Source organism: Crocuta crocuta, unplaced genomic scaffold (genome assembly GCF_008692635.1).
Source record: "Crocuta crocuta isolate KB4526 unplaced genomic scaffold, BGI_CrCroc_1.0 scaffold189, whole genome shotgun sequence".
NCBI lineage: Eukaryota > Metazoa > Chordata > Mammalia > Carnivora > Hyaenidae > Crocuta > Crocuta crocuta.
This window is the reverse complement of record NW_027551564.1, coordinates 3964574-4036662: the sequence shown is the minus strand read 5'-3', so window position 1 is coordinate 4036662 and position 72089 is coordinate 3964574. Positions and strand designations below refer to the sequence as shown.

Genomic DNA, 72089 nt, shown 5'->3' with positions numbered 1-72089 from the left:
AACACTAAATTTTTTTTTTAATTTGATAATTGTCACTTCGAGAACACAGTTCTAAGACTTGACTACTGGTTGTTTGGATGTATTCTGTAGAGCATATTGAGTAAATGGGGGAGGAGCAGGCTGCTTATTTCACTCCGCTAGGGTATATAAATTTTGTAGTGAAAGGACTGCTTTTCTTTACATCCTAATTCTTGTTGTCTTTACTATTATGTGCCTATTCTCAATTTCTTTTGCTGATGTGGAACCCAGCAGCTCTTTGTTCTCATTGTATCTGTTGTCTCCCTTTCTTTGTGTTGCAAGGATACTGGTGCTACCCGCATCTGCCACTGAGCATGCGGGAAAAATCCTTCAATAGATTCTTTACTTAGGACTTTCAGTAGTATGACTCCACTTCTCCAGGTTTTAGTAGTCGCCAGAATATCCAGAAGACAGACTGAAACTTGGAAAGGTGATACAGGTGGTTAAGTTGGTGGTCTGGCAAGCTGGAAGTCCAGATAGGAAGGGTCAGGGTAGTTTTCACACATACTTAGCTAATTTATAGAGGCTCTCACCAAGCAAGTTAAATGCAGAACACCCATCCTACATGCAGAAGCTAGAGATACAGATTGATACCTGAAGAGACACATGTATTTCTGAGCAGGAAGGCACAGAGCCATATCTAAAACCAATGACAGGATGTGCTAGCAGCTCCAGAAGGAAGTGGTACATTGTCACAAAGATTGGTATGTAAAGTCCCTGAGAAGGACCTTTCACTAGATAGCAGCACATCATCTGAGGATGAGAACCAGTTTTGTGGACTTTTCTCATGATAAAATCTCAGACTTTTCTCAGGGTTAAACACTTGCGATGCTAAGTCAATATTAATTGAATGAAACTGATGATTCAACTCTGTGTAAAAGCCTCCTCCTTCCCCTGCCCCCAAGCAGATTAGCCAATGGTTTCCAAAAGATGTAAGAAGAGCAGGTTTGCAGGCAAGATTAGGGATAATTGGGATAGGGTTTTAAGGTTTTGTTTTTCTCTGTCCCCTTCCACTCCGAACGTCTGACCTAATAGCTTGTAAATTATTAAAGAGATGGAGCACTATACAATTTTACTCATGTTTCGCCTATAATGATTTTTGCTTGTTTTGTTCACTGCCTGATGGCCAACTCTTAGCATAGTGTCTGGCACAGCTAAGTGGTCAAAGATCTTTTGTTTGATAAATGCAAGAACGTACATAGTATGGAAAACACTCTTGTCTTATTATGACAAACACTGGTGGTAACAGAATAATTTAAATTTGACTACCTTAGAATAAACTAAACACTTGGCTCTTTAGCAGCTGGCCACTCTCTTAGAAGGATTTCTTCTTTCTCCTTCGCCTCCTCTCTCCCACCATTTTGTTTCTGTATTGCCAATTAATGGATTAATAGCATCGTCTCAAAGTCTCTCTGTTCCACGTTTTCACTTTTCGGCCCTTATCGTTTCCCGCCCTCTGGTTCTCTATAGGTTTCATAAACTAGTGGCTAGTGGCTAAGCTCCTTGAGCACAAGTGCTCTGGGACTGTAGCAAACCACCCGGCGCAAGGTGCACTCCTCCCGGGCAGGCACCTGCAGCGGGTTTTTTGGAACCTCGCCCCTGGCTCGCAGATCCGCGCAGTTTGCCCTCTCCGCAGCTGCAGGAGGAAGTGCCCGCGGCGGGAAAGTTCAGGCCAGCTCCAATCAGGCACCTGGGCTTAGGTGGCGGGGGCGNCCGCCCGCGCCGCCCCCCACGCTGCTGGACGAGGTGGAGCCGCTGGACCTGGACAGCGTTGCCGCTTGGCGGGACGAGGACGACTACACCTGGTATTGCCTAGCTCCGCTCCCTCCCCAGGGACCCCGGTCTCGGAGGGTCGGGGAGGGCGTGGGCTGGGAGGAAGAAGGGCACCTCGCCATTGCCCCCGGACCTGGTGGCCTGGCAGGTGCCCAGCTCCGCGACGAGCTGAGGCTTTTCACGAGGGCGGAAACCTGTTTGTCGCATCTCAGGCTGACCCAGCTGGGGATGAATTGGCCCCCTCCATCTCGCTGTGTTCTGCTTCTGCTGATTAGTCGGTCCCAAGCTCCTTGTTCGCATTAACTGAAAAATCCATGCCATCTTTTTGTTACCCAGTCCTGCTTCCTTCCCCACCCCACCCCCCCCAGTCATTTTTGGGAATATCGGGGGATGGGTAGGGGCTTGGTCTCAAGTCAGCGACTGTTCCCTGGTCTTTTCCCCCCGACGAACGCTTGGACAGGCTTTGCGTGTCGTCCCTCCCGTGGCATCCCGAGCCGCTAGTGATGGATCTCTCCTTGGAGATTCGTTCTTGCAGTTTGACTTGTGCCGTCGCATGTCCTCTTTTGCTGCGTTTTCACCGATAGCTTCTCATTTCAAAGACTGACTTGGGTTTTGAAATGTGCTGCCAACACTGGCTTTCCTATCAGTCATGATGGCAAAAACGAGGGCTTTTCAGGGAATGGAGTGAGCAGCTTGAAAGCACTCTGTTACTTAGAACCCAGGGATCTGTCTTTATTTTTTTTTTTTTGATCAAACTGCTGGCTGAAGAAAAGTGAGATTAGAGAAACTTTTTTATTTCTTAGAAACTAAGTTGGTTATCCGGGCGCCTGGGTGGCTTAGTCGGTTAAGCATCCGACTTTCGCTTAGGTCATGATCTCGCGGTTCGTGGGTTCGAGCCCCGCGGCGGGCTCTGTGCTGACTGCCAGCTCAGAGCCTGGAGCCTGTTTCAGTCTGTGACTCCCTCTCTCTCTGACCCTCCCCTGCTCACGCTGTCTCTCTCTCTCTCCTAGAAATAAATAAAACATTAAAAAAAAACTTTAAAAAAAAAAGAAACTAAGTTGGTTATCAAAAGACTTGTGGCAGGTGGCATTTTTCCATTTGAAAGCTGGTTAGCCCTACTTTCCATCCGTGACTCACTCTGGGGGGTCTAGTTCCCTTTCCATGCGGCTTACTCTTGGAGTGAGTCCTTTCAGGAGTGACTTTGGGTTGGCTCCTGTGAAGTAGTGGGATATGGAAAGATGAGCAGAAGCCACAGATGGGGTGGAACTTGGTCCCTGCAGGGAAAACAAACAGCATTCACCTCTGTGGAGCTGTGGCGGATGAAGAATGGTTGTAGTCCTTTATCTTGGTTCGTTCTGCTTAGGGCCAGACCCGTACTGGTGTTGGCCAGCTGGGTTCCTGTTCCACGATCACACATCGGGAATGGGAAATGGAGAACCTTCCTGGTTTCCTATTGAAAACTGTAGTGTTCCTTTATGCTCCTAGTGAGAATCACTGCAGAGTATATTAACCAATTGATTTGAATGGCAGAATCAAAATGTATGGAGTTACAGCAAAGCAAACTCCTCCCCCTCCCCCTCCCCCTCCCCTTCTCCCTCCTCCTCCTCCTCAGTACTTGTCTGCAGCTGTGCTGGTAGCTCAAGTTGTAAAAATCAAAACCGCTTACCGCTTTGGGGAGAGTTAAGCCATTCCTTAGAAGTTATACCTTTATTTTTGTGAAGCCTAGGCTGTGTTGTAAACTTAGTTTCGGCCTGAATATGGTGCTAGAAGATGCTCTCCTGCTGGTTGTTCTTAGGTTCTGTAATAACTATGAGCCCTTAGGCCACTTTCAGATTATTTTACATTGATTTTGNATTTACTCTAGAGGGGAACCTGTTTGTATTTTTGATCCTAGGCGTTAAAAATATTAGCATATTTAAGTGTATTACGATATACTTACTGTTGTCCCACGATTGCTAGAATTTTGATAGGTAGGCTTTCCTTTTGTAGTTTTTTTTTTTTTCAAAATAGTATTGAAATAACTTTGAAAAACAATGACCTGCTTAGTGGGATTACTGTTAGCACTTCAGATTATTCGAAGTAAATGTAAATTATAGGAGGTTGTACTAATTTCACGTAGTTAGGTGAGTCCATAAATCAGTTGACACATTACAAGTGTTTCTACAGACAAGTGGGACCCTGTTTTATGGAGATACAACCTAGGACTCTAGAATCCCATGTGGAAAAACCGAGGGATCTTTACTCTCAGGGGGGATGTACTTAAAAAAGTTTAAGGTCACCTGATTTACAGAAAACTCTCTGTCATAGTGTTTTATAGATTAAGGTATTTTTGTATCGCAGTGTTTTGGCCTGTTGAGGAACAAACAGCAGGGTCTGATTTTCATCGGCGTGTAACCCACTTGTTAATTCCTGCAAAGCTCTGACTTTTCTTCATCGCTGCAAACTGTTTAAGTCCCTGCCTTGTGGTGAAAAGCACTTGGATTCCCTAAATGTTTGCAGGGAGGCAACATGTTTTTATTTCCCTTTAAGAAACAACTGTGGTGGATACTATGTACCTGAACATTTTTAAAGTATCTAAAAATAATTTTATATTTTCACTATTAAAAAACAAAAACACACTGAATTGAGTATGAAGTCATAGGACTCTTCCCTCTTCCCCTCAATTCACTGCCATGATTCACAATTTAACCCTGTTAACATCCTGTAGTTCCTTCAAGATAAAAACATAATTGTACCAATCACCATCCAAATATATACACATCAGTTTTTTTTACTTACCTTTCACTGAATGTATCTTGGACATCTTTGTCTCCTTGTAACAATTGCATCATTGTTGAAGTAACAGTATTACGGAGCAGCTGACTGTTACGGGTATGCATTTTTAATCATGATTTTATCCTAATGGGTTAAACAAAATTGATATTTGATTATTTAGAATAGTACTTCCCACTAAGATGTCTTGTCTTCAGGAAAGAAATTCACAAGCTCAGATTAATCCTTGACTATTTTAAGAAGTTCTTTCCTATACTTCCATTTTATTCTAATAAAACTTTGGACTGTAACTGTTCACCTTTTATTAACAACCTAGACAATCCTTAGCTCAAGAGTTACGTGTAGAAGGAAAACAGTGAATCGTAGAATCAGCATTTGCTTGATGATACTTCATTAGTTAATGAACGATCAGTCAAATCTCCTAGGTCTTTTTTCTAAACCGTTATTTAATCTATAAGTATCTTCTGTTTACAAAAAAAAACAAAACTTTGTATGAAGGATGGTGTGTTCTGCTTTTCATTTTGATGAAAAGCTTTGAAGGAAAATAATGGTCTCGTTTCTTCAAATATTTATCCCAGTTGAATTTGGTTTTGATTTTGCTTTAATCTTAGCACAGGGCTATTAGAATTAAGTGTCTCAGAAAATTAGATTGTGGTTCTGGAACCTTAAATTCTTAAGTCCAGTTGTTATAATCCTGTAGTAAACTTCTCATCCTGCTATATGGAGTCTTTGGTGATCTCCTTACTAATTTGACAGCCTTAGCTCTCCAGAAGACCACAGGCTAGAAAGTAAAGAAGCTGGGGGGGTTGGGGGGGGAAACCTGTGAGTGTCTGGAACAAATACGAAGCTCCAGGGAGTGAAGTTTTGATGCATACGTGGAACGTGGTGATTGTGTGATATACCAGCCTGTATAGAAGGATGGTTTCAGGATCACTGTCCCAGCGTCACCAGGCTGAAGGCACCAGGATATAAGGAGGAGAAATCAGATTGGTATGAAGTAGTAAGGGGAGCAGTAAGTTAACTGTGTGCTAGGCCTTTCCATGACCCATTTCAGCTCTCCTGTTTCGGGATTGAGGGACCAAAGCTCCAAGGTGGAATGACTTCCATAGGCTCCTCCAGTTAGTTACTGAAAGGTTAAGACCACATTTCAGATTGTTTCCTCCGGGTCAGAAGTGTTTACACCATGGATATTTTTCCCCTAGCTTGGTTATGATCCATTAGTGTGTTATGAAGTCAGCTTAGTGGATTGACCAGCATTTTTTCTTTAAAAGAAATGAAGGGCAGTAGGATATAAAATCAGAATGCGTCGTGTCTTACCATATAAATTTGTCTTGATTAAACTTATTTCCGTTTTACATGTGTGTGCCCTGGCTTGAAGTAGTAATTGTGTGTTATGATCACAGTCAGAAAAGTTCAGTTTTATACTGACTGAAAGCAAGACGGTCTTGGGGAAAGTAGGTGGAAAAACACAGCTCTCTGAAGATAGGGCAGCACTGGGGAAAGTCAGGTCTTGCACACCTCCATCAGGAAGACCGGTCTATAATCAGAAAATGCCAAGATAAAAATATGCCAGCCAACATAAAATACAGCATTTATTTTAGTGGATGGAGCAGCAATTAGAAGAATATTGAGACTTCTGCAAAAGGGATGTGGCAGCGATTTTGAACTTGCCCAATTGGAAAACACAGGAGAAAAGTTCATAATTGTACAAGGGGGAAATGGTGATATGTACAAATTAAGGAAAATTTAATGATGAGATAGTCATCTTTCATGTGTAACACCCAAGACCCTGGACAGCTGGCTAAAATCATTGCCAATTCTCTATCAGAGCTGCTGAACACCTTGCACTGTGCATATGGCACAGCTAAATTAGACCACCTAAACTGTTTTTCCATAATTGATTTTCAGTGAAAAGACCAGAGGGTGCTTCACTTTCTGACCATGCTAATTGAAAACCTGAGTGTTTTCTAGAAGCAAATGGAGTTGACTGAGGCATGTGCTGAGGTCTTTGAAACGCAGTGCAGTGAGGTGTAGAAACAGAAGTTTAAATCCAACTGTGGCGGGTTGTGGGGGAGGGTCTGCTTGAGGACAATTCCATACCTGAAATTTGGACTTCATGTCCTTTTAATAGCTTAGTGACAAAGCAAAGGAAATTTGCTTTGCAGTGGCTGGCCGTTTTGACCCTAGCAGGTGCTGCTGAATCAAACACTTTAATTCGATTAAAGATTGATTGATTGTGCTTATCATTGTTAATGCTTTAGCTTTTTTTTTTTTAAAAGAACTTGTGATGATTGAAAGCTCTTAAATTACATGCCTGAAAATTGCCACATATTCTCAGTGACAAGTTTATAAAATCTATGTATATATTTTGCTGTATTATTTTTTGTATTATCAGAAGGATGACTTTAGAACCAAATGTCTACTTGAGAATACCTGAGATTTTTTTTCTGGATAGTTGTAATACTTCCTTTGAAACATTCAGATTATTATTCTGGTTATTCCTGCCCCTCCCTGTGTTAGCACTTGTATTAAGTGAGGGCATCCAGAATGTGAAAAATATGGCAAAGAAGAGCTTCTGTGAGGAAACCAACCATTTCTAGTCATGTGCCTTTGGAAGTTATTGAAGCAGAGTTAAAGAAAATTAAGAATGTGACATTTTAAAAGCTAGCTTTTCTAATTGAGAATTTGAAGAATTTTCAAGTTTTAGGTGAAGGTTTTTCTTATATTCTTGTCAAATTCTAATATAGTTTCATCTATGAAGCTAAAGAATTTGAAAGAGCAGTTTGGAAGTCAGTAGGAAATATGTTGCATTACTGATGGCAAATTAGGAGACTGTGATGACAGCAAATAAGGTGATTGTTAAGACTTTTTGGAAGATTGGAACCATTTAGGAGAAATATGAGTTTTACCTTCCTTATCTAATTTTGGAGTTATGTTGTACTTAAGGAGTTTGTAGTTACGTGATCTCCATCTGCCTTTTTTCTTTATTTATATCCAGCTCTACGCCTAGCCATAGAAATAGTAGGCTCAAAGCTATCCTGGGTAGCTTGTTTGCAGACTGAAAATGATCCCTTGTTTTTTGTTTTTGTTTTTTTTATTTAAGTTTGGGGGGGGGAGACAGTGTGAGTGGTGGAGGGGCACAGAGAAAGAGAGAGGGAGGGAGGGAGGGAGGGAGAGAGAGAGAGAGAGAGAGAGAGAGAAGCCCAAGCAGGCTTGTCACTGTTAGTGCAGAGCCCAGTGCAGAGCTTGAGCTCATGAACAGTGAGATCATGACCTGAGCCCAAATCAAGAGTCAGACGCTTAACCGACTGAGCCACGCAGGTGCCCCTGAAAATGATCACTTGTCTTCTTCTCCTCTGTTTGCACAGTGCTTCTAGAGTTTCATCAAGGTAATGCAACGAATGTAGCAGGGCTCTTTGGAGAAAGCAGCAGCCCTCTATCATTCCCACCTTGGAGCCTGCCACAGACGGATCACTTGGTACATGTCTGGCTGTTTCTTTCACTATTTCCAAACAGTCCTCCATACCATCTAAGACATCAGTAGATGTTTTGGAAGATGAAGACTAAGCCCTCTTTTCACCTCTAAACCATCATATCTTCTTTCCCTACTCAATGATTTTCATAATCTTTGATTAAATCCTATGTAATTCCTGTATTATGATTATACTCTTCTTAGCTGAGCCCTGTGAATTGTATATTACATTTATTTTCCTGTAATCCCTTTGTTCCTCCGAGAGTTAGTAATGCCTCTCTTTTTTTCCCTTCAATTTCTTTAATCCCTATTACTAATTATTTTTTCAAATACTCTACTGAAGCCATATATTCCTTGATTAGGTCATATATATTTGACAGTCTTCTTTTTTTTTTTTTTTTTTCTTTTTGAGAAAGTGTGTGTGCCAGTGGGGGAGTGGAGGAGTGGAGCAGAGGGAGAAAGAATTTTAAGCAGGCTCCACACTCAGTTGACTTGATCCCACGATCCTGGGATCATGATTTGAGCTGAAATCGAGAGTGGGATACTCAATCTACCAAGCCACCCAGACACCTCTATTTGAAAGTCTCATATCTGTTTTTAAAAACTTATGCCATTCCTTCTAGAACTTTTAAGTCCGTTGCTCTAGTCTTTACTGTTTGCTTCTTAGGCTGCAGGCGCAGTGCTGTTTCCATGGGAATTCCTTAGGTTTCTTCCCTTTGTAGGATCTCCCATTTTTAAAATTCTTTGTCTTCATATTTATTCTAGTAGGTGGGGCACAGCTTCCGATAGTTCTATGAGAAAGGGCACATTTATGAGAAGTACACTGTGAAATCTTGTGTATTTAATCTTGTATATTAAAAAATGTCTTTATCAGGGTGCCTGGGTGGCTCAGTCAGGGTGTCTGGCTTTTGAATTTGGCTCAGGTCATGATATCATAGTTTGTGGGTTCAAGCCCCACACTGGGCTCTGTGCTGGCAGTGTGGAGCCTGCTTGGGATTCTCTCTCTCTCCCCTGCTCTGCTCCTCCCCAACTCTCACTATCTCTGTCTCTCTCAAAATAAATTTAAAAAAAAATGTCTTTGTCCTCCTAAAGATTTGTAGTTGGTCTGGGTATAAAAGTTCAAATCAGTTACTTTTCCTTGTGTTTGAAGGCATTATTCCATTTTGTTCTAATTTTTATTGTGTTTTAGATATTGAAGTGTACTGTAATTTGAATACCTAATCCTTCTTGACTTCTTTAGCTTTCTTTATCCCTAGTTTTCTAAAATGTCATGTTGTACCTTGGTATGGGCCTCTCTATTTGTTGTACTGGACTTTGTAGGTATTTTCACTTTAGAGCCCATGACCTGCCTTCAATTCTCAGAAATTTTTTGCCTTTTGAAAAAAAAAGTAACGTGTGTGTGTGTATGTATGTATGTGTGTCTTTTAGAACCTGTAAAATCAGATGCAGCTTACCTGGTACAATCATTTAATTTTTAAATCTGTCGTCTTTCATTTCACTGTAAGTAAATCTCTGTTTTGCATCTGGAAGACTTAATCTTTCAAACTCACTTATTGAATTTTTTGTTTGTGCTAAAATAGTTTCATTTTGTAAGAATGAAGGAACTTTTTTTTAAATATCTTTTTGTTGTTGTTGTTGTTGTTATTGTTGAAAGCAGTGTTTTTCTCTCAGATGATACCAGTTATAGTTGTCTTGGATTTTTCATCAGTTCTGTGCGTTGTTTTCTCAGTTCTTTTTTTTCTCTACTTTTAGTCTCAGCTTTCTATTTAAAAGGAATAGTCTAAGTATCTGGTGCCATTGATTGTCTGTTTAAAACCAAAGGAGACAGTTACTGAATTTGATCTGAAGTTCTGCATGGGTAGAGCTCTTTATTAGTGATTGGATGGGTAGCGAGTTCACGTTTCAGTATTTCTAGGTCTTCTCTTGGATTCCTCTGTTTCTCCAGATACAATGCTTCTGTGCTGCGAAGAGATATAAGTAATTCAGTCAATTCTAGGAATGTAAAGGGAAAATGGGGCTAGGGTTTTAACCAGTCAGCGTGTAGACTTTCACTTCACATCTCTGGCTCAGTAAAGTATTTCATCCTTCCTTCAGCTAAATTTGATGTGCCTGAAGTCAGAATTTCTGGGTCAGCCTGTCTTGGTAGTATGCCTCTGGTCTTAACTTGTGACGGCAAAGAGGGTGGAACTGAGCCTGTCGGGAGTGAGCACTGCTTTAGAATATGGTACAAGACTGTGTGGTCAAATGAAAGAACTATATTACATAGGCCTAAGGGATTAAGGAAATCTTCAAGAGTTCCCTTATAAGCAAAAAAGTCTACAAAACACTACCCCAAATATGCAACCAAGGCAACCTAGTTGGTGGAAGCTTTCTAATAGAAGATATGAGCAACTCTTATGATGCTAGAGGTCATGGGCAGAACAGCGCTTCAGGCGGTAGCTTCATGTAGCAGCTGAGAGCATCTGAGAACAAGCCGACAGTCAGTGACCTGAATTTGTGTGTGTATTAAGCAGTGAGGATAACTTACTAACTTTAAGAAGTCTAAAGATAATTTCCACAGTAGACTAATTTAATGGCTCATTTATGTCAGGGCTGAGGCACCTGCTTGTTTCACCTGAATTTATCTGATTCACCTTGAGATGGCTATTCAAGTCTCAAGGACATTGAGGAACAGAAAACAGTAGGTTCCTGTTTTGTGAATTTTTTGTAGCTTTTTGAGATATAAGTGAAGTATAAGCTGCATATATTAAAATACATTATTTGATAGATTTTGACCTATGTATACACCAATAAAGCCATCACTACAATCAAGAAGAGTGGACATATCTTAATGCTCCAAATTTCTTTGTGGCCCTTTGTATTCCCTCTTTCCGGCTCCTGCCTACCTCCTGTGAAGGCGTCCGCTGGTGTGCTTTTGGTCAGTTTAGATTAGTTGCATTTTCGATATATGAAATTATATAGTATGTACTTTTTTTTTTTAATTTGTTTTTGGTCTGGCTTTTTACAATCAAGATAATTATTTTGAAATTCATCTGTGTTGTTATATGAATCAATAGTTCATTCCTTTTTATTGTGAGAACTGTTAGATTGTATGGATGTAACAATGGTTTGTTTATCCATTCATTTTTAAATGAATATTTGGGCTGTTTTCAAGTTTTGGCTATTCCAAATAAGTCTTTGTGTGGACATGTGCATTCATATCTTTTGACTAAATGCTTAATGGTTGTTGAGAGGCTGGAACAGAGTAGGTGTCTGTTAACTTTTAAGGAAGCTGCCAAAGTCTTTTCCGTAGTGCTTGTGCTGTTTCACATTTCCACCAGCACTGTGCGAGGGTGCAGTTGTACCTTGTTATCACCAATACTTGCTAAGGCCAGTCTTTTTAATTGTAGCCATTCGAATAGATTGGTAGTCGTACCTCATAGTGATTCTGCTTTGCGTTTCCCTAATGACACTAATGACAGATGACGAGCACATTTCCTATATGCTGTTTGCCATTCATAGATTTTGTTTGGTAAAATGTTCAACTCTTTTGTCCATTTTTAAAAATTGAGTTGCTCATTATTAAGTTTGCAGAGTTTTTATGTATATTCTACATACAAGTTTTTTAATCAGATATGTGATATGCAAATATTTTTACCCAATTTATGGGTTATCTTTTATTCTCTTTCTCTTTCAGAGAGCAAATGTTTAATTTTCATTTTAGTGAAGCCTAATCGATAAAAATTTTTTTCTTTTAGGATTCATACTTTCCATGTAAGAAATTGTATCTAAGAAATATTTACCAACTCAGGGATACCAAGATTTTGGCAATGGTTTCCCTCTAAAAATTGTATAGTTCCGGGCTTTACATTTTTGTGAACGTGGTTTGAGTTAACTTTGGATATTACGTGAAGGATGGATGAGAGTGTTTTTGCAGGGGGCCTGGGTGGCTCAGTCAGTTGAGTGTCCAGCTCTTGATTTTGGCTCAGGTTATGATCCCACGGTTGTGGGCTCAGGCTCGCATTGGACTGTGCCCTGAGCATGGAGCGTGCTTAAGGTTCTTTCTCTCCCTCCCTCCCTTCCTCTGCTCTTCTCTCTCTGCTGCCATGTTCTGTCTCTAAAAAGAATTTAAAAATTTACTTTTTGCATATAGATACCCATTTCTTTTAGTACAATTTGTTCAAAAGACCATCTTTTCTTCATTGAATTGTCTTTATACTTTGTCAAGAATCAGTTTTGCATATGTGTATAGTTCTGGACCACCTTGTTTCCCCATTGATCTGTATATCTTTATGTCATACTAAACTGTCTTCACTGTTGTAGCTTTGTAATGTGTCTCAGTCAGTGGTAGCTCTCCAACTTTATTGTTTTTTAAAGGTTTTGGTTATTCCAGGATCTTTGCATTTCCGTATGAATTTCAGAATCAGCTTTTACATTTCTTCAAGAAGGTTACTGAAATCTTGAGATTTTGTTAAGTAAAGTTAGGGATAATTTATATCTTAACAATATTCTGCCTTCTGATCCATGAACATGGTCTATATTTCTATTTATATCTTTAATTTCTTTCAAATGTTATGTAGTTTTCAGTGTACAGGGCTTGACCTCCTTTGTCAGATATATTCTTAGGCATCTTATGGTTTATTATACTATTGTAAATGGGAAATGAAATTTCAAAAATGGTGATTGTTGCTTGTATAGAAATGCATTTAACTTTTGCATGTTGATCTGGTATCCTACAATCTTGTTACTAAACTCCCTTACTAGTTTTGGTATTTTTTTGTAGGTTCCTCAGATGTTGTACATAGATGATCAATCATATCATCTGTGAATAAAGATAGATTGAGTACTTCCAGTCTAAATGTTTTTATTTATTGCATGATTGCACTAGCTAGAACCTCTAGTCCTTATATTGTTCCTGATGTTAGAGGAAAAGTGTTTAGTCTTTAGCTGTTTAAGCCACTGTTTTTGTAAATGCCTTTAATCAGATAGAGGGTGTTTCCTTCTCAGTCTGCTGAGAGTGTTTAATGGATAGATGTCCTATGCTTTTTTCTTTGTTGAGATTATCACGTGCCTTTTCTATGGTAAGTTACACTGATACTTGAATGTTATGCCAACTTTCATTCCTGGGGTAAACTCCACTTGGAACTGATGAAGTATCCCTTTTATATATGGTTGGACTCAATTTGCTAAAATATTCAGGTTTTGCTTCTATGTTAATGAGGGATAGTGGTCTTCAATTCCTTTTCTTATAACATTTGGTAGAATTCAGGAGTAAAACTTCTGGACCTGGGCTTTTTGTTGTTGGTAATTTTTTACATTTATATCCTTTAACTTTTCACCTGTGTGGTTATATTTACAGTGCATATGTTGTAGGCAGCATATAATTGGGTCTTTTCTGATCACTTTAAGAATGAGGAGAAATGTGCCCATCAGGAGCTCTCCCCTTAGTTTTTATTGGCTAGATTGTATACAGAGCTTGTGCCTAAACCAGTGATCAGGCAAACACGAATAATGGAATTACTCAGATTGGCTTAGCCCAGTGCATCCATCTCTAGGTGAGCACTCCAGACAGTAATATCAGCATCACCTGGGAACTTACTAGACATTCAGATTCTTTGACCACATTCCAAACCTACTGAATCAGGTAGGTTAGACCTGCCTGCGATCAAGTGTTTAGCAATTTGTGTTTTAACAAGCTTGCTAAGGGATCACGATGCACCAGAGATTGAGAACAACTGACTTAGACTAGCCTTTACTTGGGAGTCTAGGGCAGGCTGCCTGGTACTGGACAGTTCAGGGGTCTTTCAGCACAAGGGGGTGAAAAGGATGGATGTACAGAGGTAGGTATTAATCTTGTCATGGTAGACCTAGGTGGGGCCCAGGAATAAGAAGTTTTAACTAATCACTATTTCTTGATGAAGGGAGGACCATGGTTCACTCTCTAACTCTCTAATGATATATTAGGATTACTACTAAATCGATTAAAAGATATTTTAGAATCTGCATCTGTAACAGGAGTTAGCCAACAGTGTCCTGGGGCAAATCAGCCCTTCTGCGTGGCTTGTATGGCTAGTCAGCTAGATTTTCACATTATTAAATGGCTGGGTAAAAAACCCAAAAGAATACTATTTCATGACATTGAAAATTATGGGAAATTCAAGTTCCAGTGTCTGTAGTTTGTAGGAGCACAGCCCAGCTCACTCATGTTACATGTGGTCTGTGATGGTTTGGAGCTGCCACAGTGGAGGTGAGTGGTCGTGACAGAGACTGTGTGGCCCACAGAGCCTGAATATTTACTAGCTGCCCCTTTATAGGAAATATTTGTCAACCTCTGATCTCTAAGAAGACTTTGCTGAAGAATAGTACCATTCCCCAACCATCTTGGATAACCGAGAAATTATTTTGACAGATGGGAGTCCTGACTACAGCAGTATGAGAATGAATAATGAAGTCTGGTATTTCAAGACTATGTGCTTATTAGAATTATGGTAACTTTGTTTAAAGGAATATCACTTTCACGATATTTGTAATTAGAATACAGCTTTATAAATGTTAATTACTAGAACCAGTGATTATCTTCTTCGTCTTTTTTTTAGTCAGCTAAGATGATGAACTTCTTTAGTATAACCCTGTGACTATGAGTGAAAATACTCTCTAATTTACCTAAGCACCATATAGCAGAGAGAAAATCTTTAACTTACAGGGCCTCATGGTGGTTATGAGTTCTGCCCATTACTGTTTAGTGGTGTAGATGCTGAAACCAAATTTTTCCTAAAACATATCTTTGAAAGTTGTTTGGCTTTCGTGAGAAAGAAGCACATACCAGATTTAGTACAGATTTGAGACGGGGAATAACTGAGTATTTAAGGGTTGAGAGGATCAACAGACTTACACTTAGTTTTAGGCTTAGATTTTTAAAAAGCACATAAGATTTGCCTTGTTTGCCATGTCGTGTTTACATACATTAGCTCAGTTCATGTAAGATTCTGTCACCAAAGAGATGAAAGTGTTCATTTCTGCAAATGCAAATGAGCTAGTCAGATCATCACGGTGCCTGTTGAAGGTCAGTTCAATAACAAAAGCCTCCTTTCTGACTGAGATGTTGGTCCATAGCTTTTTGAAGTCCTCCTTCCCACCAGCCTACAGAAAGCATCCTATTTTATTTGGGGGTATTTGCCTGTTAAAAAATAAGTTTGGTATTCGAAGTAATGAAATGTGAGCTTTGTTTCACTAGAAACTTGTTAAGTACATGTTGTTTTCCCTAGAAGAGCGGTCATCTCTGTATACCTATATAATACATATAATGTAGATTTCTCTTTTTAAGGTTATACGTTGGCTCTTCAAAGACATTCACATCATCAGAGAAATCCCTGAGCCCTTTGCAGTGGTGTAGACACGTCCTAGATAACCCGACTCCAGAGATGGAAGCAGCAAGGCGTTCCCTGTGCTTTAGACTGGAGCAAGGTAATTTCGAACCTGTGCATTTCCATTCACCAACTCTTGCCACTGTCAACTCTGTTTGTGTTGCTGGTTTTGGAATGGACGCTTACCTGGAAAAAACTTACCCAAAGGTACAGCTGTTACATACAGTTTGCTTCACATTTATTGCATATCCGGGTTTCTTAATGTAGAATATATTTAGTTTCAAATTTAGTATATTTGTTTTTAGTCACATTTTTAGCTTGTTTCAGTTTGTATTGAAGGGTGGGAATAGACATTATTTTTCTGGGTTTTGTTTTGTTTTGTTTTTTGCAAATATACCAATAAATAGAATGGGTAGCCTTTAATTCTCTGGGGACACTAAGAAGGTTGTGTGGCTGAATTCCAAGAGAGAAAACTGAAGTTTCATGGGGACCTGAGTACTGACCGTTTTGAGTTCCATGAATGTTTAATTGGTTTGTAATTGGAAGTCCTAACCTTTATAAACTGGGAAATAATCTTCACAATGTATATAACACTAGGTAACTTGTGGAGCCTGATATAAGTTTAAGTAAAACAAAACAAAACAAAAATGGACTGCTGTGGATGGAAAAGCAGTACTTAGCTCCTGGCCATTTGTATTTAATTAACACTGTGATTATGTAGGTTTTTGCTCATCTCTTAACCCCCAGTATCACTCACTATCTAGGAGCACTGTTTCCATTCCAAGGACTGCCTGTGTCCACATCACACTTGAGCTTGGAATTGCAGATTCCTTCCTTTTCCAGATTAAATAATCCCAGAGTGGCTGGGAGTAGGCTCAAGGGAATCTGCACTGACAAGTTCACAGGGTGATTCTTATGCACACTGTAGTTTGAGAACATTACCTATGAAGCTCTTTGGGGATAATGATGGTTATCAAAATTTGGACAAGAGACAAAGTATAGGTAACATTTCTTGAGCTCTTAATTCTGTGACAGTCAGTGCATTAGGTTCTTGGCATCCTTCATTTTATTCAGCCGAACCACACTCATCTGAGGTGGACACTAACGCGTGGAGTGGAGTGAAGTTATGAGGGTTACTGGGGCCAGAGTGACACCCCGGGGCAGAGCCAGAACCTGAGTCTCCCTGATCCTAAAGACTGTCCTTAATCAGTGTTCTGCACTGCATTGGGGGCACAGGCATAAGTGAATATCAACAGAAATCTGTTTAAAATATTTGGGAAACATCAAATTAAAAGGCACATTTTATTAACACTTTAACTAAAACAAAATAACTAAATTAGTAATAAGTTGAAGAGTGGAGTAGGAACAAAGGAGAAGTATTAGGGTTAAACCTTTGGTGACAGATGCTTATCTAAGAGAGGAACCATCTGCGTCAGGAGACTCCTGCCTTGACTCTGTTCCTGACAGAAGCAAACCCCAAGCAAACCATTAAATCTCTCTGGACTTTAAGGGCTGTGTTGACTGACTCTAAGTTTCTTTATTCAAACGGCTCTTGATTCAAGGACTCTTTATATGGACACTCTTCTATATAAATTTGGCCCAGTTTCATTTGAAATAAAGTGCAAATGAAATTCAGAACTAGAATCCTTTAGTTGAGGGATCAACAAATTTTTCCGAAAGGGACCTGATGGTAACTGTTTCAGACTTTGCAGACCGCACGATCTCTCCCCTCGGTAGAAAGCGGCCGTAGATGCAAACATTAATGAACCAGGCTCTGTTCCAGTAGAGCCTTTGTCTGTGGCCACTGTGATTTGAGACTGGGGATGAGTTGGATTTGGACTCGCCAGGATTTGTGTCCCCTGCTTTAATTCATTTGCACACAAGGTAGATTTACATACAAGATTGAGTTAAAACAATAGAGGCTTTGGGGGCACCTGGGTGACTCAGTCATTTTAGTGTCTGACTCTTGATTTCAGCTCAGGTCATGATCTCAAGGTCTGTGGGATCGAGCCCCGATTCTGGCTTTCTGCTGATAGCAAGGAGCCTCTTGGGATTCTCTCTCCCTCTCTCTGCCTCTCCTCCTTCATTCTGCTCTCTGTCTCTCAAAATAAATAAACATTTAAGAAAAATAGAGGTTTTGTTAAATTTAATGTAAATTATTCTTATAGGTGGCTGCTTTTGAGATTTGAGACTAAGTGCTTGATTATCTAATTTTCTTTTCCCTGACAAGTGGCTAAAGCAGAATGGTGAGGTCATGAGGACAAGAATTAATGTGCTGTAGCTTTATTCATTAGGTAATGAATTTAAATTTCATGTAAGAGTTTAAGCAGAGAACTAGCTTTTCAAAACCTACATTAGTGTTTTGTGAAATTTGTGTATAAATCTAAATCCTCTTTTGCTGTGACACTAAATGGTTTTGTTTCAAAGATCCACAAACCCCCTAGGAGATAAGAAATCACTGATTACAATAGGATTACATTGGATGAAATTTTTTTGGAAATTTAACTTACATTTTATAAAGCAGTTTGTTGATAGTTTAGAAAGTGTTAATCGTATGAATGTTACAGGGAAAATAGCATATTCCTACCCCACCTCTCATGCCCATTTGATTACCCAGATGCAGTTACTTAACAAAAGCTATTTGTTTTGGTTTTGCTATTTATTTCTCATTAGATTTCTGTACATATAAGTTGTCAGCTTCTTACTTTGGGTGGTGAAGGTTTAATTCTTTTAATACCCTCTTCCCCTTTAGCTTTTCTCTGTACATCTTCCCTTGTAGCTTTTTGCCAATCCTTAAATAGATTGTTTAATATTGATCACAGTAGAAATAATCTTATCTAGGTCAGGCAACATTTTATTGTCATGTTTCTTTTTTCCATCTCCTCTTTTGTTTTTCCTAGAGTTAATAGGAAAAGGACTGTTACTTGCTGGTTTTGGTTTTTGTCATTAATTTAACCCCACACTCTTCAAATCAACCATTCTCTGTACAGTTAGGTATACAGATCCACTAAGGGTTTCATTTCCTTTTGTTTTTTCAACTGTTCCTGCTGGTAGTGCCCTCGGACGGCACGTAACACGCTCTGAACTGGCTCTCCGCAGGCCATGCACGGCTCTCGTGGGACTTCCTCTTGCCCGCATCCTGCGGACCCTGTCCCCTTTGCAGTGTCGCAGTGCCTTTTTCCTGAGTGCAGACTTCCTTTTCCTTGTTTTCCTTCGTTGGGTAGAATTCATTCTCCTCTTGCCTTTTTGGGGGAGTAGAAGAGGCATGAGAATATGGGGGATGGGAACTTTGAGAGCCTCCTGTATCTGAAAGCATCTGAATTATATCTTTGGTCTTGATTATTCTTTGAGCTGGGTGTAGAACTCCAGTTCCAGCAGAGTTTAGGAGGCATGATTCCACTGTATTTTAGCTTCGGAATTGCTGTTGAAGTCCTTGTACCATCTAATTTCTGATTCCTGTGAGCTTTCTCTCTAAAATAACTTTTAGATAGAAGCTTGGAATCTCTTCATTCCTAGTGCTTTGAAATTTTCATTTTTTTGTGCTAGACAGGTAGTGAGCACTTTTCAGCAAGGAAACTTTAGCTCTACAAAATGTCTTGCATTATTTCTCTGTAAATCCCTCCTCTCTTCCAGTTTTCTCTGTTCTTTCATTGATACTCCTTTTAGTCACATGTTGAATTGTCTGCATTGATGTTCAGATTTTATATTCTTCTCTCCCATTTTCTGTCTATGAGATTGATACTCTACTTTCTTGGAGATTATAAAAATTCCTCTTCAAAACTCTTTTGGTGTATATTAAGTATATTCCCTGTGCTGGGCACCATTGTAGGGAATGGGGGTGGGGGTACAGCAGTGACCAAAAAGGTGTTAAGTCCTTCCCCTCGCTGAGTTTACCTTCTAGCACACACACCTTCACTTAATCCTCTGTTATTTGTTTAAGGTATCTTAAGTCCAGTAGCTTGCTACTTCACTTTATTTAAGCAGTAGAACCTGTCTTTGATAACAGCAGGAGACAGGCAAATGCTTGGGGAGGTGAGAAAGTATTTTCCTAGAGACTTCCCAACAGTCATCTTGTTTTTGCTTCACTCTGAAGCTCCCTGCCCACTGTGGTATCCTGCACATTCAATTCCAGAACGTTCCAGGTTCTTGTTGGCTTATCCCCCACTATAGGCCCTTGGAGCAGAGAATGTCAAAACCCTAATCTATTACCAAATGTTTATCCATTTTCCATTTCTAAATGAAATGACCTCCTTAGACTGATAGTGTCTCTTCTGTTTAGTCTTACTTGTAGGTTTAGACTTTTGAGTTTAGCTGTCATTCTGGAGTGCTTTTTTAAGTTGAATTTTATTGTTTATTCAAGTATAATTACCAGTTTCAGGTGCACAGTATAATCATTCAATAATTCTATACATTTCTCAGGGCTCATCAAGGTAAGTGTACTCTTGGGGCACCTGGGTTGCTCAGTCATTTGACCATCCAACTCTTGGTTTCGGCTAAGGTCATGACCTCACAGTTCATGAGTTTGAGCCCCACATTGGGCTCTGTGCTGATAGCGAGGAACCTGCTTGGGATACTGTCTCCCACTCTTTCCATCTCTCCCCTGCTCATACTTACTCTCAAAAATAAACATTTAAAAGAAAGATAAGTGTATTCTTAATCCCTTTTATCTGTTTTACCCATTCCCCCTATAACTCTTCTGGTAATCACCAGTATTCTGTATTTAAGAGTCTGTTTCTTGGTTTGTCTTTTTATTTTTCATTGTTTGTTTTGTTTGTTAATTCCACATATGTGTGAAATCACATGGGGTTTTTTTTCTGACTTATTTCACTTATCATTAATCTTTATTCTCAACATCCATGTTGTTGCAAATCGTTAAGATTTCCTTCTTTTTACGGCTAAGTAATATTCCATTGTATCTGTATACCACATCTTTATCCGTTCATCTATCGGTGGACACTGGGTTGCTTCCATATGTTGGCTCTTGTAAATAAATGCTACGTTAAACATAAGAGTACATATGTTTTCAAATTCGTGTTTTTGTATTCTTTGGGTAAATAACTAGTTTTTACTGGAATTACTGGATCATGGGATAATTATGTTTTTAAAGTCCTAGCCACAACAGTCAGACAATAAAAAAAATAAAAGACATCCACATTGGTAAAGAAGAAGTAAAACTTTCACTATTTGCAGATGATATGATAGTATATATAGAAAGCCCTGAACACTCCACCAAAACTTCACTAGAACTGATAAATGAATTCAGTAAAGTCACGGGATACAAAATTAATATATAGAAATCTGTTGTGTATCTATACACTAATAATTTCTCTTTCTGCTACTTCGTTAAGAAAACCATCCCATTTACAGTTGGCACCAAAAATAAAAAATCTAGGAATAAACTTAACCAAGGAAGTGAAAGACTTGTACACTCCAAAAACTATAGCATATTGATGAAAGAAATTGAAAATGACATAAATAAAATGTATTCTGTGCTCATGAATTGGAAGAACCAATATTGTTAAAAATGTCCATACCATCCAAAGCAATCTACAGATGTACTGTAATATCTCCATCAAGATACTAACAACATTTTTCTCAGAAGTAGAACAAATAATCCTGAAGCTTGTATGGAACCACAAAAGACCCTGAATAGCCAAAGCAGTCTTCAAAAAGAACGAAGCTAGAGGTATCACAATACCAGATTCAAGCTATACTACAAAGCTATACTAATTGAAACAGTATGGTACTAGCACAAAAATGGACACCTAGATCAATGGAACAGAATATAAAGTCCAGAAATAAACCCATGCTTTATGGTCAATTAATCTATGACAGAAGAGGCAAGAATATACAATGGGGAAACGACCGTCTCTTCAACAAATGGTGTTGGGAAAACTGGACACCTACAGGCAAAGAATGAAACTGGGCCACTTTCTTACACCATACATAAAAATAAACTCAAAATGGATTAAAAATCTAAATGTGAGACCTGAAACTAAAAAATTCCTAGAAGAAAACATAAGCAGTAATTTCTTTGACATCAGCCATAGAAACCTGTTTCTAGATTTGTCTCCTGAGGCAAGAGAAACAAAAGCCAAATTAAACTGTTGGGACTACACCAAAATGAAAAGCTTTTTGCACAGCAAAACAAAAAGGTAGCCTCCTGAATGAGAAAGTACTTGCAAATGATATATCCCAAACGGGGTGACTATCCAAAATATATAAAGAACTTCTGCAACTCAACACCAGAAACCCAAAGAAACCAATTAAGACCCCATTAAACATTTTGCTACAGACCTACAGATGGCTGGCCAACAGACACATGGAAAGGTGGTCAGCATCACTCCTCAGGGAAATGCAAATGAAAACCAATGAACTATCACCTCACACCTGTCAGAGTGGCTAAAATCAAAACACAAGGAACAGGTGTTGTTGAGAATGTGGAGAAAAAGGAAGCCTGGTGCGCTGATGATGTGCATGCAGACTGGTGCCACCACTGTGGGAAGCAGTATGGAGGGTCCTCACAATGTCTAGTGTGGTTTTGTAAGAGAAGAGAGAGGAACTCCTAGATGGTCTTCAATATCAAAGAATTCTTACCTGCTTCCAATGAAGGGGGTCTTTTGTCTATGAGAGCTAATTAACAGATATAAGAAATTATGGTTTTAATTTTATATTGTAACATAAATATTAGGATTATGTAAGCATTCTATATTTTAGAACTTTCAAGTAGTTCTAAGAAAACATTTTGTTTAGACTTCATTTCTCTGTTGAGCAATCAGCATTTTCCAGTAACAAATATTACTGAGCATTTTCTTTGAGAGCAAGTTTGTTTCCCCTTAATTCAAATAGAAATTGTCAAGACAGGGACTTTGTTTTGTTGGTCACACCAGCCGAAAGCAATTGCTGTTGCTAAAATAAAAGAATTTCTGTTTATTTTTTTAATTCTTTATTTTAGAGAAAGTGAGCAGGGGAGAGAAGCAGAGGGAGAGAGAATCTTAAGCAGGCTCCATGCTCCACACAGAGCCTGCCATGGGGCCCAATCCCACGACCCTGGGATCATGATCTGAGCCGAAATCAAGAGTCGGACATTCACCGACTGAGCCACTGAGGCCGCCCTGTTTCTTTTTGAACCTATTGTCACAGTTGCTGCCATTACAATTTCAGTTTCGGTTTTGCACATTTTGAGATGGAGTGGAGTCTTTACACCCCTTTCCTTACCAGCCATATGATTCTTCCTTTTCAGTGTCCTTTGAAGTATTAGTTTGCAGCCTTGTTTTACCACTCACAAGCATGTTTGTATTAAAATAAGTTTTACTTACTGCCTTTTGTTGGGCAATGATGAGTGGTTGTACCTGCTCCCCATCCTGTCCCCTAATTTAAAAACTGTTCACTAAGACCATCCACTGCCATGACCAAGAGTGATAAGAGAGTCAGTTTTTTGAAAGGAAAGTGTTTTCCCCTTTCTACCTTTCTTTTTCTGTCTCTCTCACTTGTTAACCAGGGGGTGGTAAGTAAATGTTCTTTTCTGTTAGCCTGGGCTTTAGATTAGATGCTGCTTTCATAATAGAGAGCAAGTATGTTAGATATTTGGTTTCTATTTCTTGACACTGATGCTTCTGGGAAGAAAATTACTCAAAAATTGAAGACTAAATCCCTGTAGAACTCGTGGATGGGGGGCTGTAGTAATGAGGAGCCAGTGTGCCTATGGTGGACCTTGGTCCCCTGGTCTTACATCCCTTCCTTATTCCTTCTTGGACTCTAGGAACGTGGCCTGTACTGTTTCCTTGGTTGCAGGTTAGCGGTCTTCCCTGCTTAAGAAGTAAACTTCCCCGGGAGCACATCTGAGTGAGTGCGAGCTGGTTACGCTCAGTTTCTGCGGGTGCGTTGGGTACTGTTCTCTGATTGTGTGGTTGCCAGTGAGCTTATTTTGATTGTCCCTTCGTGAAGGACCCCTGGCTCTCTTCCTGTTGCCTGCCTTCTTCTGTCTGGTTGGGGGGCGGGGGTCGTTCTATGACCTTCACACTGCATCTGACAACCTTGTGACCTTGGATCCAGATAACAAAATATGGTAAATTGTGGGAGAATATATGGAAAGTGTTCATGGTTTGTCTTCAGGTTATAAGAGCAGGCTTATTAAAACCCTACCCTTCTGAAGAAAGTTTTGTTTTTCTGAAGAAAATGAGGAACCGAAAGGGATGTTTTGTTAAAAGGTTTATTGGGAGATAGCGCCTGCACTGAGACCCTTTTCAACATACTGCTAAAAGAAATGCTTTGTCTTCACAACTACAGTTTTGCAAATTGGTTAAACGTGTGTGTTGAAGATACAACAGGACAATAATTTTTGGTGTAAGGGGTGTGAGTGTGTGTGTGTGAGTGAGTGTGTATACATAGGTATGTATATACAGATGACTACAGGTGACTCATGTATCCAATGCTCCTAAATTCTTAAAAGGAATATTAATTGAGCAAGTCACTTAATATTTTAATTGAAAATTAAATTGAAACTTTTATTGTAGATCCCAAAACTTATTTTCCCCTTTTCCAAACTGCTCTTTTTGTGCTCAAATTTCATAATTTATAAGGTCTTCTGTATCAAGTAGTCCACATGGGGCGGGCACTTCCGCTTTCCCAGCATCCTCTACATTTACATTTAATTTGTAGAGTTGTTGTAAGACAGTAAGGATGTTTGTGAAGCAGACATAATAAAGACTTAAATATTAGGTCTCTTTCCTAATACATTTGATTAATATAAATGGCTTTTTTTGGATAAGGTACAGAAAGTAATGTTAAAAGTGAAAAAACTGGGGCACCTGGGTGGCTCAGTCAGTTGAGTGTTCAGTTCTTGGTTTCATGATCTCACAGTTCAGTTCATGGAATGGAGCCCTGGGTTGGGCTTTGCACTGACAGCTCAGAACCTGCTTGGAATTCTCTCTCTCTCTCTCTCTGCCCTTCTCTCACTCAAGCTCTCTGTGTGTGTGTCTTTCTCAAAATAAATAAATAGATATCTTTAAAAAACTTTTGCTAAATGTTACATCTTTTGCTACTTCTTAATCTGCAATCTATTGGTATAAAATTAAGAAAGCCTAGAATAATAATTTCTCTCCCCCCAAAAAAAACCACATTGTACCCTGATTTGAATATATATTCTTAGACAAAGCTCTGTATCTTGGTTGTTTTTTCTCTGTTGAAAATGGTCCTAGGAGTGTTTGTTATTTTTCATTTGGAAGTGCCTTGTTTTGTGAACATTTTTTTACTTAATTTTTAAGGTGTATGCTTTCTTTCAAGTAGTTTAAGTGTCTGGTGATAGAGGGCTGTGTCTCATTTTCCTTTCGAATTGTCAGTGCTTAATAAATTGTCAAATGTTTTAAGTTCTGAATGTGTGGGATTTTTTTATGATTTATTGAGTACATTTAAGTTTCTTACATAAGCAAAGAAACTATTTGAACATTGGTGTTATAAATGGCATCCAGGAAGCCAGTCTAAAAAGCTACATGATGGTGCTCATTAAAATGTTGGTGTTGGGGGTAGCTATTTGAGTCTCTTTTGTTCACTGCTGTAACCTTCCCAGTGCTTAGAATGGGTCCTGTCATGTTGTAAGTATTGAATGCTGGTTGTTGAGTGAATGAATATGGTAGGAGGGTTTTTGATCTGGTGTTAGACATAGTGCCCACTAGTGCCTCAGTGTTACTTAACTCTGATTAAGAGCACATCACTTGTCCCATGACTTATTTTATAATTGGAAGTTTATACCACTTAAAATCCCCTTTCCCTGTTTTGCCCAACCCCCCACCCTCCTTCCCAAGGACAACCACCAGTTCTCTGTATTTGAGTCAGCTTCTGTTTTGTTCATTTGTTTTGCCTTTTAGATTCCACCCATAAGTGAAGTCATACAGTATTGGGCTTTCTCTGTCTTATTTCACTTAACATAATACTCTCTAGGTCCGTCCATCTTGTCTCAAATGGCAAGATTTCATTCTTTTTTATTGTTGAATAATATCTCATTGTGTGTGTACACCACACCTTCTGTGTCCATCCATCAGTGGACACTTCGGTTGCTTCCGTATCTTGGCTGTTGCAGATAATGCTGCAGTGGCCATAGGGGTGCATATGTATTTTTGAATTAGTGTTCTTATTTTCTTTGGGTAACCTAGAGGTGAAATGACTGGACTGTATGGTATTTCTATTTTTTACTTCTTTGAGGAAACTCCATGACATTTTCCAGAGTGGGTGCACCAGTATTTATTCCCATCAGTAGTCACAAGGATTCCCTTTTCTCCACATCCTTGCCAACACTTGTTATGTTTTTTTTTTATACTAACCAATCTGACAGGTGTGAGGTGATCTCTCATTGTTATACTTTAGTTAAGAAAAAACAAAGTGTGTCACTTGTTCCCATGTCTTGCCTAGTAAGTGGGGACATTTCACAGATTTCACAGGGCTATTAGAAAGATTTCAGGAAATGTTGAATGTGAAATTACTTTGATAAATGTGAAGTGCTGTGTAAATATGTGGACACATTCCTGCTATGCAGTTTCTTGTTCAGAATGTGAGCCAAAACATACAGGGAACCCTCTTCGTTTGGCTACTCATACTTTATAGAAAACCATTTTTTTCTTTGGTAGGGCGTGGGTTTTTTTTTTTTTCTCTACCTATAAATAAACATATTTTGTTAGAGGTAGGATCTCAAATTGGAACGTTTTTGAGTGTAATTTAAGAATAGTAGAAAGTTAAGCAACTGCATTAGCTTTTTTTCTTATGCTTTTTCTTAGATCTATATGTGTTCCATTTCTGACCTGGTTTCCTTTATTTTTCCCCACTTTCTCCACCCTTTTAGACTGTACATAACAAACGTCCCTAGAACTTTCGTGGGTAGCATGGACTCACGTGATATCCTAAATTGAAATAAAGCTAATCTAGAGTCTGTGGTGAGTCTGTGTCATGAGGCTGGGATGTTGAATAACCAAATAATGATAAAAGAGCTTATCTAAGTAATTTGAAACGCCCACTATGTGACTCAGTTAATTTGGGGCCGGTTAATAAAAGCTTATCTTGCCTGAAGATACTTGAATATCCATAACTATTGAATCAGGACAGGTCACATTTGAGGAGTGTGGGTAGAGTTTTCACAAATAGCATAGCCCTACACAATTACTGTCTTGGGTCGTGTTTCCTTATGAGCATCTCTCATTCCCTCTGGGATTATATGCTAAGCAAATGTAAATAGATATTGCTTCTTTATTGAGTTTTCTTTCATCTTCCTATGATACTAGTTCTTATCTCCGTTGTTATGATGTAGTATCCCTCTCTAAATTTAGCCAGTGGAAAAGAAAGTTGTGGACTAATCCAGTACTCTGAAGGTGGCCTTTTGATTTGTTAAAAGCTGCACAGATTGAACTGAGGCATTGGGAAGCTTGTCAGGTGTCTATCTCCTGGAACCTGTCCAGCCTCTCCTTGCCTGGCCTGAGATACTATCTGCATCAGCTCATGTTTCCAGTCTTGAGGTGCTCTGTCAAATTGGGAACACAAAATTAAAACTTAGTCTGTGTAGTTCATTTTAGGTAAACTTTGCAAAGGAGTCCCTTTCTCATTGGGAAAATAATCTGGAATCTTACTGAAATTTGCAGAGACAGGGTCTCTTGACATTTGCTGTATATTCCTGTGTGCTAGAGATTGAAGGCACAGTGTCATGACTGTAGGCTTTCATCACGTCTTTGCTCATATGTTCGGAATAGTCCCATTGCATTTGTTTCAGTATTGGGAGTGATGTACGGTAAGTAGCAAATAAATAGGAAGTGTGCTCCTATGGATTTGCTGTTTCTATCCCATTTTATCCAGCAATGTGGATGTTTCCTTTTCCTTTCTTCTTTTTCCTTTCTTTTGTCAATTGTATGCGCTTCTCTGTGGTTTTTTGGTTTTTATTTTGTGTTTCCACCACAAGAAAGTTATTAAAATAAGCAGTAGCTTATGACCGTGCATAATGTTTGTTATAATGAATATATAACTGACATGTTATTTTCTGACCCCAAAGAGGAAAAAATAAAACAATAGGCATTCTCCCACAGTTGTTGTTTACTGCCTTCATAGGACTCTGATGACTGATGGAATTTGCTTCTATGGCAGTGAAATTTTATTTTGGTAGATGTTTCTTGGGACCTCTACAAAATAGCTGGTTTAGGCAAGAATTGCTAGACTCTTCTTTTCTGAATCACAGGGCCTTGATCAGAGAGACGATTCAGATGCTTACTCATGAAAGGAATGAACTGAGCCCTTGCTACCTGCTAGCACAGTGCTGCTTAATGGCTGCGGTGGCAAGACAGACTCAGCACCTCACCTTGGGAACGTGCAGCTGAGCATGACCGACTGCACGGAGAGCAGCTCTGGTTCTTTTCTTCTTCCTTTCCCTTAAAACAGGCCTGATGGCATTTTAGCAGGCAAGTGGGAGGGGTATGCTTTCCCAAGGATGTGACATGTTTATTGTAAGTCAGCAAGAATTGAGCCGGTAACTCTGGGGGGGTGACTGTGTATGGGGGTGTGGAAGCGCGGCCAGACCACAGCAACAGCATGTGGAAAGGTCTTGAGATAGGGTGAGACTCCAGACGTGAGAGGAAGCAGCAGACCATTGCAGTGGGAGTGTGGTGGAGAGAAATGGAGTCGGGAAAACGGGAGCCTGGTGATTCTGCAGAAAACGAGAGACATGCAGGTTTTCAGGGCACTTAAGGATTCAGGACTTTGTCTTAAGATGTGTGGGAAGCCTTTGGATAGTTTTCAACAAAGGAGTGACATGACCCTGAAGAGAAAAGTGTTGGAATGTTAACTGAATTGTCTTTTTGTTTATTTGTTTTTGTTTTTAGTTTATTTATTTTGGGAGAGGGAGAGCACATGTGTGTGCAAGTGGGGGCAGGGCAGAGAGAGGGAGAGAAAGAGAGAATCTCAAGCAGGCTCTGTACTGTCAGTGTGGAGCCCGATCCAGGGCTCAGACTCACAAACTGTGAGATCATGACCTGAGCCAAAGTTGGCTCAGCCACGTGAGCCACCCAGGCGCCCCAACATTTTACCACTTTGAGTGAAATGTGGAAACCTTTTATTTAGGTACCTTTACCTTCCCCCCTTTTAAATATCATTGATATTTATCAGATGGTATTATAATTTTTGTTTCAATCATCAAATATAATTTATACAAGCCATGAGGAAAAGGATAGTCTCTTCTTTATACACAGAATTCTGTTTTCCTCTTGTTTCATCTTCCTTCCTGGCGCCCCTGACTCCTCCTTTTACCATTTCCTTTCTGTTTGTAAAACCTTCTTTAGCCAGTACTTAAGGGTAGCTCTGCTAGCAACAAAGTCGTTGAGTTTTCCTTTGAGGATGTTTGTTTCATTCCTGACGAGTCGGGAAACCAGACTCAGAATGTGCAACTGGCAGCTGTCTCCTTGAAAGAGGCTGTGCCGCAGCTCTGGCTTCCGCTGCTCTGGCATCCGCGGTTTCAACTGAGAAATCCACTGTCGTTTGAATGAGTGTTTCTTGGTAATGTTCCTGAGTAATAGATCACTGCTCTCTGGATGCTTTCAAGATTTTTCTTTATCTTTAGTTTTCAAGAGTTTTGTATGATGTGCCTCGGCATGGATTTTTTGGGGTTTATTGTGCTTAGATTCCACTTAGTATGTTGGGCATCCCCTCGACCCCTGCACCTTGCCCCTGTTTAGTAATTTGCTAAGAGCACTCACAAGACTCAGCATATATTTGTACTCACAGCGAGGATCTATTATAGCAAAGGAATACAAATCAAAGTCAACAAGGGGCGCCTGAATGGCCCAGTCAGTTGAGTGTCCGACTTTGGCTCAGGTCATGATCTCACGGTTCGTGGGTTCAAGCCCCATGTCAGGCTCTGTGCTGAATGCTTGCTCAGAGCCTGGAGCCTGTTTGAGATTCTGTGTCTCCTTCTCTCTCTGCCCCTCCCCTGCTCATGTTCTGTGTTACTCTCTCTCTCAAAAATAAATAAATGTAAAAAAAATTTTTTCAAATCATGGTCAACAAAGGGAAAAGGCACATGGAACAAAGTCTGGAAGAAACCATGGTCTTCTCCCAGTGGAATCACACAGAAGACATAATTCCTCCTGCAGTGAGTTGTAACAACGGTAGCCTTTTGTCTACCAGCAAAGCATATCCAAGCTTAGGAGTCCACGTTATTGGGATCAGTCACATAGGTACCCTCTGCCTAGCACATACTACACCTCCAGACTCCAGAAAGAAAACAAGATAACTGAATTGTCTTGTAAGCCAGCCCTTTTTGAAATCTAGCAAGATGTGGAGGATGAAATAGTGATTTTAGAAATTTTTTGCAGTGTGTGAGTGAGCATTTTTGTTTCTGAGGGGATTCTTTAACTTAAACTTGAAAATGTTTTCTTCTGCTTCTCTCTTTCATAATCTGTATTTCTTGTGTGACTTCATGTGAGAAATGATCTTTTAAAATATTGCCAAACTCTTCATGATACTTAATTTACTTTGAAAATATAAAGCTTGGATATTCTCAATTATTTAAAATACATGGAGCTTTACACATTTATATAGTAACAGCCTTCATACATTTGAATTTTGGAGCTCTTGTAAGTTTTTATTTGTGAATTTAATTTTTTTCATCATCGCTGTGAAGTTTTATTTCAAGGAACTGTGTGTGTGTGTGTGTGTGTGTGTGTGTGTGTGTGTGTGTGTGTGTGTGTGTGTGTGTGTGTGTGTGTGTGAGAAATTCACGAGAAATTCAGTTTTGTAATCCTTGTGTGTGTATTCAAATGTTCGTGTGTACGTACATAAGCACATGCATGCTCAGTCTGACCTTCCATTCTTAACGGCATTTTTAGGTAAGTCATGTTAGACTTAAAAGGGTCTTACGCATTCGCGGGAGTTCCTGGCATACACCAGAAAGATGATGACTGCAAGTAGTTGGAAGTTTAGTCTTTGGGGTAAAACCAGATGCCTGTTCTTAAAGAAGGTAGAACATTCTCAGCATGAGAAGCAGAGAGTGATGTGACTGGGGTTGTGATGTCCACTTTAGACTTAGAAGATGGGGGGTGGGACTGTTAGATGAACTTGAGCAACATTCGAGAATTCAACACCTCCCTCCTTTGCACTGCTGGGGTCCTCAGCCACTCTGCTGCTGCATGTCTAGACACCTCACGAGAAGCTTGCTTCTGGAATAATCCAGGCATTTACGTAGTGCCTGTTGTCCATGTTTTAAGTTGGAGGCCTGTTGGGGTAATACCTTACTGGTGCAGAAGAAAGTTGTGCCAGTTACTTATTCAGATTAATATAGTCTACATTCATAAATACAGACCGGGAACCAAGTCTCATTTGCTTTTTGGGAAAACTAATAGCATGAACAAAATAAATAGATAGCTAACTTTGGTAGGAAACGAGAAACTAAAGGAATAGAGAACTTAGTGTACTTAGATTTAAGACAATACTACACCTTTAAACAACATTACTGGGCAAAGCGGCAGTCAAATCATTATTTTTAGTCATTTTTAATTTCTTGGAAATACTGGAATAGGAATGGACAGGGCTAAGAACCAAGCTGCTTATCCATAAGTAAATCTCCCCCCAAAAAGAGAAAATACGAGATCAGTTAGGGCATATGGAGGGCATATCCCAAACGTCTTATCTCTAATAGTTCTAAAAGTAGGAACAGACATTTGAGAGGAAGGAAATAAAATTTCTCTGAGCTGAAGAAAGACAACTCCCCAGCATGAACTAACATAGATGAGAAGAGACCTAAACCCTAGACATCCTGGTTAAATTTCCAGGGTTATAATCCTAAAACTGTTCTAGGGAAGAAACAGGTTATCTGCAGTGCAGTAGACGTCAGACATTTCATAAGGAATACTAGATGCTAGCTGAAAAATCAATATTGTCTTTTCAGTTTCAAGGAAAGGTATTTTCAAACTATAATGTTGTATGCAGGCAAATCATAGATTATGGAAACCAACAGAAGAGGGTTTTGCTTCTGCAAAAATTTAGAAAATTTACTGTACGCGCCCTGTTTTAATGGTGGGAGAAGTACCAGGAAGAAGATCTAGGAGGTCTAAAGAAGAGTGGCCGTGGAGACGACCTAGGAGAGCCCAGGAACAAGGAAAGGAGAAAATGGGTTGACTCTCAGGGCTTGTGACGTTTCTCCCTCAGTAGTTTGGGGCCTCGCGCCAGGCAGTTCCTTTCCCTTCCCTGGGGTCTTCTGACCGGTCCCAGCTCTCCAGTAATGATGCATCCATCAGAGCGCTGAAATGCCACTTGTGTGTGGTTTAACATCTGGTGATGACCTTAAAGCTGTCCTGATCACAGCTATGGAACAGAATGGAGATACAGTAAACCCTGACAGTGTAAAAATAGACCTGTGAGGGTAGTGGAAGAGAAGAGAGGGAGTGCGTGGGCTGAGTAGCTAACCCTTTCACTGTGGGGAGTCAGATGGCAACAAGCCGATGTTGGTTTGTCTGCTTAAAGTTACACTTACATGGATGCCTGGGTGGCTCAGTCCGTTCAGCATCCGACTCTGGATTTTGGCTCAGTTCATGACCTCATGGTTTGTGAGATGGAGCCTGCATTGATCTCTTGGGATTCTCTCAGTCCCTCCCCTGCTTGTGGGTACACACATGCTCTCAAAATAAATAAACTTTTGAAAAAAGGGGGTTACATTTACATACTAGTTATATAATTGTCCCCAACTTCTCAAGCAAAACTCCTGGAAAGTGGATCTGGGTGGGAAAGGGAAAGAGACACCTGTTTTGTATCTTTATATATATTTTAATGTTCCTCTGTGTGCAGGCATTTTAATAAACCCCTGCAGCATCTACTTTTAGGGCCAAGAAAATACTTTCTTTCCTTATCAAAATTCTTAATTTAAATGTTTACTTTACCACCTCTCAAGTCTAGTTGGGTCAGAGGACTTTTCTGCCACAGACTATTAGCACGTGCATTGTGTCTCTTACCGGAAGAAAAGTAATTTAGCCCAGGAGATGCTGAAGAGGAAGGATTATCCAAGTTCGGTTTCCAACACTCTTCTGTTCAGGAACGTACAGGGTTTTCTAGGAGCCTGCTGGGCTTGTGTTTCCTAACACACTACATGGTCAAGGGCAGGGATGTTCTTATTGGTTACCCAGTCTGTCCTTTCTGAAGAGGAAACACTTTCAGACATGAGATAATCTAGCCTATTTCTTCTGGAATTGGACTCTGTGGCATCTTCCTTAACTTCCCTCATTTTTTAAAGGTTTATTTACTTTGAGAGAGCGCGAGAGAATTCATGCACAGGAGGGGTAGAGAATCCACACTGTCAGCACAGAGCCCAATGCAGGGCTCAAACTCAACAAACTGCGAGTTCATGACCTGACCAAGATCAAGAGTTGGACACATAGCCAACTGAGCCACCGCATTATTGCCATGCGGAACTTGGAAATTCCTCTTAGCCGAATGGCCTGGCTTGCCAGGGGTGGCTGTAGTCCAAATTGAAGCAGCTGTTTAGAATCTGCATGACAATATCACATTGTGGGCAGATTACTAGGTCACTCTTTTCCCTTGTTCTTTTCAGGTTAAATTAGGACTTTCACAAAGGCTGACTCCTCACATTCTGTGGCCATTTTCCCTGTCCTCACATTTGATTAAAGCCACAGCAGTCAGGTCTAAGGGTTTTATAAAAGGGAATTTTTAATCATGCCTTTGAAGTATAATTACTATTGAAGTCAAACTTGCTCTCTAATCTCCCTGGTTAATTGGAGGTGGGAAGTCTGAGATCCATGGAGTTGCAGGGCTCACTCTGGTCTGAGAAAACACCGAACTTGGTCCGTGTGTGCTTAGAGTCGGCAGCTTCTGTTCTGACCAGTGATAAGATGGAAAGAAGTTGACAGTCCAGAGAATTTCCCCTTTCCAACCCACATTTTTCCGTTTTTAGAGCATGGTCCTGATTAGAGAAGACCCACAGAAAGATCCAGTGGTGGCCGAGAGAGAAAAGCATTCAGCCTGTGGTCTTGAGACTGGTGAAGGGCTGAGAAGTAGTAAAAGCCTAATGCTTTCATGACGACCACTAGACGCTCTAACCAGCAAGTCTTACTCTGCTGTTAAGATCTAGAAAACATTTGACCTATTAAATTCAAGACAAGAATAATTATAAAAGTCAGATCCCAGTGGAGTAAATGTTGTTAAATAATACTCCATGGTGAAATTTTATAACTCTCATTCAAAAATTAAACACTTATCTGCCAAGTCTTGCAGATATACAATCCCTTAGTTACTTTTAAATCCAATATATTATAAAACGTTTTTGGTGGTGGGGAGGGAGAGAGAGTGCATGCACACATGTACGCCCATGAGAGAGGGGCAGAGGGGCGGGGAGAGAGAGAATCTTAGGCCTCACGCTCAGTACAGAGCACAATACCGGGCTTGATCTCACAACCGGGAGATCAAGACCTATGCCAAAACCAAGAGTTGGACACTTAACTGACTGAGCCTCCCAGTCACCCCGTTAATATGTTTTAACACTTAATCCTAATGTTGAAAGTAACTTTCTTGATTAGCTCTAGATATTATTTATATGGGCACATGACCTCTTTTGCTAGCTGTTTTTGAAAGATGATATGTAAGTCATGTTTTTGTAAGTTGTTAATTTTGAGTACAACTAGAAGTTTAAATATTGAGTATTACAATGTCCTAGGACTGTATGTTGATATAAATAGAACAAACATATATGTTTAACCTATATAACAAATATGCATATATGTTTGTTATATAGGTTAAACATTTATAACAAATATGTATATATATTAACCTCTAACACAAATACATTTGTAAACATGTATATTGATATAAACAAGTAAATATACGTATACCATGTATATGGGTACATATATCATGGTTACTGTTTTGAAAATGTTACATTTGTCATCATAATTGTTGAATGAACTGGAACTGTGGGAAAGATTCAAATTAACCTGGTAGGTTTTTCTAGCTATAATTTGAAGAATGAGGGACTTGGGGGCTACAGCTAACTTATCCTGAATAAATAATCACCAGACATACCAATCAGGGAGGGACATCTACTACTTCCATAGCCCTTCTCCTTGCAGGAATACTCTGGCAAGTGCATACTAGTTGCGTGTGTCTGGGAAAGAGCATAGGGACACCTGTTGCAAAGAAGCAGCAGGGCACCCCAGCTCCTGTGTGCGCATTCATCAGGCCATGGGGAGCTGTGGAGAAGTCAATGCCACTCAAGTTCACCCAATAGAAATAGTGGATCAGATAAGCTGCAAGCCATGTGTACCCACCCCAGGGGGCTTGCTTACGTTGGGGCCAAGGCAGCAGTGCTTGCTTAATGTGAACTTAAGGCCCTTCAGAAACCTTGTATATCAGTCTGGTCAGAGTTGATGAGAGTGAACCAGTAAAATACTATCTTTACCCAGGTTTCTGAGTTCCTTTAAGTTTAGTACAGACCAGGGAGTGCATCTGTATGCAAGCATTCTTATAGGCTCTCGCCTCTAGGTGTGAACAAACATAATCTGATCACCTGGGAAATTTATACCTGAGATGATGGTTCATGAAAATAGAGTGGTGGTGTTTGGGTCAAAATGCTGCAGTCTGGATAAAACTTCCTGCCAACGTGAGGGAAAATAGAAGCATGAGAAGAGGTGGTGTCTCCTATCCATTCGCTGACCTTAGACCAGTCTGTCACTGGTGTTTGTGAAGGGCCATGCATGGAATTCCTCTAATTATTTGGCTTAGTACTGAGGCCTGCCCACCTGTTGTATGAATTGGGAATGAAAGCAGAGGATTGAAAGTTTATCTCCTTTTTTCCCCCTTTCCCTTACTTTGTAGGTCTCTGTGGTTAAAACAAAACAAAACAAAACAAAACACCATTATTGAAGAGTCAGAGACATGACCTTAGGAGCATGTGGTTTTGAAGAAACCATACTTCTTAAAATGTGGCATGTGGGACATATGTTTCCTCTGAGATAGTCTTTGGATACATAAGTGAGCACCGTTGACCTACCCTGATCAAATCATTGAAAGTTCAGGGTTTAGTACTTTGCCTCTGACTGAACTGAGGAAAGACCGAGTCCAGGAAGTTGTCTAGGTAAGATGACGCAATGTGAAAAGCAGGCTCATGTTTTTGAGAAGACATGTTAAAATGCCTGAGAATTAGGAAGAGTAAAAGAGAATATTTCTGCACTCTCCTTTCTAGCCTCTAGAACATTTCCCCTCTGGGTTTAGAGAATGATTTTGATACAACTTGCTGTAACTTTTCAGTAGTCTTTTTAAAAAAAAAGAAAAAAGAAAAGAAACCGCTTAGTGTGTGAATCCCTGCCGCAAGCTTTTGTCTGCTGCTTGCCACAGCCTGCTCCTTATCTTCCCACAAACACACCTACATGGGGAACCCCGCGAAGCTGAGATGCTACAAGATTTGCTCCATTTGAGAACTAGCATGTGGCTGGATGGAGACTGGAATTCTGGCATCTGGATTCTTAGTCCAGGGTCCTTTTAATCTTTTGTTGATCTTTATTATAATATGTTACAAAAAACTGCAGTAAAGAAGTACCTTTTTGGCCATCATCGTTATATCACAACACCTGACATACTCTTATGATGCAGTTCTAATCCTGTGCATTCTCCAGAGTGATCATTGTTAAACTGGTATGTCTGTGAGCCCAGGGGTGGCAAATCATGGCCCTATCTGGCCTTACGCCTGTTCTTGTGTGGCCTAGGAGATAAAAATGCTGCTCACATTTTACATTGTTGGAAAAAATAAAAATTCACGACCTATAATTTTTGCGAAATTCAACTCTCAGTATATATAAATAAAGTTGTATTGGTGCATAGTCCCATTCATGCATTGGTGTGTTGCCTGTGGCTGCTATTATGCTGTCTAAGATGGCGGAATTAAGTTGCAGTAGAGACTATATGGCCAGCACAGCCTAAATTATTTCCTAGTTGGCGCTTATATAGAAAATGTTGGCCGACCCTTGTGTGAGCCTAGTGCTATGATCCCTGATTTTCACTGGCATTGAATACAGCCATCTAGCCCTTCATTTTACTCCCTTTACCAAGATCTTACCAAAGATCTCTAAAATTCCCCAGTGGCATATAGCCTGCACTCACTAAGGTAGTCAACTATCTAAACCTAAACCTCTAGGACATAAATTCCCTTTACAGAAACATAAAGAGTCTTCAAATAGTTTTTAGGCTCCCATGTTGTTACAGACCCACTTAGGCAGTTACTTTGACTTCTCCCCATGGGGGCCAGACCGTTACTGCTACACTGCTTCTTTACCCTCGCCTGTGCCTTCTGAGCATATTTATTGCCTTCTAATTTACAGGTAGCTGAGGCCACTAATGCACTCTATCTATTTTCACTAGCTTTGCCTTCCAGTTGCGTAGGAAGAAATAACTCTCCCTTTTCCAAGGCTGTTCCTTCTACCTTATCTCTCTGTCACATTCCTTCTGATCTCCTGGACTTCAGTTCAGTGCATTCCCCTTTTCTGTAGGCTCTTGTTTCCTTCACTGGTTCTGCTCTCATTCTATCAATATGTATGTTTTCCTTATCCTAAAAAACTGTCCTCCCTTGGGTTTCATGCTCTGCAAACCTACAACCCTATTTCTTCTTAAAGATTATAGCCTCATCTCTCTAGAAAGAGTTGTTTCTTCTTCCGCATCTTATATCTGCTTGACCTGTTAAGACAGGCTTCTGTTCTAGCTCCTGTGTTGAATCTTCTCTCGTCAGTGGCCCACCTGTCCAGCACAGCCAGTTGCTGTTTCTTAGTCGTCATCCCTGGGACCTCTGTGCAGCAATTCTCATAGCACTGGTGCTTCCATATTGTAGCCTGTCATTATCTATAGTGTTTTGGGCTCTGCTCATCCCTGAGCTCCTGAGTTCTCTCTGCATCCTTTCTCAGTCTCTGTTACCGAGTCTCTCTTTATCCATTTGTGAATGTTCCTGAAGTCACTTCCCTTTTCCTTATGTACATTCTTCTTGGGTGATTTTATTCATGCCTGTGGCTTCATGGCTTCAACACCTACATATTGATGTGCCCCAAATCTTTTTTTCTCTAGCTTCTTTCCTGAACTCTCTACCCCTTAGAGGGTACCAGCACATAGGCATGTCCTATAATCATCTCAAATTCAGCTCCCTTTTTCCTTTCATGTAAGCATGTTCATCTTATGTACCCTGTCTTAGTGGATGGCATCAGTGTTTCATAAACCATGTCGTTTGCTTTGGCCACCTCCTTTTCTCCACTCCCTATATTCATTGGGTCGCCAGATATCTCCTCTTTAGCTCAGATGTGGCTTATTTAACATATTTTCATCAAATGTCCTGCTGATACTTTAGTTCGATCCGTTGTGATGGCCCACCAGCTCTGCCATGAAACCTCCTAACTGGTATTCCAGTCATCACTCTCTGCCCGAATTGCCCTTCATCTATATGGCTATTTGTGCCATCTTCATACAACACATACCTGACCATGCCGTCTCCTTCTCAGTCAAAACACAAATATTAAAGCACATCCTCCTAATGACAGTGCCGTAGCCGCTGCTACCCAGCCTCCGGCCTGAGCTCTTCTCCCGCATCCCCGTGCTTCAGTCCTAACGACATTCACACTTTCCTTGAATGTGCACTGCTTTTTCCTCCTCTGTGGCTTCACAGACATTATCTCTCTCTGGAATGGGAATGGCCTTCAAGGCCATGTTAGACATAATATCTTCTGGTGAAGTCTTTGGACTCCCTTGGAAAGTTAATCACGGTCTTTACTTTGTGAGAGCACTTCATGGTGCCTTTTTTGTACTTACTGTATCATATTATATGCATATCTTACTTGCCCGCCTTCTACACTAGCTGGTCTTTTGAAATTGGAGTGGGAAGGAGAGGAGAGCAATAATCATATTTTATTCATCTCCATATCTGCAGCATCTGGTACTTTATAGTCCCATGGTGGCTGCCTGCTCAAATGAATAGAGAAATGAATTTTAAAAAGCAGGTGGGAGCATCAGGGCCAGATTTCTGAGAACGACTGTGGAGCAGGGAAATAACTGTGCTGTGTGTGTCTTTGAAAGATATTTGCGTCACTACTGGAGACTGACCTTTAATGTTTTGTTTGTTTTTTTTTTTTTTATCTCTTGGTAAATTTTGAATGAAGGAATGACTCTGGATGTGGTCTGTAAATGTTGGGTGTCTGCATCATGCTACAGCATGCCACTTTACTTTTGGCTCACAGGGTACACAGGGTCTTGCCTGTGAAGATTTAAATGCTAGTTGACCAGTTTCTCAGGGAAGATCCTGGGGTAGGGGAATGATGGAGAATATAAACTTGGGTAGTGAGAAGAGCCTATGAGCAAGGAGATACAAAATTATGACTTATTTAGAAAGCTGTTCTGTGATTTTTAATACAACAGATCTAAAATTTGCTTTTAATGAGTTTTCATCGGACTCATTAAAAGCTGAAGAAGTAAAACATTTACAGGGGCCACCTTAGCCTGATTTTCTTCATACTTCTGTGATCCTCCTGGCCATCAAAGCAATGGTCTTCGATCACGTGCTTTGCATGAGTAGGGAAGATCAGGGCTTATTTTCTAGACTCACTTCCCCCTGTATCTTAGTGTATTCAGGCTACTATGAAACAAAATCCCATAGAGGAGGTAGCTTATGAAGGGCAGCAGTTTACTGCTCACAGTTCTGGAAGCTGGATGTCTATGATCAGGGGTCAGCAGGTTCAGGCATGGGGGGCCTGCCCTCTGCCAGATTGTAGATTTCTTGTGCCCCCGCATTGCAGAAGGGGCTTGGGGCTCTTTGGAGCCTCTTTCGTAAGGCACTGCTCTAGTTCATGAGGGATCTATTCTCATGACTCAAGCTTCTCCCAAAAGCCCCACCTACCATGCCTTCATCTCTGCGGGTTAGCACCTCAGCATGAATTGGGGGAAAACATTCAGACCATGGTACCCAGGTTAGAAATGTGCCTGCACCGTTAGAAGCTACTGGAAGGAGTAAGAGCACTGCTTTCCAAGACTTCCTCACCCAACTCAGAGGCTACACTGTTGGAGGTAGATTTATAGAAATTCCACTAAGCGCTCTGTTAGCTGTTTTGTGAAGTTTCTTTGATTGTAGGACATGGTAGCATTTCAAGAATTTGAGGACGCTTTGTTGCCTTCTTGCATGGCTTCCTGCCAGCTAGTGTCCTTGGCACAGCCCTTCACTTTGACTGTGCAGCATAACATGTCAGGAACTAGCTCATCCTAGACAGGGACTCCTGTTTAATCGCGATGTGTCCATTACCTGGTCAGAGGTCCTAGCCATTAGTAATATAAAATCCCTTAGGTGGAAACCAGAGGATTCACACACACAAAGTTCAACAACTTAGCAGCTGTTAGGAAGTATGTCTTTGTTGAGCCTTTATCTATCTGGGCTAGAATGTCTACACTAGCTCTTGTCTTCAAAGATCCTGTGTATATTAAATTATAGTTAATAAGTCTAAGAAATTGGGCAGAATAATTTGGATATTAAGGTAGGAATGGTTTGAAGGAAGGAGATATTAGTGAACTCACCAAGATTTTGACCACATTGCACTTTGATTGTATACTGTGTGTCAGACATTGTGTTAGGTACTGACCTGCAACCTCTGTAGTGAGAAAAAAGTGTGAAAATGATTGTTTCTAGAGTATGTCCAAGCACTGTTTTATTTTTGAATTCATTTAGCTTCATGGAGTACTAATCTTTTGAGGATGATCACTGAGCCTCTCATTAGATCAGTTATTCTTTTTCCTTTCATGCGACTTACTGCTTTCTTAAATTTGATTTTGATTATATGCAGAGACCTACATGTTCAACAAAAATTTGAATATTTGCTATTCAAATAATGTGTTATACTTAATAATTTCCAAAAATAGCTTCAGGGGAACCTGGGTGGCTCAGTCGGTTGAGTGTCTGGATCTTGATTTTGCTTCATGTCATGATCTCCAAGTTGTGGGATCAAGCCCTGCATCAAACTCTGTGCTGACTGTGGAGCCTGCTTAAGATTCATTCTCTCTCTCTCTCCCCCCGCCCCCCATTCCTCCCTTTACCCCTCTCCCCTGCTCGTGTGCTCTTTTTCTCTTAAAAAATAACACACACAAAAACAAAAATAGCCTCAGAGATCTGTAATTTATTTTTAAACTCTGGCAACTTTGAAGATGTACCAAAAATAATCGACCATTAGACACTCAGATAATTTTTGTTTTTTGTAGAAAGATGACGGTTCAGTCCACACCTTAATACCTTATCACATTTATTTCCGTAAAAGGTGCTTGTTAGATCAGGGAGGCAACATAGGAGGTTTTGCAGTACAGGCGTGTTAGCAAGGAAGTTCAGAGACCCTAGAGGTGGGCAGGAGGGCATGGCAGAGGGGAAGCGTCCCACGAGATGAGCCGGAGTGCCTTCTAGATCCTGTGTGCCGTGAAAAGCCACCACGGTACTAGTATCCCACATTCAGAGTGGGCTCGCCAGGGACAGTGGTGGTGGTACAGGTTGTTTGAGGGGTAGATGGTCTTCATCTGGTGCGAGGTGGTGAGCATTGTTTTAAGGAAGTTGCAGTAAGACTACAGCAAGCCTGCGGGAAGGAGTGTCCGGGGAGACCATCCAGCTGAAGGCGTTTGGGAATGAAAAGCTTCAGCGTGCCCTGGTCTTTGGGCCCCGCTCTGCTATTCTAAGGCTTGAAATAGATCAAGGAGATATGTAGTCCATGCCTCGTCCAAGGTTTGAGAAGCCCTCTACTTACAGGTAGAACGTTGCGGTGGAGGGTAAGGAAACATAACTGATGTTCATAACTTTATTTCCCATTTTCTTCGTTAGCAACATCGTCTTACTCCTTTCTTGGGATCATTTCGGTCATCACTGAGCCCCTCAAATAACATCCTCATATGAAAAGTCCATTAAATTAATTGACTGAAAATGATGAAGGTGCCCTTTAGAAGGATTTTTTGTTTAACCGTGTATAGAAATGCTTCCTGAGGCACCTGGCTGGCTCAGTTGGCAGAGCATGTGACTCTTGATCTTGGAGTTGCGAGTTCAAGCCCCATGCCAGCAAGTAGAATTTTACTCACAAAAAAATAACAATAAAAAAAAAAGTTTCTTGTTACAATTCCTACAATTCTTTGGCTACGTAGCGAAGCATAAGTAGGATGTGATGGCTTCCGCTCCTTTCTCCTCTCCTCCTCTCCTCTACCACAGCCTCGAGTACTAGTCGAACATTGTTGTTTTGTTAGCTTGCCCCATGATAATTCTCCTCCCTCTTCTTAAAAGCCTCCAAGCCAAAGGACAATGCAGAGCATTCTTTCTTGCAATAGATGCTAATTGTGTTCTTAGTCGGGATCTTGCAGTCATCACCACAATCACTGTGCCATTGTGCTGGGAGGCTGGGTCACAGTAGTTATTGTGCAGGGTAATGAATGCTGTTTACTTGGGATGCGCCGTCGCCTGCATCTGTGGGTGTTCTCACCCACAGAATGGGTGAGAACACGCAGTTACTGTAATTTGCCTGGCAAGTGATCAAACATCATCTGTTAAGCAAGTTAGCAGTCACAAAGAGCTATTGATTTTTTTTTTTAAATATAGAATTTTAATGAGAAACTTTGGGTCCTAGAGACTGAAGGTGCAAGAATGGCTACCTCGTGTGTGTTGCAGATTAAGCCCTGCTTTGCAGTGTATTTGGGGATCGAGTTTATGTGTGTAGAAGTTATGACCAGGGAATGGCAGCCCCTGGAGTCTCTGCTCTGGCTGAGCTTGAGAAGAGCTCACCCTTAATTACAGGTTGGGTAGGTGAGGCAACTGCTGGCAGTCAGGAGCCACGCTCTGCTGCAGGGTCCCCTTCGGGACACTGGTGAATTCTGAGAAGTGTGATCATTGTGAACGAGGCTTCTTTGCCTCTTATCGCCTACGGGAGGAAAAGCTGTTTTGCATGTAATTGTTGGGATGGGATGGAACTTACCTCGACGACTCTTGATGAAATAAGAGGAAAGGTTTTGCTCTTTGAAACAACCTTGGTGATATTTTGCAAGGATCTTAAGAATCCCCATCTTGGAGCAGATTATTTTCTCGACTGCCCACATCCCATCTCATCGTGTCTGTCCCTTCAGCTGCACTGCCCGGTGTGAAGCCCTCCTCAGCTCATTAGTGGTGCTCATTAGGAGCGGTCTGGGGCTGCGTGTCAGGGCGGTCCTTTTCACACTTGCCACTTCAGGTTTGGTCAGGGTTCCAGCAAATACAGTCCCACTTAACTGCTTTACGTGAAGTTTAACCTCCTCTGTGTTAGCTGTTCCCTCCTGTCCTGCTTATTAGTCTATGTCTAAGTGATTGCTTTCTAGAAGAATGGATTTTTGGGGCTCCTGGGTGACTCAGTCGGTAAAGTGGGACTTCAGCTCAGGTCATGATCTCGTGGTTTGTGAGTTTGAGCCCCGCGTCCGGCTCTGGGCTGACAGCATGGAACCTGGAGCCTGCTTCGGATTCTGTGTCTCCCCCTCTCTCTACCCTTCCCCACTCATGCTGTGTGTGTCTCTCTCAAAAATAAAAGTTATTTAAAAAACAGATTTTGCCTAGCACAGTAATCTGTATCCCTTGAAGGAAGAGTATGTGATGTTTGGTGACTTACTCAAGTTTTTATGGTTCTGAGGTCTTTTGCATGATTCCAAGAACTCAGAAATAGCAGGGGTTGGCATTTTGGGCGGAGGAAAATACCTTAATTCTATCAGGTAAAGTAATGTAAGAAGAATTAGATCATTTGTCCATTGTAGATAAAATTCTTTGTTGTTCCTTATTTTAAAGTACAAGGTAATAGTATGTATATTATTTCCTACCTTTAAGTGTTATATATAATACATGTTCAATATGAAAAATTTGGAAAATATTTTTTGTTAAAAAAAAAAATCCAACAAATCACCAGTTAAATTTCAAAACCTGCCATCAAAAATAGCTGTCATTAAATTTTGTATTCTTCTGTGATTTTGTATTGTTTTTCCATAAACCTTGTTTTGGACTCAGGGCCGTTCAGAAATGGAGTAGTCCCTTTAAATTTGCCCTGCAAGCCAAGAACAGATTTCCTTAAATATTTTTTGATCAAAAAATATTTTGATCATTTTCCGATATTATATGGGTTGAATATTAACCTCAGGAAATAATATGGGACTGTGTATAGTTAATAGTAATATTCCCCACAATTTCTAAGTTTGAGCTTTTTTGGGCACTAAACATTTATATTATTACAAAACACTTAAATCCTTGTGCAGAAACAGGAAATAGAAAACGTTTCTAATGTAGAAATTCAAAAGAAGTTTTTGTTATTACACAGGCCTATTGGCTTTAATCGAGCTGAATACTAATTCTTAAATGAGGATATCAGTAGGCCCCTAATTCACAAATTGTGTTTTTACATATTTTTACTTTCGATAAATGGAAGTCATTTAAGATATCCTTATGAAAAGTTGCTTTGTCTTTTCATTATTTTTTAACCTCTTCCCTTTCTCCTCCTGACAAATCAGCATCTGCTTCCGGAAGGCTAACTGCTGCTGTTTATTTTCTGCTTCTGTGACAGCTAGCCGATGGCGGAGTCTCTTCTCTTCAAATGTCTCCCTGGCTTTTCCCTATAGTCCTGTTGCAAGACTCAGCCCTTATAGCAATGGCATTAATACTCCCAGCTTCTCTAAAACCTCAAATAAAGCAATACTAACACCTGAAAGAACAGGTAATATTTCAACTTTTTGACTAGCTGCTTGCTTTGTCATTCAGTCGCCAAAAACAGCTTAACTGTCCTCTCTTATTGAAAAGTTGAGGGTACTCTTATAATGGAGAGTGTGTGTTGCACACCTACTTGGGGTACAGAGAAGGCCAGCCTTAATTTGTGCTTGAGGCACCATGAATGTGCTCTCAAGTGTGTATGACAGGTAGTTTTCCTGGTTAGCAAAAAAACTATATGTATGTAGTTAGGTTTCCAAATGCCTCGTGTGCTTTTAAAATTAAATGCCTAACACAATTCAAGTGTTTTTATTATAACTCAGCATTATAAGCCTTCTATATGTCTTAATTTTTAAAATGTTATTTTTTCTGGTAGCTTTTTATTAAACCAGGGCTCCATGGGGGGCGGGGGGGGGAGTCATGGTAGCTTTTAATGGGATGAAGTTCTCACCGTTTCCTTACTTGTCTCAGCATTAGTGTGATTCCATTCCTACAGCTTTTCACCCTTTGGGTCCTTTCTTCCTTCGTTCTTTTACCCAAGCCGTTGCTTTTTACTTTTGTGGGTGACTGCCCACCTCCTGGGAGTACTGTACCCTCTGTGATTAAGGTTTTATAAATGCTTCTGTGTTTATGTCCGAGACTTTAACGTGTGATGTTATTCATCCATAGCACTATTTGTACCTGTTTAAAAAATGGACCAGATTTTAGTTTCATCTTAAAATTTATAATCAGTTACTACTAGTGACAAGCATATCTGATTATTAATCAAAAGTGAACATGGAACTAAGTATTCTTATATAATGTCTTTAGATATATNCAGGCTGCCCTCTTAGCAGCTTCTTTTGGTGTATAGTATAGAGTAATTTTTTTAATTGTGAAAATTGAACTTGAAAAAGTACATGTGAATCATGAACATGTGAAGGATGTGCATATTGTGTCACCATTAAATGGTGACGTGTTGGTTACTTTTTGGTGGCATTATGAAAATAGGAAAAAAAATTGCTGACTTGATACAGGAATTGCAAAGCATTATGTAGATATCAGTTCTTCAGACCAAACAATAAACCCGTTTCCTTTGTGTTTCAGGTTACACCTCCAGGGGTTCCCCCCTCAGTCCCCAGTCGTCTATAGACAGTGAGCTGAGTACTTCAGAATTGGAAGATGATTCTATCTCCATGGGCTATAAGTTGCAGGATCTCACTGATGTCCAGATCATGGCTCGTCTCCAAGAAGAAAGTACGTTCTTTTTAAAGTAGGAAACTTACTAAACTAGAGGCTTCTACTTGAAATTGAGGGGATAGGGAGGCTTAGGCATTTCTCCCCAGGTAATGGGTAAACATTAGATTCTTCTTCTCATGCCTTCCCTACCTTGTAGATGGGCCAGCTAATGCCTCTCAGGCTCTCATGGGCATCGGAAGGTATTAGGACATACTCTGGTCAAAATACATGAATGTAAAGACATTACTGGTGCAGTTACTGTGGAAACCATTTGTCGGTTTCTTAACAAACATGCCATTTCCATAGACCCCAGAAAGTTGCAGTCCTGGGCAGCTGTCCCTAAGCAGTGGAAATCTGTGTTCACACCGAACCTTATACATGAATGTTTATAACAGCCCCAAACTGGAATGGGCTCGGATGTCCTTCAAAAGGTGAATAGTCAGTCAGGTTGCAGAGCCCCCAAACCAGGGGGCACCACTCAGCAGTAGGAGGGAGCGGAGTGGTGGTGCAGGCAGCATCTTGGATGAATCTCCCAAGATTTCTGTTGAGTAAAAAGATGATTTCATTCTGTGTAATTCCATTCATATAACATTTTGAAGTGAGAAAATTTTATAAACGGAGGACAGATTAGTGAATGATGAATGTTAGAGACAGGGTGTGGGATCTCAGGAAGGATAGAGGCGTGGTTATAAAAGGGCAACATGAGGGATTTTTGTGTTTTGTGGATTTTTGGAACTCTTTAGTATTTTGACCCCAGTGGGAAATATTTGATCATACAGGTGGTAAAATTGTATAGGACTTAATACTTCCATATACACAAGTAAACTGAAAATATCAGAATAAGTTGGGTTTGTATCACAATATCTTGGTTGTCATTATTTTATAATTTTGCAAAGTGCTACCATTGAGGGACATTGGGAAAAGTGCACAAGGGATCTCTCGGTATTCTTTCTTAGAACTGTGTGTGAGTCTATAGTTTATCTTCATACAAGCTCAATTAAAATGCACTGATAAACTGCTCAGGATAAATAATCACAGAAGAGAAGACCATTGGCGATGGGACACTTTATCACTGGTTCTGCAGAAAAGTTAACAAATAGTCCAGGAGTGAACTACTGCAAGGCTATTAAAGGCACAGTAAGATGCAGATCACAGGGGCACCTGGGTGGCTCAGTGGGTTGGGTGTCCAACTTCAGCTCAGGTCATAATCTCGCGGTCCATGGGTTCGAGCCCTGTGTCAGGCTCTGTGCTGACAGGTCAGAGCCTGGAGCCTGTTTCAGATTCTGTGTCTCCCTTTCTCTCTCTGCCCCTTCCCAGCTCGTGCTCTGTCTCTCTGTCTCAAAAATAAATAAATACGTTAAAAAAAATTTTTTTTAAATGTAGATTGCAGAACTGGGCTAGGCTTGCTTTGGAGTTTTATCTTTTCAGGTCAACATAGGTAGAAATAGCCAAGTATCGTTTCATTCAAGCACAACAACTTCCTGCTTTCAGAATTAGTCAAGGCTACTATGAGAAACATGGTAGTGCTTATGGAGAGTTTAATAGGATCCATTCAGAGGGGGAAAGTGATTGTTTTATGTTATCATTCGGGAATGGTAAAATAACAGTCTCGCTTTCTGAAAACATGTGACTAGACAATGTCAGTTTCAGAAGCTAGTCAGGGAGAGACTACTTTAAAAAACTGTGGTATTGGTGATGAGAGGAGATGAATAACTAGAAACTTCCAGTTTGACTATTTTTAGGTGGTTTTCATTTAGGATAACCCAAAACTATTGAAGTATTGAAGTGTCTGTGTGCTTTGAAAAAGATAATATTAGTAACAAATAGAACAGAGAGGTGACCTTGTTAGAAAATATTTGTACCCCATGTTTTGAACTTCACTTTGACTTTGAAAGCTGGGGTGGGGAGCAGGAGGAGATCCCCCTGGGCAGAGAGATAGGATTATTGTAATTGTCTAATTTATAATATACTATTCATAATGATGATGAATAGCTTTTCCTGAGTCTCTCTCCAGATTTCATACGGTATCATTTGGGGAAATTGACAGACACTGATTGATGAACTGTAGCAGTGTATTTCTTCTTAATTGGAATTGGGGCAGTTTTTTTGCAGAACAGGATAGTCTAATCTTTGACATCTGATTGGTAGGTAAATGTATCTGTTTTCTTAGGGCTTAACAAACTATGAACAAGATAATGGGTCTTCATTTGAATTATTTGGCACAAATTTTCTTCTGTACTTAATTGCAACTTAATTTTTGTTGGATTGAAATGTCTCATAAGGTAATACTATTTCTTATTCTGTCACAGGCCTCAGGCAAGATTACGCGTCCACTTCAGCATCTGTGTCCAGACATAGTTCCAGTGTGTCATTGAGTTCAGGAAAAAAAGGGACATGTAGTGATCAAGAATATGATCGATTCAGTCTGGAGGACGAGGAAGAATTTGATCATTTGCCACCACCTCAGCCTCGTCTTCCAAGGTGTTCACCTTTCCAAAGAGGAATTCCCCATTCACAGACTTTCTCCAGCATTCGGGAATGTAGGAGGAGCCCCAGTTCCCAGTATTTTCCTTCAAATAATTATCAGCAGCAACAGTATTATTCACCTCAAGCCCAAACTCCAGATCAGCAACCAAATAGGACCAATGGAGGTAGGTTAATATGCGTCCTTTGGTGTTTAATATACTTTGAGCTTTCATATATGCCCAAGAAATGGTTTTAAGGTCAATATAAATGATTGGTAAAAGTTTCCCAGCTTTATTAAGTATGTGTCCAAGAACTTAGCAGTTTGGTCTGAGTTTAAATGTAAAATTGACCAGTTTCTGGTTATGTGTCCCAGATTGGCGGATTTATAGCTTCAAGAAAACCACCGCGATGTGGCCGGCACAGAAGGAGTCGTCCACGTGGGGCATCTTTACATGGGTGCTAGTTCAGGGGCAAGACGGGCAGGTGGTGCCGGCCGAGTTCACAGTGGAGCCCGTCGCACTGAGCCGTGTCTCCTCTCCTCTCCCACCTCCTCAGTCTCGCACCGCCTGCTCCTGGCGTGCGGTGATGCTCGGGGAGCACCAAGGGGGATGCTTGCACACGTCCAGGTTTAGGGCATGTTGGGTGTGTCTTTCCCTGTGACACATCCAGAAGGAAGAGCTGTGTACCAGGCGGGGTACGGAGGCTGAGGCTTGGTGTGGTAACAGGAAGTTGATCCGCCCCAGCATCATTGTCAACATGGTGGGTCATTCTCGTGTATTTTTCCCTTTCTCCGTCTTCACCGTGTTTCTTCCCCCATCCAGGAGATACAGTCCTTGACCTCCAACAGACTAAGGGGAAAACAGCCATGTCATGTTCTAAGCCTGCTGTGATTTTGTACCAATGACCAGTCAGACTTCACACACAAATCCTGTATAATAATGGGAAATAAACCATGTTTATCATCACAGCTCTTCTGTTCCTACATAGCACCATTCCTGTAAGCTAGGCCCAGGACTGAGGGAGCAGCTTATTTAAAAGGACTGCAGGGCCCAATACGAATTGTATTCGTGATCGCCCATTATCATGTTTTTGGTTTCTACCTTTCCTTCTTCTGCACTTGTATCATTCATGCTGACTGAGAGATCACTGGAAAATATTGAACATTGTAGTCATTAATTTCTCTTTTAGTACTTCTAGATTTCAAATTTAAAAGAAAAAAGTGGCAGCTAAGCAATGTCATAGTAACTAAAGCTCATAATGTCTGAAAAGCCGTGTACTCCATGTGCGTGATGAAAGTCTGCCTCATGGTAAAATTGAAGAGAAGGACGCTTAGAGTCGTTGCTCTGACGGTGGTCGGGTGCGTCACAACATCAGACCCCAGGTGCCCAGCAGCTGCTGGCTCTGCCGCGAGCGCGGGGTTGCCGGCGGCTTGTCTCCTGGCCTTAGGGAAGGGCTGCCTTGCACGGAGCGCCGCGGCCTGCATGTGGGGCCGAGGGTCAGGCTCCCCGAACCTGCACGTGACGACTCCTGGAAGGAGAGCAGAGACGTCCCACAGCTCAGCGTCCAGCTGCGGCAGTTTTATTCTTCCTAAAAGGCCTGGTCTCCCCGTACAAAGGGAAATTGAATACGACCGCAGGTTTCTGGACCGGACTTGAGGCTGATGAACTCAGCGGTTGAGAGAGCAGACTCTGGGGTCCACTTGTCCTGCCCCTTCCGTCTTCCACAGGTCTCTCGGGTCCATAAACGTTGTTTTCTTTGTCTATAAAATGTGGAAGAACAATACCTCTTTCTTGGAAAACTTAGGTATAATTTCACATCATGGCATCTGGTACACACTCTCCCAACCTAAGGAAGAAGTGAAATAATGATCCTTGCATTGCCTGAAGGAGAAGTGCTGACAAAGTGACTAACGAGTGTCTGTCTCCCTTCCCATCCGCTTTTTAAAAAAATAGGACTCAGGGGCGCCTGGATGGCTTAGTCGGTTAAGCGTCCGACTTTCGCTTAGGTCATGATCTCGCAGTTCGTGGGTTCGAGCCCCGCGTCGGGCTCTGTGCTGACTGCCAGCTCAGAGCCTGGAGCCTGTTTCAGTCTGTGACTCCCTCTCTCTCTGACCCTCCCCTGCTCACGCTGTCTCTCTCTCTCTCCTAGAAATAAATAAAAATATTTAAAAAAAATTAAAAAAAAATAGGACTCAGATAACTGACCCTTCATTTGTTACCATGGAGTATTAGTTGAACAAAACTGTGAAATAAGAATGGTAACTTTGAAATTAGTCGATCATATTTTTTCTAAATCACTGAGATACTATGGATAGGAGAGAATAATTGTTAAACTACTGATCCATTTAAAATGACTAAAGGGGCACCTGGGTGGCTAAGCAGGTGAAGCGTCCAGCTCTTGGTTTCAGCTCAGGTCGTGATCTTTCGGCTCTGTGTGTTCAAGCCCCGCATCTTGATCTTTCGGCTCTGTGCTGACAGCTGGGAGCCTGCTTGGGATTCTCTCTCTCTCCCTCTCTCTCTGCCCCTCCCCCACTCATGCTGTCTCAGTCCCTTTCAAATAAACTTTAAAAATTAAATTAAAATGACTAACAAGAAGCCACCAGTGCATATTTATGTTTATTGCTTTCATAGCTCCAATACTGCCTAAGTTATGAAAAGAGGGCTCTTAAAGCTATGGGACTATATATAGGGGTTACAAAATTAAAAGGAGCAGATTTGGAATAATTTGCCAGATGTGAAAAATGACTAACTCTTGTAGGATCTTTATGAACTGTAATTTTTAGAGTACGGCAGGGGCTGTCTGTGCATGGGGTAAACAGCCCAGAGCCCTCCCTTGTACTGGATTGGAAGGCTACATCCGATTGGTGGGTAACCACATCTCCTTTATTTCTGAAGATTCCTTGGTCTTTGTTTCCTAGAGTGGTAACTCGTGCCACTCCTTGAGAAATAATATGAGAAAGCTCATTTGAATTCTTTCCTTGGCCTGTTCCTCCAGCTCTCCCTGCTGCGCCTCAGTCCTTGAGTATAAACTGCTGATTTCTTGTGAAGATAGAAATAGAATGTTATTTTTAATTCCTTGAACATGAAAGCATATGTGGACATTAACGTGATCCAAATGGTTTGACAGGAAGAGCGTACCTCATTCCCAGATGGTCCCTGACATAGCTTGGAGATCGCCCCTTAACTCCCAGGGGAGACGCGTTCTAAATATTGACACTTGGAAGCCGTTATTTTGTAACAGCATTTTTCAGATTTAAATCTTTGTGAGATTGACTTGATGCTTACATGAATAAAGATTGGTTTTTAAAGGCAGATGCATCTAGATTCATAGAGATTAGAAACATAATATCCACATCTAATGTGTGAACCTTGATTGATCGTGATTTAGGGGGAAACACTTATGAAGGACATTCTTGATGTTTGGAAAATTTTGTGTGTGGATTATTAAAAGCTACTGTTAATTTGTTTACATGTCATGAAAGTACTTTGGTTCTATAGAATTTTCTTATTCTTAGGTGCTACCTAAGATTTCAAAGTACCTGAATACCTTTAGATTTAAAATTTAAAAGAAAATAGTGGCAGCTAAGGAAGGTCATAATGGCTAATTTATTATTGAAGCTCAAAATACCAGGAAGAAAATGTATTCCATGTGCTTAATGGAAGTCATGGCATCATATTAAAACCGAGGGGGAAGGCAGTTAGGTTTCAGGTGTCAAGAGGTCTGCAGCTTTTAGGTGGTTTTACAGCAAACAGTTATGTATATACATGGAGATGAATTAGTTATGGCAAAATGAAGACAACTAGCATATCTAGGTGGAAAACATACAGATATGATGCTGCTTTTCAACACTTCTGTATATATGAAAACTTTTTCAATTTTTTAAAATTTGTTTTTGAGAGACACAGAGCAAGTGAGTGGGGGAAGGGAAGGAGGAGAGGGAGAGAGAGAATCACAAGCAGACTCTGCACTGTCAGCACAGAGCCCAGTTTGGGGCTCGAACTCACAAACCGTGAGATCATGATCTGAGCCTAAACCAGGAAGTTGGACGCTTAACCAACTGAGCCACCCAGATGCCCCTATGAAAACTTTTATAGTAAATACTTTGGAAACTTAGATATATAGAAAATTCATATGCTAAATAGTAACATAGAATTCTTTCCTTGTGTCTCCCTGCAGCTTAATATATATATATAGTCAAAGTAATGTAGTCTTGCATTAATGGAAGCTTGCTTTTCATCCAGTTAGTGTGATGTTCAAAAGATTTGGATGTAGACTCTCAGATTTGGTCCCTTCTCCCTTATTTCTCCTACCAACAGCGTACACATAAATAACGTGCTGAGTGTATTAAGTGCCTGCTGCCTGGGGTTAGGAACTGTAACAAGAATTTGGGAATACGAGACCTATGGTTATTAAAAATAGACCTCAAGGAGATAGTGAGGAAAATGATCAAGAAACCTAACCGTCGGTGGCAGTGTCTGAGCATTGTTAAGTCTAGAAATATGTACTGGGAACAAGGATGTGTTGTGGGAGTGGTAGATGCGTCCGCTAGGAGGTAGACAGAAAAAGTTAGCGAGGTCAACCTAGTAATACTTTTTGGTCTCCTCTCAGCGCTCTTCACACTTTCTTATTCTGCATTTGTTTTTTATGTAAGGAGACTTATTATACTCATTTACTTTTCTGTCTTTTCCCTAGACTACCGCAAAGAGGCAAAAATTGCTGGGCAGAGCCCCAGTGATTGGGCATAAGTCATGCAGNATTTAAAAAAAATTAAAAAAAAAATAGGACTCAGATAACTGACCCTTCATTTGTTACCATGGAGTATTAGTTGAACAAAACTGTGAAATAAGAATGGTAACTTTGAAATTAGTCGATCATATTTTTTCTAAATCACTGAGATACTATGGATAGGAGAGAATAATTGTTAAACTACTGATCCATTTAAAATGACTAAAGGGGCACCTGGGTGGCTAAGCAGGTGAAGCGTCCAGCTCTTGGTTTCAGCTCAGGTCGTGATCTTTCGGCTCTGTGTGTTCAAGCCCCGCATCTTGATCTTTCGGCTCTGTGCTGACAGCTGGGAGCCTGCTTGGGATTCTCTCTCTCTCCCTCTCTCTCTGCCCCTCCCCCACTCATGCTGTCTCAGTCCCTTTCAAATAAACTTTAAAAATTAAATTAAAATGACTAACAAGAAGCCACCAGTGCATATTTATGTTTATTGCTTTCATAGCTCCAATACTGCCTAAGTTATGAAAAGAGGGCTCTTAAAGCTATGGGACTATATATAGGGGTTACAAAATTAAAAGGAGCAGATTTGGAATAATTTGCCAGATGTGAAAAATGACTAACTCTTGTAGGATCTTTATGAACTGTAATTTTTAGAGTACGGCAGGGGCTGTCTGTGCATGGGGTAAACAGCCCAGAGCCCTCCCTTGTACTGGATTGGAAGGCTACATCCGATTGGTGGGTAACCACATCTCCTTTATTTCTGAAGATTCCTTGGTCTTTGTTTCCTAGAGTGGTAACTCGTGCCACTCCTTGAGAAATAATATGAGAAAGCTCATTTGAATTCTTTCCTTGGCCTGTTCCTCCAGCTCTCCCTGCTGCGCCTCAGTCCTTGAGTATAAACTGCTGATTTCTTGTGAAGATAGAAATAGAATGTTATTTTTAATTCCTTGAACATGAAAGCATATGTGGACATTAACGTGATCCAAATGGTTTGACAGGAAGAGCGTACCTCATTCCCAGATGGTCCCTGACATAGCTTGGAGATTGCCCCTTAACTCCCAGGGGAGACGCGTTCTAAATATTGACACTTGGAAGCCGTTATTTTGTAACAGCATTTTTCAGATTTAAATCTTTGTGAGATTGACTTGATGCTTACATGAATAAAGATTGGTTTTTAAAGGCAGATGCATCTAGATTCATAGAGATTAGAAACATAATATCCACATCTAATGTGTGAACCTTGATTGATCGTGATTTAGGGGGAAACACTTATGAAGGACATTCTTGATGTTTGGAAAATTTTGTGTGTGGATTATTAAAAGCTACTGTTAATTTGTTTACATGTCATGAAAGTACTTTGGTTCTATAGAATTTTCTTATTCTTAGGTGCTACCTAAGATTTCAAAGTACCTGAATACCTTTAGATTTAAAATTTAAAAGAAAATAGTGGCAGCTAAGGAAGGTCATAATGGCTAATTTATTATTGAAGCTCAAAATACCAGGAAGAAAATGTATTCCATGTGCTTAATGGAAGTCATGGCATCATATTAAAACCGAGGGGGAAGGCAGTTAGGTTTCAGGTGTCAAGAGGTCTGCAGCTTTTAGGTGGTTTTACAGCAAACAGTTATGTATATACATGGAGATGAATTAGTTATGGCAAAATGAAGACAACTAGCATATCTAGGTGGAAAACATACAGATATGATGCTGCTTTTCAACACTTCTGTATATATGAAAACTTTTTCAATTTTTTAAAATTTGTTTTTGAGAGACACAGAGCAAGTGAGTGGGGGAAGGGAAGGAGGAGAGGGAGAGAGAGAATCACAAGCAGACTCTGCACTGTCAGCACAGAGCCCAGTTTGGGGCTCGAACTCACAAACCGTGAGATCATGATCTGAGCCTAAACCAGGAAGTTGGACGCTTAACCAACTGAGCCACCCAGATGCCCCTATGAAAACTTTTATAGTAAATACTTTGGAAACTTAGATATATAGAAAATTCATATGCTAAATAGTAACATAGAATTCTTTCCTTGTGTCTCCCTGCAGCTTAATATATATATATAGTCAAAGTAATGTAGTCTTGCATTAATGGAAGCTTGCTTTTCATCCAGTTAGTGTGATGTTCAAAAGATTTGGATGTAGACTCTCAGATTTGGTCCCTTCTCCCTTATTTCTCCTACCAACAGCGTGCTGGGTGTGTAATAACGTGCTGAGTGTATTAAGTGCCTGCTGCCTGGGGTTAGGAACTGTAACAAGAATTTGGGAATACGAGACCTATGGTTATTAAAAATAGACCTCAAGGAGATAGTGAGGAAAATGATCAAGAAACCTAACCGTCGGTGGCAGTGTCTGAGCATTGTTAAGTCTAGAAATATGTACTGGGAACAAGGATGTGTTGTGGGAGTGGTAGATGCGTCCGCTAGGAGGTAGACAGAAAAAGTTAGCGAGGTCAACCTAGTAATACTTTTTGGTCTCCTCTCAGCGCTCTTCACACTTTCTTATTCTGCATTTGTTTTTTATGTAAGGAGACTTATTATACTCATTTACTTTTCTGTCTTTTCCCTAGACTACCGCAAAGAGGCAAAAATTGCTGGGCAGAGCCCCAGTGATTGGGCATAAGTCATGCAGAATGAGCAGGGCCAGGGTGGGGGGGAGTGGGGAGGAGTTTGGTTTTGTCCTTGGACACATTTTGGTTTAGCGTTCATCACTTGCTTTCCGATTTAGCTTGAAAGAAAGTGACCGCAAACTTGAGTGTCCTGGTAGGTGTCTGTTNTGGGGGGGGGGGGGTGGGAATGAAAAGCATGAGATATTACCATGGTTGTGGTCCTGCAGAGTTCCAAATGTTTCAAAATGTTGTTTTCATTTTTAATTTATTCCTTTTGGGAAAAACAAGATTTAACATTAAATTTTAGGTTTTTCTCTTTAGGATTGATATGGAAACAAGGTTGAGAAGCCCTGGTCTAGACTGTAAACTCAGAATCAGGGACCGGACCTGTGGTACAGTGTGGTCCCCCCAGCATCTTCTGGGGTGCCTGGCATTTAGTATATACACACAGGAAACTCCTGTGCCCTTGTTCATTCGTTCCCCCCACAAAGCGGGGAAGGGCGGCCCCGTGGAGGGACCAGAGCTTCGCAGATGCAAGAGTGTGGAGCATTGGGCAACTGCCTTCCTCCACTGAGTGGGAGACCAGGCGGAGGGGTGGGGAGTAGCCGGCGGTAAGGCTGGAGAAGGGTGCGGAGCCGAAACCTTGGAGGAGCTCGTGGCCGTGCTCAGGGGCTTGGGCTTTCAGATGCAGGTGGCCGAGGGATTGGAAGCCTTTAAGAGGGCGACTGGCTGTGCGCCTGCGCTCTGGGGCGACTGGAGCGCGCTGCGTGGAAGATGGGTCTGAGGGAACAGGGTCGGGTGCGTGGAGACCAGTTAAGAGGATTTCGTAAAAATGTGAGTGATACATACTGAGGTGCCAACCAGATGTCGTCGGTGATTCATTAACTGTTAGGCAGGACTGACGGGACTCGGGAGCGAGGGCCCAGAAGGGAGGTGAATCTGAGGAGACGACTTGCTGGGCAGGGTGCAGTCCCTGGGTCTGAGGAAGTGTAGAAGGATCCGTGTGTGAAGGGGAGGAAGTACCGAATCTGGTTTTGCACTTGAAGGGTTTCGGCTTCGTATTCAAGTATATCTTTTGTTTTCTGAGCTTGAGTGACCTGTGACATGAACTTCAGTTTGGGGGCGGCGCGTCTTGCAGGGATGTGGTCCCGCACTGGGTTCACAGCCCTGCGGCACCGAGATCTGTGGGCGACTCTCTGCTGCCCTCTTGTGGCCGCACGTGTGCTCAGCCAGGACAGTGAAATGGACGCATTCTCTTTTCAGGTCTCAAGAGGCTTAGTGCCTTTCTCATAGTTAAGACTTTCCAGAAGTGGGGCGCCTGGGTGGCTTAGTCGGTTAAGCGACCGACTCTCGCTTAGGTCATGATCTCAGGGTTCGTGGGTTCGAGCCCCGCGTCGGGCTCTGTGCTGACTGCCGGCTCAGAGCCTGGAGCCTGTTTCAGTCTGTGACTCCCTCTCTCTCTGACCCTCCCCTGCTCACGCTGTCTGTCTGTCTGTCTCTCTCTCTCTCCTAGAAATAAAAATAAAAAATAAAAACAAAAAAAATTTTCCAGAAGTAAATGTGGTCATGTTGGTGTGATGAGTGGGTATCTCAAAACATGTCAAGTTAGAATTTTAATAATTTTTTTCATTTTGATATGCTAGCAAGAGATACAGTAAGTATTTGATTCTTCTGTTTTTTTAAAAATTAATATGCAACAATTTCTAGGGCTTTTTAAAACTAAGTGGGTGTTAAGATTATTCTCTAACCTCACTTTGATAGAATTTTATCCATTTGTTATGTGCAAACAGCTAATTGATTAGCTAATCCCTACTTATTTTTATAGAACACATTTTTTTAAACAGTTAACTTGGAAGAACATTTCTTGGGGATATTGAGTGTGTCTTCTATACAGAAGGTTAATTCTTTTTTTAAACATTTATTTATTTTTGAGAGAGGGACAGAGCATGAGCAAGGGAGAGACAGAGACAGAGGGAGACACAGAATCTGAAACAGGCTCCAGGCTCCAAGCTGTCAGCACAGAGCCTGACGTGGGACTCGAACTCACAAACCACGAGATCATGACCTGAACCAAAGTCGGATGCTTAACTGACCGAGCCACCCAGGCGCCCCCAGAAGGTTAATTCTCGGGTAGCTTGTTACAGTTCATAACACATGATAATTTTTGTTATTAAGTATGTTTATATTTACTTTTGAAAGCTAATACTTTAATTGGCGTAAACTTATGATTTTCAATTAAAATTCTTTTCTAGACAAGCTCCGAAGAAGTATGCCTAATCTAGCTCGGATGCCCAGTACCACTGCTGTTAGCAGCAGTGCTAGTTCTCCGGTTGCCGTGAGAAACAGTCAGAGTTTTGACTCCAGCTTGCATGGAGCCGGGAACGGGATTTCAAGAATACAGTCTTGCAGTAAGTGTGACGATTTGGCATTTGTAATTTTTAGTTGTCATACAGTTAGAAAACTATCTTACTATTCCAGTTTTTCTCTTTTGAGACCATGGCGGGAAACTTTTCTCCTTGTGGCTTTTTTTTTTTTTTTTTAACTTCACCGTTACAGTGGAATAATGCGTCATCAGTGTGTGTTATCAATTACTAATTAGTAAATTATATTTAATCCCCCATTCCCAAGGATAGCAGAAGCACTACATCATAATTAATTTGTCTGCTCATCATCTAAACAAAAATAACCTCAGTTTTCCTTGCAGATCCGCTTCCTTCTGGCTATATCTGCTTGATACCTTTTCTCTGAAGAAAGCGTATTTGTTCAGTCTTGCTGTTACTTTAGTCTTGTTTTTCAACAGCCCATATTTTTGTTCCTCTCAAAATGAAGTTCTATTTTAGTGTGTAAAGTAGTACTTACCTGCTCCCTTTCCGCTTGCCACACCGTCGGTCATTCTTTCTCGGGATGTTTTACCCGGCAGTGAGCAATGCAGGGAGTGTGAAATCTTGTGTTCCTGTGTTTTCGTTTTGTGTGGGGATGTGCTGGATCCAGGGCCCCCCTGCCATTCCTACACATGCTGTTTGCGTGAGTGGTAGGGGTTAAGTCGGAGACTGACCCCTGGGAGGCAGACTCAGGGTCCCAGTGTTGGTGCCCAAACATAGGAGGCCTGGTGCATGTTCCGAGTGTGTCGGCCGAGTCCTCAGCCAGGGTGGTTTGAAGCCCTTCTACCTCGGATCCATTTTTGAGGTTCATGTGGCATCGCCCCCACATGTGATGGCTTTTCATTTCTTACTCTTAGTTGCTGAGACAGATGACGACGTTTACTGTGCACAAGGAACTGTGCTAACCCCTTCACATCTCTTGTCTCACTGAGCTCTGCCAACAGCCCTCTGAGGTGGCTTCTGTCCTTGTTCCCACTGTGCAGATGAGAAAACATAAAGCAACAGCGTGCACGAGGCCATGCAGGTGAAGGGATAGAACCTTGTTGTGATCACCCCGGAGTTTATGCCTGTGACTACTCTGGTATCCTGGCTCCTGCATGCCGATCTGTCCCTTTCTCTATGCAGCTTGCTGCTGCTTACCTTTGTCCTACAGCCCAGACACCGCCCACCCTTTGACGAGGCTCTGTTGCTGACCCTGACTTCCCCGTAAACCCCCAAAACATGTCTAGGATGGATTCGATTTTTGGTGCTTACGTTTTTCAGTGTGTCATATATTATGGTCTTTATGTTTGTCTTCCATACGAGATTATCAGCTTAGCTGATTTTCTGGGCCGAGCGCCTGGCATGCTGCCTGGTATATAATGAGTTCACAGTAAATGTTTGAATGAATCAGTAGATGAATGCCATAGGGCTGTATCTTAGGGCTTAATCTGGTAATATTGGAATTAATGACTTGTGTAAAGACACAGAAGACGACCTATGAAATTTGCTAATGGTGGGAGACAGAGCTGCTCATTTCATGTCAGATGGCTAGGACAGTAGGCCAGATGACATCATGATGAAATGTAACTGAGGTACGTACACAGTTCTGTACTTGAGTCCAAGAGTTGATCGTGTAGACTAGGAAAATACAGGGTTGTTGGGTTTTTTTTTTAATGTTTATTTTTGAGAGTACGAGTGAGGGAGGGGCACAGAAGGGACAGAGGATCTGAAGCAGGCTCTGTGCTGACAGTACAGAGGCCGATGTAGCGCTGGAGCCCCTGAGCCATGAGATCATGGCCTGAGCTGAAGTTGGATGCTCAACCGGCTGAGCCACCCAGTCACCCCTGGAAAATTATAGTTTTTATAGTAGCAAATGTAATGATTAGGAACTTTTGTTAATTCTCACTCTATGTGGGTTAATAGCATCATTTGAGCACCAGAAGAATGTATGTAGCCCAAAATAGAATGCACACAACAAAGAATGGCCAGTTATGGGGAAAGTGCTCAAAAAAGAATGGGAATATAGGATATAGGAAACAACTTGAAGAAGCTCCCAGTGACCAAATCGGTGACAGTTGGAGCCACAGAAAAAATAATTCTAAAGAATTATAACCAAGAGAATAACTACAGGTCTATAATGTAGTAATGGACTAAATACATAAATGGAGAAGGGAAAATTCTTTACAGGAGAATTCTGAGTCATCAATGTAAAAAAATAAAGTAGAAAAATCAGTGCTTGATAGTCAAGCATAATAATGAGAGAAGAAAAGTCCTTCAGAGCACTGATCTTAGGATTCTGTTCTTGTTGACTTTTATTTGTAAGCATTCTAAGCGATTATTCTTTGTATGTTATAAGTTTATATCCTGATGGTTCCTAGTTCTGGACCATTTTACTTTCCAGAAAACACAGAGGTAAGATAATGTTGGAAAGGCAGCGTGATACAGAAGGAAGAACACAGCATTTGCAGTAAAACAATCTGAGTTTGGGTCTTAATCCTATGCTCTTGGATAAGTTATAGGTCTATTCTGATTCTTGTTTTCTTATTTGTAAAATAGGTTTATGTCTGTTTAACTCTCATCATTTTTTCTTCTTTTAAAATACTCAAGGTGTTATCTGTTTTGTGTATTAGGAGATTTCATAGGATGATTTTCCAGAGTAACTTGTGTAATGTCATTTCAAAGGATATTGATTAGGATGTTACTGAGTCTGTAGATAAATTTTAGGAGAACTGGTATATTCATAATATTCTTCTAATTCGTTAGTATGGAGTCTCTCTTGATTTAGATCTTCCTCCATGTTTCTTAGGCTTAGTGTTCATGGCTTTCCGTATGGAAATTTTAATGCATCATAGTGAAATTTATTCCTAAGTGTTCTTTCAAATTTTAGTTTCTACTTTGCTGGTGTTTAGAAGTAGTTGATTTATATTTTGATGTTATTCAGTGACTTTGCTTGACTTCATTTATCCTGATGGTTGTAGAATTTATAATATACCTTACATAATGAGCGCCTATGAACACTGACACATGTTCTAGAAGGTTCACAAAACCTCAAACTGGAAATAACCCAGCCTTTCGTCACCAGGCAGACATATTATGATATTCGCACAGTGGAGTACTGCATAACAGTGCAGACGTGGCTGAATCTCAGAAACATGATGTTGAGTGAGAGAAGGTGGAGAAAAATGGTATAATCTCATTTATTTGAAGTTCAGGGTAGGGATAACCACTCTGTGGTGATAAAGTGAGAATAACTGTTACCTTGTGGGAAGGGGCATGAGAGCCTTCCGGGGTGCAGATCGCCTTCGATAGTTTAGAGTGACCAGTGATTACACATGTTCAATTTTGAAAATTGAGTACTAGACTCAAGATTTACATACTTGATATGTTTTTCAAAAGAAATCGAGGCAAATACTCATACTGAATTTTAGATTTCGGCTTTTTTTTTTTTTCTGAGCAGTTTTAGGCTTACCCCAAAAGGGAGAAGTACAGAGTTACCATACATCCCCATACATCCCCACACATCCCGCCTTTCCTGGTTTCCTACTAACCCCTTGCATTAATATGGTACATTTGTTATACCAGATGAGCCAATATATTGAAATATTCATGGTCAAAAGCTCCCTAACTGAGGAGTTGTAGAATTGGTGGGAAAGAAACTTAGAGATTGTTAACCAACAGAAGTTTTACTGGGTCACAGAAACTTAGTCAGATCAAGACTATATCAGAATCTTGCCTAGACTTTTTTTTTTTTTTTTAAGTTTTTTGAGAGAACGCGAGCGAGCACAAGAATGGGCAGAGAGAGAATCCCAAGCAGGCTTCATGCCATCAGTGCAAAGCCTGATGTGGGGCCAAAGTTCACAGACTGTGAGATCATTACTTGATCTGAAATTGAGTTGGACACTTAGCTGACTGAGCCATACAGGCACCCCAACCTTAGTTTGAATTGAGTTTTGACCACTAGATGTGTGCATCAGCATTCCTGTGTGTAGGTTTCACGTAACATGCACTTAGGCAAAACTAATTTTTTAAGGAAATAATTCACTAGACATTAACTAAAACCATGGATGGTTTTTTATCTTTCTCCCTTTCTATTTTTATTTCAAAAAGATACTGTATAGAAAAAGAGACTGTATATTTTATCATTAAGTTCAAAATCAGTTAAACTGAGAAAATGGTGCATTCATGTTTAACTGAATTGCAATTATTAGGCAGCAAAGGTTAGAATAGTTTGCAAAAACAGGCAAAGTTGTATGTGTAAGTTTTCATTAAATCTGTGATTCAGTTTTTTGCCTTGGAGGAAAGGACTCTAAGTTTAAAACTTTCTGCCAAACAGTTCATTGTTTAATGTGAAATGGTATGCACTGCTGGGTGTGTAAGTATATTGAGGTAATTTTTAAGAGTTCTTACCCAGAGGGTTCTCTTCATTTTACAGATTTTGCTGTTGTCAAGAGGATAATATCACTTGTTGAGTGGTTACTAAGTGTCAGGTGCCATTGTAAGGCTGTGTGTGGATTAAATTGTTGGGAGCCATTCTGAACTCACTAGTTGAGAAAACTCCTTGTGAGGTTAAGGCAGGCTTGCAATGTCTCCTGCCATCAGATGATGACCCATATCCGCCCCCACTTAATTGTTTCTGCTTGAGCACCTTGTTAATCGGTATTGGGAGTGACTTGTCCCCGTATTCTGGCTCTGGTATGATGATTGCACCTTGTGAAGGAACTTGTAGGAACTTCTTTTGTGGTTATAGGAACAGACATTGTGTTTTCTGAGGATCCTGTTTTTCTTGATACTCCTTAAGTGATAAACAGGCTATTGACCCCTGCTCATAAAGAACTTAACTTTGCTGTGCTAAAAACATTATCTTGTTTGTATTTGAATGCTAAAGATACCTTCCTTCCCCATATGATAAGCATGAGTACCCTTGTCTAAATCACAATGATAAGGTTATGTGTGAGTCTTCTACAAATCAATGTTCTGGAAAATTTTTACTGATCAAGGAATTTATCATCAGAATGCCACTTCTGTGCTGTTCCCCATACACTTACCCATAAATAAAGCTGAGACTCAGTCATTGCAGACACGCCTGCCTGATGATCAGAAAGAATCTCGGGGCTCTCTCATCACTCTCTCGCCAACACCGTCCACCCTTCAGGGACCCCAGGACCGGCTGGAGCGGGATTCCGGCATTAACTCTTTTATTCTTCCCACCAACCCTAGGAGATAAGATAGGTAAATGTCATGAGGTCAGGAGGTACACCTGTCTTTCTACTGTCACAGCTATTAATTGTTCCCTTGGTTTGTTTTCATGAAACCATCCCCAGAGCACCCATCAAGTAAATCCTGATATCTTTCAAGCAAGCAAGCAAGCAACTGTCCTGTGAGAACTCAGGAATGATTCCACTTGTTAAAAGAAATGTTAGATCTGGCTTCTGAATAGAGTGAGAGGCCCAGAAATGTTGCTGATTATAGGATAGGAGACCGTTGTCAAGAGCTAGAATTGTCTAGTACTAAATGCTGTCTCTGGCACCCATATTTGATGTATCTTTCTCTGTATATTACCTTTCCGACCCTGTCGCTTCTGTGTGTAAGGCGCATTTCCTCAGCCGGGTAGCAGCACGGGGTTTCCCTCACATCCCTGTCGTTTCCTAGTTCCATCCCCAGGACAGCTTCAGCACAGAACCCACAGCGTGGGACATTTCCCAGTGTCCGTCCGGCAGCCTCTGAAAGCCACAGCCTACGTGAGCCCCACCGTTCAAGGCAGCAGCAACATGCCTTTGTCCAACGGCCTACAGTTCTACTCCAGCACGGGGATCCCCACGCCGAACAAAGCCGCGGCTCCTGCGATGATGGGCCGCAGCGCTCTTCCGAGACCTTCACTGGCAATAAACGGGAGTAACCTGCCTCGAAGCAAAATTGCACAGCCCGTTAGAAGGTAGGAAGCTTCGTTCGTCTCCATCACCTCTTCTGCAGTTTGAAATTGGAGACCGCTGGGGAACCGCCCGCGCCCTTCCGGTCTCTGGCCTGCTGCCCTCTGTGGCCTGACGTGTGACCTCCTTTCTCTGAAAAGCCATGGGGTTGGGGGCGGGTCCCTTGCGTGGTCAGGTCCTCCCCTCCTGCCTCATCAATTCGCTCCTGATGCATTGTTGGCTTTTGCTTTCATTTACCAGGTAAGTTCCAGCCCCAGAACTTTTGTGCATTTTCCTTCCTTCAGGTTATTTGCACAGCCTGCCCCCCCACCCAGGGCTTCACCCACATGAGCGCTCTGGCCACAAGTGCTACCCCATCGACAGTTGTAACTCCTCTTTCTTACCCTCCCCCTCCATTTCCCCCTGAGCCTGTGTCCCCATCTGAGGGGCTGTAGATCCTACCTGTTCGTTACTGTGTGGCCTGACTGTCTCCTCTAGAACAGAAGCTGCACGGGGAGGGGAAAAGGGTGTTCACTACTCTAAATCCCCAGTGCCAAGAACTGTGTCTGGCACAGGATAGAATTGCAAATACTTTTGAAGCAATAATTTATCAAAATAAGCGAACCTGTGAGGCACATGCACACATGCACACCCTTGCCCACAGTCATGCTTTCAAAAGCACCTTAGTGATCCTAAGCAGGGCCTTTGTTAGCTTGTGATGGTAAGTTTAGTACTGTCCAGGTAGGATTTTTTATTCTTTAAAATCCCAGATTAGTTGCAAGGCACTTATTAGACAAGCTCCTGGTCATGAGGTACCCGTCTTGAACGGGGTATCTTGGAGTGGTCAGCAGCATTCCGTGGAGGTGGGTTGAGGAGGACAGTCTAGAAGAGGAGACCGTGGAGGCAGTAACCACAGCCAGCTTCCCCAAGAAATTAGGCTGTCGAGGAGAGGGCCACACCACAGTGGCAGGATGGAAAGGGACGCGCAAGCGAGTAGTTTCTCCTCCTCTGTGTGTCAGGACGTGTAAAGTCTTTGTTTTCCGATTAGAAGTATTAGTTTCTGACTTTGGTTTTGGTCTGAGCACCTATCAAAAACATGTAAAAGTAAACAAAAGTGAATGCCATAATCCTGCTACCCAGCTGCAAAGAATTTTGTTGCAAATTCCATACATCCTGGCTTATTCTGCCCCTGTAAGTGCAGATCTGTGTTTACAGTCACATTATTTGGTGTATATAGGTTATGGTGACGCCTCCAAACTTAGCCCCTGTGAGGGCTGTCACTGCCAGACGCTATGAGAGGAGGTTCCCTCCAAGGTAGGCCAAAACTGGGTGGGATTCTTTTTAGATTCTTTGCCAGTATGACAGGCAGATCTTGATCTGTAAGGTGGAAAAGTGTAATTGCTATCTGCATTCAAGGAAGTAACTTTATTTTTAGACAGTTTACCTTTTTCTCTCTGATCTTAAAACATTCTTTGCGCACTGAGGGTATCGGTCATTTTTCACCTCTGTTGCAACTCTGCACCCACGTGGCAGTGTGCCGCGAACCGGGTTTCCCGCCGGGGAGCGCGGTGTGAGCGTCGGGCGCGTGAAACCCCAGGGCGCGCTTGGGAAGGTGCTGGTGAGTTGCCTCGTGGAGCAGAGAACAGAGAGCGCGAGCGCTGGGACTCAGGGCGGCACTAACAGTCTGTTTCCTTTCCTCGGCCCTTCAGTTTCCTTCAGCCTCCAAAGCCCCTGTCTTCACTCAGCACGCTGAGGGACGGAAACTGGAGAGACGGTTGCTACTGACGCGGCCTCACGCACCCTTGAAGAACGGGAAAGACATGGAAATGAGGGTTGAGTTACCTAGCTGGCTAGGTAGCCGTGAACGTCGGGATATTCTTTCCCTTTTGCATTTTAACATTTACTGCATTGTTTTTCAATGGACCAAGCGCCAGAGACTAATTATTGCACTTAAATGTCTGCCTGAGATAATACTGCAGCATTCTTAAGTTCACGGTTGCAGTATTGTGACACTTAGATCTAGGAAGTTTTTGTAGAACTGCTATGTACCTGAATACTTTTTGAGAGAATTGAGATGTATCAATAATGCTTTCTTTGCCATGAGTTTTTTAAAGTAACTTGTTCGATTTACTTACGTGTTCTAAACATCTTCCCGTTACCTGTTCTGTATTTTAATACATTGCATATTTACAACTAGGTTCTATAATTTATGCTTTGAAATTTACTTTTTTATAGTTTACAGGAGTTTTATTTTTTGTGCCTATTTCTTTTTACACCTATGTGAACCACTATGGAACAACTTAAATTTTGTGCCATAAAAATATTTTTGTGGTAAGGTACTATTTTTTTAGCTCTAGGGATATATCAGCAAAACTCCATCATCCAATTTGAAAAGCCCTAATTTTATGTTGAATGAGCACAACCTAAGCTGAAGCATTGCAAGGAGATAGCCAGACAGCAGTTAGATGGTCTTGTCGTTTTCATTGTTAATTTGTTGTCCTACATGGGTTTCAGATTCATAAAGGCATCACAGGCTCATTGCACCTAATACCTGCAATGTTTGCTACTGTACCACAATTGGTTTTCAATACTTTATTACAGAGGATGAGAAACTGTAATGTTTTATTAACAATGCTTCTGGAAATGAATGCATTTTAAAGCAAATAAATCTTTTTGATAGACCTTTTACAAAACCCATTTGCACTAATGAATGCTTTCTTATGGTATATGACTTAATATTTGTTACTGTGTACACTGCTCTTTTGGAATGTTCCGAAATAAAGACTATTTCAGCAATACCAGGTCACGCATGAATGTGCAGCGTAACCAGTACACATGCCATTTCTGTGTTTCCCGATAACGCTGGAAGCAGTCATTGCCACTGTGTTCTTGCACAGAGCATTTAGAGCTGAAGCAGGTAGGCAGAATACTCACATCTGTGAAAATTCTTTCTCTGGAATGCTCCTGATAAGAAAGGGGAGGTTTTGGCTTTGCAGTAAGGTTTGGGTCTCAGAAAGGCCATCAAAATTCAAGTAGCCTCTTGCCCAGACATACATTTATGGGTGAACACTGTCCATGGAGATTAATATTTTACAGGGGTTGAATTTGAAGTACTGTCTCAGTATCAGCAAAATCTCATTATTCTACACTGCATCTGGTAGATGTTGGAAACATTCCCACCTCAAGGTACTGTGGAAAGCTTAGGCAAAGGTTTTAGTGTTAAGTTTTAAAACAGAAACCTCTATATAATCCCATCTAGAATGGCTTTTAATTAATTTGCATTGTAAATGAAATGTGAGCTGGAGGAGGGGAGATACCCAAGGGGAAGTTAATGTTTCTTGAGCACTTCCTTGGTGAGGAAAACTGTCCTAAAGCTCTCAGGTTCATTTGTCTATCACCTGTTGTTCTTACCATTTACAAGATAAAGACACGAGCCCCAGATAGCACATTAACCTCCGAAAAGCCTCTAGCTTATAGTGAAGCTGACTTAAGAATCCAGGTTTAGCTGATCTCAAAAATCTGTTTTACTGCTGTGCTCTTTGTATGAGCAGATGTCGTTAATACATTTTTTTTAAATGGGTTCGTATTCTGAGGAAATTACAGGATTAAATTCAATTTCAGTACTGATATATCTATTCAAAAAAAGGCTGCCCAGCCCTTGGGGTAAAAAAGATCTTCGCATCTTGGATCTTACATTCTAGTTGGTGGGAGAGACAGTAAACAGAGTTTAATAAGTGAATCACACTATGAGACCATACTGCTCTGGGAGGCAAAAGAGGTGCTCAAAGTAACGGGGTGCAGTCAAAGCAAGCGAAAATAGAGATAGATAGGAAGGGATCACACTATTAAATGTCATCTGGACAGATCTCATTAAGAAGATGGAGAACTAGTCCTAAAGTTAGCACGTCACAGCCTTTCCCTTGGAGTTAGTTCTGCAGAACACAGAGCAGTATCCATCTCCCTAGGATACTCTGTAACAGTTACTCTAGATGCACCCAGCAGATGCCCGCCCGAGGGTAGTGCTTCTCAGTGGGGTCCCCACATCAGCAGCCAGGCAGCTCCTGGGAACTCATTAGAAATGCAGATTCTCAAGCCTTGCTGGGAAGGAGGGAAACCGCCTCTGTAAAAGGCTTAGGAAGAGCAAGGCAAGAGTAAGGCCAACGTGGCTGCAAGCAGACAGGACAAGGTGGAAAGTAGTAGAGCTGAGGGCGAGATCATGTAGGGCGTTGTGGCCTGCAATGAGGAATTTCATTTTAACTCTGGAATGGGAACTGTGCGCAGTTGTGAGCAGCAGAATTCATGATCTGCCTTATGTTTAAATATGCTACCCTGGCATTTGGCGGGAATAGACCATAAGATGGCAACCATAGATGAACCTATTTTGGTAATCCAGGCAAGAAAGGAGGACTTAAACCAGAAGGGTCACAGTGGAGGTGGTAAAAATGGTCAGCTTTAGAATATGTTCTAAAAGTACAGCCATCGTGATTTATGGATCGGACATACTCTGTTCAGAAATGAAAACAAGCATTTAGGGCTGGACATCAGAAGGATGGAGTCTCTCCGGTAGGGATGGGGAAGGCCGAGTGAAAGCCAGGATTCCAGCTGAGATCACCAGAGTGAGTTTAGATAGATAAGAAGGACAAAGGACTGACAGCCGGGCATGTATGCCTTCTAGCCTACGGGAGTTCTTGTACTGGTAAAGACATCCTGAGAGCTTAGTTTTCAAACATGGAAGGGAGCTATGGTGTTGGGTTCACACAAAATCTAGCAGGACTTCTATTTGTAAAAGGCGAAAGATTTATGCGATCTGAAGAGAAACCAGAGTATTAGCCTGATTTCTATTTGTAATAGCTATTGCAGTGTAACAAGTTATCACAAACATTAGTGGCATAAAAGAGTAGCTCACAGTTTCTGTGGGTCTGGACTCTGGCCACAGCCGAGCTCAGTCCTGGCTTAGGGTCTCCGCCAAGGCTGCAGTCAGTGTGTCAGCTAGGACTGCAGTCACGGGGAGACTCGCCTAGGAAAGAATTGGCTTCCGTGCTTACTCACCGACAGCCTTGTTGACAGGACTCGTTTCCTTGTGTGCCATTGACCCGAAGCTGTTACCAGTTTCTTCCACATGGAACTCTCCTTGGGCAGCTTACAAGTCAGCGGCTTGCTTCATCGGAACAAGCAATTGAGAAGTGAAAGAGAGTGCACCAGGAATACAGAAATTAGTCTTACAACTTGAAATTCTATATTCTCACTTTGTCATTGGAAGTTGCTAAGTCCAGCCCTAATTTCAGGTGGGGGAATATCACAAGAATGTTAATACCTGGAGACTAAGATCGCTGCCTGCAAAATACTGCCATCAACTTCACTAGATGATGCCAATCTCATTTCCAAAATGATTATAACACTGTACCTGTTTGCCACCAGTATGAAAATTCCTGTTACTATACACTGTTGGTGGCCTAATGTCTTTAACTTTGTAATCTATGGACGTAGTGTCTCATGATTTCAATATGCATTTCCTTTGCTAGTTTAGATAGAATACATCTTTATTTGTTATGTGAACATTGGCATATCTTTTATAGATTCCTTTTCAAGTCTCCTGCTCATATTTCTGTTGCAGTTTCCTGATTGGTTTGTAGTAGTTCTTTCTAAAGCCTGCTTCTAAGCCTTTTGTCAGTTATATGCTTCACATTGTGGAGCTCACCTTTTAATTCTCTTAATGGTATATGTTTATAGACTTACTAAATTTAATATAGTACCACTTATTATTCCTTTAAGATTAGTCATTTTATGTCTTATTTAAAGAGTATTTTCCTACCCTGGAATCACGATTACGTTCTGTATTCTCAAAACTTTATTAATTTGGTTTCCACCTGTATTTTTTTTATTGTCCATGTGGTTATCTAATTGTTCTAATAACACTGAAAACTTCATCCTTACCTCAGTTTTTCTTTGTCAGAAAGCAGATGCCTTTGTGTTTGTGTTCTATTTCAACGGTCTGTTCTTGCACCAGAACCATATGGTTTTAAATGCTGTAGCCTTGCAATAAGTTTGGCTGAACAGCAAAGCAATCTTGCATCTTATTTTCCCTTAAGAGTGTCTTGGTTATCCTGTCCCTTTATGCTTGTTCAAAAATATAGAGACATAGGCAGTCAGTGACATTCCAGGGAAACAAAACAAAACACAACATCCTGTTGGAATTGTGGTTGGAATTGCATTGAACTTAGTTTGGGAGAAAAATTCATTCTTTACAATATTGAGTCTTACAATCCATGGACATAGCCTGTGTCTTTTATTGATTGAGATATTCTTTAATCTCTCAGTTAAAATGTGTAGGTTCCCCATGGAACACTTGTATACTTTTTGTCAGATGAACTTCTAGATAGTTGATATTTTTATGCAATTGTAAGGGATATTTTTAAAAATTTTCATTTCTGATGTTTTGAATGTTATATTCAACTTTAAATTTATATCACTTATATTAAATTATCTGTAGAGTCCTTACTTACACAGTTAAATGTGTGAATGTTAGTTTTATTTCTTACTTTCCTGTCCTGATTTCTTTCTTTTTCTTGACTTTGGTCTTCAATGCAGTATTAAATATAAAGGATAATATTTTTCTCTTTGCCAACATCAGAAAGAAAGCTTTTCTATTTACCATTAACTTTCAGATTTGCTAAGAGCATTTTCAATTGTAAAAGTGAATTTGAACAATCTTCATCTATTAAATATTTCTTAATCTTAATATGCCAACTTTATGACAGTTTTAATATTGAGTCAACCTTGAAATATTGAGATAAATCCAATTTGAGACATTTTATTCTTTTGATTTAGTAATGTTTAGGGGTTTTGCTCAATATTTTGAATACGATTGACCTGTAATTTTTATTTACCCTGTTAGTTTTTAGATTTATGATAGTGTTAGACTCATAAAATGAGTTGGGAGGTACATTGTGTTCTATCTGGATGAGCTTGTATAATATTGGAATTATTTCTCTTTCATTTTTAAAACATTCTTAAATGTTTATTTTTGAGAGAGAGGGAAACACAGAATCCAAAGCAGGCTCCAGGCTCTGAGCAGTCAGCACAGAGCCCGATGTGAGGCTGGAATTCACAAAAGAACTCACGAAACTGTGAGATCATGACCTGAACCGTCGTTGGACGCTTAGTTGACTGAGCCACCCAGGTGCCCCTTATTTCTCTTACTTTTGAAACAGGTGATAAATCTCAGTGGTGAAGCCGTTGTGGTCTGGAACCCAGGTACGGCACTGTGTCTACTTATTATACTTCCACAAGCATTGTGAAAAAACCTACCTCGGTGGTGGGCACCTATATACACCTCATAGTTCTGTCAAATTTTGCTTCAATACTTTTGAGGACAAGGGATTTGGTGAATATGTATTTACATATGTTTTATCTTCCTAGCAGAGTGAACCTGTTATTGAAACTATTCTTATTTTTTAATGTCTCAAAATCCATTTTTCTGATATTAAGTAGCTATATCAGCTTTTTCTTAGTGTTTGTAGAATATAGATTTGTAAACCTTTACCGTCAAACTTTTATCATTCTTATGTGAGAACAGCATATAGTTCAGTTTTTAACCTAGTATGAAATCCTTTGCCTTTCGGCGTGAGCATTTAAGCCATTAGTATATAAAACTATGGATGTATTTAATACAAATGTACCACCTCCTTATGAGCTGTTACATGTTACTTCTCTCTATTAGTTGGAAAAGTATACCCTAATGTTCTTTTGCTGTCTATAGTGGTACCCAAGGAATTACAATTTTCATCCTTAGCCTATCAAAGAATATTAATCTTAACATTTACCATCCTTCTAGGCAAAACAAGGACATCCTTATATCTAATCTAGTGTCATACTAGACGTTAGCCTCCTGACACCTAATCTCTGTACATTCAATTTAAGTCTCAGCCAGGGATAGAGGCAGAAAGATCATATATACATTTGGGACTCTCTGAAATTCAGAGAAAACAGTCGTGTAAACAATGCAACACTGTATGATTAAAAAATATTTAGAGAAAGTGATGGGACCAAGGGAATTGTCAGCAGGTGAACTTGCAAGTTTCCCAGGCAGTGTTTTTATTGCATCTTAAACTAGACCCTGTGTTTACTTGCCCAACAAATAGTTATTGACAGACTACCGTTTGTCAGGCTTTGTGCTAGATGCTGAGGGCATCACAGTCAATATATCAGAGCTGGCCTCTGCCTTCATGGAAGTTACATTGTTGATTCATTTGAGAAAGACGGGGTAAAATAAAAATACTATGTCCTCCCTGTATGCAATAAGGGGTTAGAAGAGGAGAAAATGGGTGATTTACGTAAATAGGGTGTTCCAGAAAGGCCTGAGACGAGGATATTCAAGTTGAGGATTTATAGGATTAACCAAATGAAGGAGAGAGAAAGATTATTTTAGGCAGAGATGGGAAGAATTTGGAGCATAAAAAAACCAGGAGGAGGCTGGTGGGGCTGGACCTCAGGGTGCTAGCGACAGGACTGGCCACATGGATTTGGGGTCCAGTACAAAATGAAAATGTAGGGGCACTTGGGTGACTTGGTTGAGCATCTGACTTCAGCTTCAGTCAGATCTCTGGTTCATGGGTTCCAGCCCCCGGTCCGGCTTTGTGCTGACAGCTTGGTCCTGGATCCTGCTTCAGATCCTATGTCTCCCTCTCCCTCCCTCTCCCTCTCTCTCTCCCTCTA

At 40.9% G+C, this 72089-nt stretch overlaps 1 protein-coding gene across 3 annotated transcripts; it reads left to right on the top strand.

The window, feature by feature from the left end:
- The first annotated feature begins 15365 nt into the window (after window positions 1-15365).
- On the top strand, window positions 15366-66172 carry SLAIN1 (SLAIN motif family member 1). 3 transcript variants are annotated; one of them, XM_077750068.1, is made up of 7 exons: window positions 15366-15478; window positions 43953-44102; window positions 45179-45328; window positions 47620-47961; window positions 57358-57513; window positions 63118-63400; window positions 65084-66172. In XM_077750068.1, exons 1-7 carry the CDS (start codon window positions 15436-15438, stop codon window positions 65157-65159), a joined length of 1200 nt encoding a protein of 399 aa, XP_077606194.1. In that variant the 5' UTR covers window positions 15366-15435; the 3' UTR covers window positions 65160-66172. The 3 variants fall into 3 exon arrangements, with proteins under 3 accessions (XP_077606194.1, XP_077606195.1, XP_077606196.1); XM_077750069.1 differs by lacking the exon at window positions 43953-44102; XM_077750070.1 differs by lacking the exons at window positions 15366-15478; window positions 43953-44102 and adding an exon at window positions 15554-15585.
- Window positions 66173-72089: the final 5917 nt, after the last annotated feature.

Coding starts and splice junctions, on each gene's coding strand:
- SLAIN1 (XM_077750068.1), top strand. CDS start 15,436: ATGGAAGCAGCAAGGCGTTCCCTGTGCTTTAGACTGGAGCAAG. Junction 15,479..43,952: donor GTGCTTTAGACTGGAGCAAG/GTAATTTCGAAC, acceptor CTTCTGTGACAG/CTAGCCGATGGCGGAGTCTC. Junction 63,401..65,083: donor ATTGCACAGCCCGTTAGAAG/GTAGGAAGCTTC, acceptor TCGGCCCTTCAG/TTTCCTTCAGCCTCCAAAGC.